Source organism: Physcomitrium patens, chromosome 7 (genome assembly GCF_059467195.1).
Source record: "Physcomitrium patens ecotype Gransden chromosome 7, ASM5946719v1, whole genome shotgun sequence".
NCBI classification, from domain to species: Eukaryota; Viridiplantae; Streptophyta; class Bryopsida; order Funariales; family Funariaceae; genus Physcomitrium; species Physcomitrium patens.
The window spans coordinates 10,172,578-10,227,495 of NC_143416.1; the positions used below are offsets into that span (position 1 = coordinate 10,172,578).

General features: G+C 37.3%; 2 protein-coding genes across 5 annotated transcripts; both read right to left on the reverse strand.

Annotated features, from left to right (window-relative positions):
* Positions 1 to 13,213: 13,213 nt before the first annotated feature.
* LOC112285231 (uncharacterized) lies at positions 13,214 to 16,910 on the reverse strand. 2 transcript variants are annotated; one of them, XM_024525918.3, is made up of 4 exons: positions 15,407 to 16,910; positions 14,972 to 15,280; positions 14,465 to 14,686; positions 13,214 to 14,162 (listed from the first exon to the last, which is right to left on the reverse strand). In XM_024525918.3, exons 1-4 carry the CDS (start codon positions 15,536 to 15,538, stop codon positions 13,716 to 13,718), a joined length of 1,110 nt encoding a protein of 369 aa, XP_024381686.1. In that variant the 5' UTR covers positions 15,539 to 16,910; the 3' UTR covers positions 13,214 to 13,715. The 2 variants fall into 2 exon arrangements, with proteins under 2 accessions (XP_024381686.1, XP_073391143.1); XM_073535042.2 differs by having other exon boundaries at positions 14,972 to 15,285; positions 15,474 to 15,642.
* A 983-nt stretch (positions 16,911 to 17,893) lies between these two features.
* LOC112285201 (uncharacterized) lies at positions 17,894 to 37,186 on the reverse strand. Of its 3 annotated transcripts, none has more exons than XM_024525839.3 (28): positions 36,968 to 37,186; positions 32,504 to 35,748; positions 32,035 to 32,110; positions 31,546 to 31,668; positions 30,967 to 31,213; positions 30,481 to 30,706; positions 29,986 to 30,254; positions 29,666 to 29,851; positions 29,113 to 29,430; positions 28,225 to 28,851; positions 27,631 to 28,006; positions 27,248 to 27,390; positions 26,553 to 26,723; positions 26,159 to 26,347; positions 25,450 to 25,992; positions 25,099 to 25,158; positions 24,623 to 24,933; positions 24,050 to 24,305; positions 23,722 to 23,868; positions 22,919 to 23,237; positions 22,459 to 22,586; positions 22,039 to 22,277; positions 20,877 to 21,714; positions 20,480 to 20,734; positions 20,014 to 20,199; positions 19,510 to 19,857; positions 19,156 to 19,327; positions 17,894 to 18,964 (listed from the first exon to the last, which is right to left on the reverse strand). In XM_024525839.3, the coding sequence occupies exons 2-28, from the start codon at positions 35,397 to 35,399 to the stop codon at positions 18,387 to 18,389; spliced, it is 10,227 nt and encodes a 3,408-aa protein (XP_024381607.1). In that variant the 5' UTR covers positions 35,400 to 35,748; positions 36,968 to 37,186; the 3' UTR covers positions 17,894 to 18,386. The 3 variants fall into 3 exon arrangements, with proteins under 3 accessions (XP_024381607.1, XP_090108074.1, XP_090108075.1); XM_090251948.1 differs by lacking the exon at positions 36,968 to 37,186 and adding an exon at positions 36,712 to 36,848; XM_090251949.1 differs by lacking the exon at positions 36,968 to 37,186 and adding an exon at positions 36,501 to 36,629.
* Positions 37,187 to 54,918: the final 17,732 nt, after the last annotated feature.

The window sequence follows — 54,918 nt, forward strand, 5'->3', positions numbered from 1 at the left end:
TGTAGAATAGATATTAATTCATTTTTGAAAGATATTGGTAAAATATATTAATAGTCTATATAATAGAAAATTCAGGAGGACGGATGAATGATTTAGTTATTAAAAGCGGTTAATTACAAAATTACACTTAGAATCTAGAGAATCAGAGAAAAGTATATAGGAGTTGTAGAAGTTAATTAAGGTGCCAGACTATGATAGTCATGAGCCGAGGGCCATCACTGTGATAGTATGAGCTAGGATAAGCTTGGTGCTACCTCTTTTCTTTTGTTTGTTATTTTCTTTGAATAAGAAGATTGAGAGTTTCTGATTATTGTGAACTGAATTATGGAATGGAAATGTGATTGGTATGATTTGAGAAGAAGAAAGATTGAATGCTGAAATTTGATTGTAGTTCAGCAAAGAGAATGAGTCTGTGTTTGTGTGAAACATTATAATGTGAATGGCAGTTCTGTGTGAAGAATTCCAGTGATTGGAACAAGGATAATTATATGTTGAAAGTTGTGAAGGCGCAGTATTACAGTTAGAGATTATGAGGGTGAATATATTGGTGGAAATAACAGTTATTGATATGACTGAATTGTTGTAAAGAAGAGACTGATAAGGTGAAAGTCGAGATTATAGTTTCCTTGTGTATTCAGATATTGGAAATAGAGACGATATATTGAGGAGGTAATTGATCGTGTGACCCTAACATGAATGCTTAAGCAACTAGTCATTCCCCATGTTTGAATCCTCCTATACGGGTTTATTCTGGGAGGTTTCTTCTGGAATAAGTAAAACGACCAATCACAAAGTATCATCAAACTTTTTTGAAAGATTAATCCAAAGCTTCTTATGGTATTGAACAGATATATTTTCTTCTTGAGGTATAAGTGCCTCTATCTTGTTGGATATAGAAGCTTAAAGAAGTGGTTGCATCAGGGGTTGAAATGCTCAAAGTCTTGCATTATCATAAAATTTTACAAAAAATTCTTCAATTTCAACAATTCTATGAGATAAAGCATTTAGCATGTTCACAATAACATCTAATTTAAAGTCATTAGATTCAACCATACTATTATCTTTACTTCTAGTCATCTTAAAAAAAAAGAAAAGAAAATCTAAATAATATTAATTTATAAGTATTAAGTAAACAAGTATTTAGAAGACACAACACTTAATATTAGCAAGGTTGTAGACAAAGAGAGTATGGAGTAAGATATCTCTCACTTCCAACACCCATTACTTATAAGTGGTAGTTGCTGCCCTAAAAGACATCATCTACTCTTTGACTTTTACACACATGGCCCTAGGATCCTTTTGGCATCTCATGAGTCCCAAGAATATCCTATGTCCAATATTAATTACTCTTACGTCTTACACATATGTTCTTAGGATCCTTTGGTATCTCTCAAACTTCGAGGATATTCTATGATCCATACTAATGATTCATACTTAGTCTTTGGATATTCTCTTGTTAATACTTTATTCTTTTGACTTTGACTCTTGGTCCATGATTTCGTCCTATATCCATTGGATGCCCTTACCATATATCAAGAGTCAAACCTTTGACCACTAATAACTTACCTAAGATAATATCCTATACAAGGTAATATTTTCTACTTTTACTTTAACACTCTCACTTTGTTATTGGTAAAATACCTTTTAAGCCTAATACCTTTGTCAACATGTGGTGTCTATCCTTTACTAATGCCTTTGTCAACAAATCAGTAAGCATGTCCTCCATTGCACAATACCTCATATCAATCACTCCCATTTCAATCTTCTCTCTTATAAAGTAATGTTGAATGTCAATGTGCTTGGTCCTTGAATGATGCTTTGGATTCTTTACAAATGCAAGACATCCTTGATTGTCACACTCTATTGGAGTTGCTTCCATTTGCACATCTCCAATGTCCTCCCAAAGTTGTCTTAACCATATTGTCTCTATTGCACCATGGCTTGCTGCCATATATTCTGCCTCCATTGTTGACCTTGTAATTGTTGGTTGTCTCTTGCAATTCCATGAAATTGCTTCCACTCCAACAAAGAATACATACCCCATTGTTGACCTTCTATCATTTGCATCTCCACTCCAATCCACATCACAATAACCATGCAAACTAATGTTATCACCTCTAAGGCATAATTTGAAGTTCAAAGTGCCTTTTAAGTACCTCATGATTATTTTGATGGTTGTCCAATAGATTGATCCAGCCCTTGACATGTGTTGACTTACAACACTCACCGCATATGCAAGATCCACCCTTGTGCCAACCATTGCATACATAAGTGAGCCCACTGCTGCCTTGTATGGAACACCTTGTATTTGACATTCAACTTCAGCAAACTCTTCATCCGTGAGCTTCATCAACTTCAAGTTTACCTCCAATCATATTCCATTAGGCTTACACTCCTCCATATTGAATCATTTCAACACTTCTTCAATGTACTTGCTTTGGCTCATTGTAATGGTCTTCTTAGCATGATCTCTTACAAACTCCACTCTTAAACAATAGTGAAGTTGTTCCAAATCACTCATTTCATACTCCTTTTCTAACTTTGCCTTCAATCAATCCATCATCTTCAATATATTGGTGAAGATGATCAAATCATCAACATAGAGGATGACAATCAATATGAACCTATTTGATTACATCACATATAAGGAATGATCAGCCTCACTCCTTACAAATCTTACACTCACAAAGAATGTATCAATGCGTTGGTACCATGCCCTTGGTGATTGCTTTAGCCCATACAAGGATTTTTTCAACTTACAAACAAGGTATTGTTTATCTTCTTCAACAAATCCTTGAGTTTGCTCCATATAGATGTCTTCTTCTAAACTTCCATTCAAGAAAGCCGTCTTCACATCCATTTGATGCATCTCCAAGTCCAATATTGCTCTAATTACCACAATGGTTCTAATAGTGGTGAATTTGGCCACGGAAGCAAATGTCTCATTGAAATCCACACCAGTAACTTGTGAGTAGCCTTTAGCAACCAATCTAGACTTGTATCTCATAATATTGCCCATTGCATCCCTTTTGGTTCTAAACACTCACTTAGAACCAATTGCAGATCGATTTGGTGGAAGTTGAGTCAATTTCCATGTTCTATTATCCATGAGTGATTTGTACTCTTCTTCCATAGCATTCTTCCACTTCAACGCATCCGTGGACTTCATTGCATCATATAAACTCAATAGATCAGCAAGAAGTGCAACATTGGCATGTTCTTCACTTATTTGAGGAAAGATGTGGTCCTTCTACTATTCATTACGTGGTTTTTCTTCTCTCAAAAGATATCTCCTTTCATTTGAAGAAGACCTTTCTTCTTAAATTCCATCCTTCTTCTTCCTCAATACTTGTCTTTTGTCACTCAAAGGTTGATATTCTTCATCATCATCGTCACCTTCAATATCTTCATTGTCTTCATTGTTAGTTCTAATAATTGAAGGCACACTATGATTTACCTTCTTTGGCACTTGATCTTAACTTCTATTTCCTCCATCTTTATTGTCATCATCATCTTCTTCTTTTTCTTTCTTTGCTGAACTTGAAGATGTGTCTACAAACATACCTTCACTCTCACTTCGACACTCTTCCAAGTGCTCAAAAGCACTCTTATGCTCCAAAAACTCTACATCACGACTTTTGATGATCTTCTTGGTTTCTAAACACATTAGCCTATATGCTTTGGTACCTTCACAATATCCAACAAATACACATTTTGTACCTTTTTGCATCAAGTTTGGACCTCATACAATCTGGTACCTTTGTATAAGCAATGCATCCAAAAATCCTCATGTGTGAAATACAAGGTTTCTTTTCACTCCAAGCTTCTTGTGGAGTCATTGATGTAAGTGCACTTGTAGGGCACTATTCCTTATGTACACCACATTTACCTCAGCTTCCGTCCAATATTCATGTCGAAGGTTTTGTGTATGAAGCATACTCTTTGCCATCTCTACAATGGTATGATTTGCTCTTTCAGCAACTCCATTTTGTTGTGGAGTGTAAGGAGTAGAGGTTTATCTTGCAATACCTTGAATCTTCATGAAGTCATCAAAATGCTTTGACATGTATTTACCTCCATTGTCCGTTCTCAACACTTTGATCTTGCACTCACATTGTTTCTCTACAAGAGCATTGTCATGTTGTAACACGAGTATACAATGAAAATAAAAAGAAAGGGGAATTTTATTAATATTCAGTTACCTCGAATATTGGGAGCATCGACCAACTCCAGTACAAATACTGAGTGGTCAGGTTCAGTCACTCCGTTACAGTCAGCCGGGGCATACTGAAATGCTCCATTCGATTCCAATAACGGGAGTCAGCAGGAAGAGAAGGACCAATTCACATGACGGGTTCGAGGAGCCAATTGGATCCAATTTTGATAATCCAATCCGGGTCCTCTTATCCAATATGAGACCTGAATTGGCCGGTCAACCCAATGCAGTCTAATTACGGGAAATCCAGGTCTTACTATGGGTCTTAGCCAATCTGACGTGAGGACCAATTTGACCCAATTACGGGAACATCCAGGTTACTATGGGCATCTTACCCAATATGGGATCTGAATTGGTCGGGCGACTCAATGTGGTCCCGATTACGGGGTTTCGATTCTGTTTCGGGCTGTTCTGTTCTCTGTGCCGTTTCAGGGAACGTTGTTTACGGTAAATGGATCTCTTAAAGGTAAAAACGGAGGAGAAGGCCTTGATGACGTGAGCCAATTTCGGATCTAAGCTCTGACGGCGGGAGCCAATTCCGGATCTAAGATGGAAGATTGAAGAAGTTCAGAGGATAAGGTTAGGGGAGAATATAGTTTTAAGGAGGGGAGGTTTTTTTTTTTTTTTTTTTTCTTTCGGGGAATCGGGGGGGGGAGCTAGTTTTCAAGCTTTTGCAAGGTTACCAGTTCGGTTTTCATTGGAGGTTTTTGAAGATCAAGGGAATTAGAGAGAGGAGCTTCATGCTTCGGGTCGGGGAAGGAAAGACATAGAATTTGGATTTTTCTTCTTCATAGAGTTTTGGGAAGACTGAGGCAATTGCTGCTGAAGTCAGTGTTGTAATGGTGAATCGGGATTTTTAAATGAAGTAGGTTTGAATACTCTTGACTGTTTTGTAAAATCGAGTTACGTCTGTGATTGAAGGATTAAAGGGGTGTCTATAAGATTGAGTATGCGGAGTGAATGAAATTTATTGGGTTAATCTAACAGGACAGTCAGTGGATACAAGATCGTAAGTACAAAGGGATATTGAAGATTAACAGTTTGGGTTGTTCGGGGTTCTCTGTAATGCCTAGAGACCTATCGGCTGGGGCAAAAAAAAAGACTTCGACAAGCAGTCGATGAACATCCGTATAGATTTACGGTACATTGTTGCAGTCATTTATATTTCAGCAGTCAAAAACTGATAGACTGCTTGACTATCGGCGAATCTCCATACTACCTTCTACAGCCAGACGCCCGGCGCGTTCTCAAGCAGGAAAGCACGTAATACGACAGCGTTAAATTCCTTAAACTTTGAAAAACATTCACTCTTAGCTTTAAAGATGTAAATCCACACCTTTCTTGAAAAGTCATCTATAAATGTGACAAAGTACTTTGCTCTTCCAATTGATGATGTCTTCATTGGTCCACAAATATCAGAGTGCACAATTTCCAACAATTTTGTTACACGTGTTGCAACTCCTCTTGGAAATGAAGCCCTTTGTTGTTTGCTTTGTATACATCCTTCACAAACAAGTGTCATGGCATTCTGGCTGAATTGACTAAGATCCAAGCCACTTACCATGGATTAGAGCTCCTTCATGCATTTGGCATTCAAATGACTAAGTCGTTGATGCCAAAATCTAAACTTGTCTTGATCTTGTGAAAAATCAACAAATGCCGCCACTTCAACTACATTCACCTTTTTACAATTGATGAAGTAGAGATTTCCATCTCTAAGGCCTTTGGCAACATGTTGGCCATCCAATGTCTTGACAAAACATCCATTCATGTCAAATTGAACCTTACAACTATGTGATACAAGTTTGCTCACCAAAAAGAGATTCTTCTTTATTTTTGGCACATGTAGGACTTCTTTCAATCTGATCTTCTTCATTTGGTCCTTCACAACAATCTCTACTACAATGGAGCCAATTCCAATGGCTTGTACCATGCCATTGTCTCCCAATCACACTTTTGTTGCTGGAATTTCTTCATAAGTGTCAAATGAACACTTGTATGGTATCATATGCTTAGTAGCACCTGAATCTATAATCCACTTTGACATAGCAGCCATGGAGGCTCCTTCCTTTGCCATGAAAGCATACTCATCTCCACCAAAACTATCACTAGCATTGTTTGCATTCTCCCTATCTCTTTTCTTGGCCTTGTAGCAATTTCTAGTAAAATGACTTGATTTCCCACAAATATAGTAATTTCTCATATTATTTTTTGAATTATCATGTTGGTAAAAATAGCTACCTTTGCCTTATCTTGAAAATAGAGCCGAATCATCACTTGCAAGCTCCTTTTCTTTTCTCTTGGTCACTTCATGGGCAAGTCTTGATGTGACATAGTTCATGGTAAGCTCCTTCATATTGTTGGACTCCAATGCCACAATGAGGTAGTTGTAGGATTCGGGAAGGCTCATGAGTAATGTCAATACAATGTCCTTATCATCAACTAATTTGTCAACAACTGCTAGTTGGTTAGTAAGTACTTTTATCTTGTTAACATGAGCCATGAGGTCATCTCCTTCTTCCATCTTTACTATCAAGAATTTCTTCCTTGTCCAAAGGATGTTGGCAAGGTTTCTATTCTCATAGATGTTGCAAAGAGTCTTCTATACTTCCGCTAGTCCATTACAAGCTATAACATATGAAAAGTTGGCATCATCAAGGTTTATTGCAATCATCCCAAAAGCCTTCATTTCACAACATTTGTACTCCTTCACTTTGATATCAGCATTGTCACTTGGATGGTCTTCACTTTCATCAACAATGTTCCAAAAATCCAATAAAGCCAACAAAAGCTCTATTTTTATCTTTCAATGGTAAAAGTTTTTACCTCTAAACTTCTCAATCACTCTCAAGCTTTCACCCTCACTTGAAGCCATGTCTAAGGAAAGGATGTGTGAAAGAAAATTAGAAAAAGAAGATATAGAACTCTCAAAATCAACAAGAAGGTGTTGCTGCTTTAGAAACCCAGAATGCCCTCTTTGTAAGTAAACAATTGATTTCACTCTTGTATCACTCTCAACTTCACATATAAGACTTCTCATAAGTCTTACACTCTATCTAAACCTCTTGTATAAGCTTTTCCACTCTTCAATCACTCATCTTTTCTTACAAAATACTTCTAATCTCACAAAAAAAACTTCTTGTGAAAATAGAACAATCTCTTAAGAAGTTAAGTACATGAAAGCACAAAGTTAGAATACCAATGATAAATCTCACCAAAGAAATATAACACTAGAGTCCTAAAACATCATTATATGGAGTCTAACAACAACAAAGACTATAAGTGCATTTAACAATAAATAAGAGTAAAATTACATCAACAACTAGATGCATAAGAAAGATTAGAAGATAACAAACTCAAACTTCAGCAATAACCATAAGATCTACTCCTTACAACAAGAAAGATTTTAAAATACTTCAAAATTCACAAGTAAAGGTGAGTGGGCCCATAACCTATTAAGTAAACAAGTACTTAGAAGATATAATACTTAGCATTAGCAAGGTTGCACACAAAGAGAGTATGGAATAAGATATCTCTCACTTCCAACACTCATTACTTATAGGTAGTAGTTGCTGTCCTAAAAGACAACGTCCACTCTTTGACTTTTACAGACATGGCCCTAGGATCCTTTTGGCATCTCACGAGTCCCAAGAATATCCTATGTCCAATACTAATTACTCTTATGTCTTACACATATGCTCTTAGGATCCTTTGGTATCTCACAAACTTCGAGGGTATCCTATGATACATACTAATGACTCATACTTAGTCTTTGGATATTCCCTTGTTAATACTTTATTCTTTTGACTTTGACTCTTTGTCCATGATTTCGTCCTATATCCATTGGATGCCCTTACCATATACCAAGAGTCAAACCTTTGACCACTAACAACTTACTTAAGGTAATATCCTATACAAGATAATATTTTCTACTTTTAATTTAATAATAAAAAGATAATCCACAATCTTTAAAGCATTTAGATGCTTTTAAGAAGAAAGATAATTTACTCTCTATCAAAAAAGATCAAGCTTTAGTATTAATAAGAAGATAGTATCAATAAATTATCATACATATACTATACAAAAGACCAAATAAGAACTTGAAGAAAAGAGTTTTAACAAGAAAACTAGCTTGAAGTTCATTAAATAAAATGAATATAAAATCAACATCAAGAGAGATGAGCTAGAGCTCCAAGAGATATGTTGTCAAGAATGAGGTTCATCTTAGTCTTGACTCTAATATATATTAGATATTAAGAAGCATCTTGAGAAGTTTTTATATTAATTGGAAACAATGCAACTTTAGAATCCTTCTTGGACAACTTCCTTAATTCTCTTAGAACTTTTTAGAATTTGCTAGAATATTTTGAAAACCTTTCAAATATCTTTTAGAATCTTTTAGAATCTTTTAGAATCTTTTAGAATCTTTTAGAAATCTTTTAGAAATTTTTAAAGAATATTCTATTAGAATATTTTAAGAATCTTCTAAAATCTTTTAAAATCTAATAAAATATTCTAATAATATTTTAATAATATTCTTATTAAATGTTTGTAATATGTTAAGTTCTTAATGTACTTTTTATCGGAAAGCTTTCTCTTTTTTGGCAACAATCTAAACAATTATGAAAAATATCTTTAATGAGATCTATTTTTTAGTAAGTCAACAACTCTATTTTTTAAGTAGAGGTGATGTAGACCTTAGTAGTTTAAGTGTTCATATCTACAATGTCATAATCTCATTTTGTCATTATGTGTTATAGTATTTATATTATAGTTGATGTTGTCTCCTATTTTGTAGAGGCCATTTATACTATCTTTATTGTTAGATCATATTATTAATTTGTCACCTAGATTATTGAAAAAAAAATATTTATCCTTCATAAAAATAATCATGTTACTTCTATTTGTTAGTAGGACTATTAACATTAGATTTTGCTTTAGAGACGGGATGTAGAGAACATCATCCAACTTTATTTGTTCTTCTCTTATATACAAATAACCATCTTTTATTCCTTCAATCTTGTATTTCTTTTATCTTACAATAGATATTGATTTGCTTCTATTTTCCAAATTTTCAATGAAGTTTAAACATTGTTTGGATTCAATGATATGTTTATTGTCCTTGAATCCATATACCAACTATTACATTTTTTAAAATTATTTTAGAGTTTTATAAAGACTACTTCTAATATTACTTCATTTATTTTAGTTTTTAATTCTTTATTTCAATTGTCATTTCCTTCCACTAAGTTTACAAAGTTGTATTATAGCTCTCATGGTCCTTTGTAATTTTGGTAGTTCCATGCATAGTTGCTCTATTTGCCACAAATGTAGTAGCCAAAGTCTTCTTGTCTTTTGTATTCTTGTGTTATTTCTAGTGAAAATTTTCTTCTATAGGAATAGCTGGGAGATCCGCAACCTCAGCATGAATTATGCAAGTGCCTTCTTCTTCATGTAATTATTTAGACTCTTTGTCAAAAATGCATTGATATTACTTCTTTATTACTTAGATTCATTTTTTGGTGCCGCAATTGGTGGTACTCTATTAGTAGCATCATACTCTTCATGTCAAAGGTTGAAAATATTGCATTATATGTCAACACTGGTATAATGTATTAATAAGATGTGGATAATTCATTCAGTATCACTTATACTAGTAAGCAGTCAGATAGTGGCTCTTTTAATGCGGCTAGTTGATTTTTTAACTCTCATGCCTTATTGTAGTCTTTCAATATTCTTTGTTTTGATAGTTTGATTTGATTCAGCTAATTTGTGACAAATAATACCATGGACGGATCTCCATTTTGATAAAGTGTACATAGTCTCTCTCATGCCATTGTATGATCCTTATATTTGGTGATGGTATCAATTAATGAATCTTTCATTGATATGATAATTGTCTTATAAGCTATCAACTTTAGATCTTATAATTGTTGCTTGGTTATGTGCCTTTCATTTGATAGCATGATTAGAAAGGTTGTGGGTGAGATCACATTGTCAACAACTTCCCACATGTTTTCACTTCAATAAATAGCTTTTATTTTTAATTTCTAGACATGATAGTTATTGAGTCACTTAAGTTTATTGGACTTGTTTATTAACAAATCACGTTGTTTTTTCATTTTTTTCATTGATGCTAAACTTGCTTCTTTTTAATATTCTATTATTAGTCTTAGTATAAGTGAAAGAATTTTTAGTACTATCTATAGTGCTTACTTTGATCTTTGAATGTACTCTATATAAAGCTCTCAGAACCTAGCTTCTTATTAGGGTTGCTCTGATACCATGAAAATAAATGAGCTTTATTTTCAAAAGATGATTTTTGTGTCACAAGAAAAGGTTTATATACAAGTATTGTAGAATGTACTACATAGTAGTGGCTCTTAATATGTTTTATGGTGTGATTCAACCTTGCAAACTAATTCTATTCATTATTATCTCTAAAGTTGGATGATATACATGGGAAGAGGTATTCTGTTCATTTCTAACAATTATTGCAACAAATTTGAAGCTTAATTTATACTCTTAAAAGAATTAAATAAAATGACTCCAAGTCATGAAGTGAAGGCTTTTCAAAACAAAAAGCTACAAGTTTCCAAAATTGAGCCTTGAAAGCCACTATCCACATCGACACTCCACAACTTTATTGTTTGTGTTATGGTGATGAACATCAAATAGGAAAGATCAATCTATTATATTTTCATTGTAGTAATAAATGAAGATATGAGATATCTTGAAAATTCTAAAATTATTTTATTACAAATTTGCACCACACTTGCTTTTGTATGATTTTTTTTTTTTTTTTTGTAATCAATGCTAAAATAACTTTTAAAAAATAAAAATTTCGAGCATAAATATAACTTTTTATGGGATTGCAAATCACCAAACTGTCATTAGTTGTTTTGAATATATTTTAAGATAAAAATACTTCCTATTATGATGTAGTTAGGTGGAGAAGTAAGATAAAAGTATGCTTTGGAATTTAGGACTTATTATGGTGGCAACTTCAATTGTGCAATTTGGTACAAATCATTAATTTATATCAAAAGTTGGTGTGTGCATTTATGAGACAAATTTTTATGGGTTTTTAGGGAGTAAAGAAGTCGAATATCTGATGATCATAAAAGTCAAACTACAAGCAATATTAGCAACAATGATAAACAGAGTAAACAGATATGGAAACAATTAAAATATACAAACCTGTTTTGAGATCTAACTTGAGTAATGAGCTCCTTACAATTAAAATGTTTTACCTTACAAGTACATTTCAACATTTTTTTTTGAAATAGATGGATTTATTTTGTGAAGTGGTCGGATTTGATAAATAAGAGCTCCTACAATCTTAAAATTTTATGACATATTTAATCAAAAAATATTAATATAACCAATATTTATAAATTTTACATATTAGAAGTCTTCTTTTTTAAATACACAATGATTATGTATGTATGTATGTATGTATATATATATATATATATATATAAATATATATATACATAGATAGAGGTAATATTAAAACTCATAATATTGAGTAACCAAATTTATTTATTGTAGAGTTTTTTATGTAAAGAATTGGTGTAATTTTCAATAAATTTACATTGTTGATTGTAGATTGGAAATTATAAATGTTTATTATATGAATTGGATTTGTTTTAGATTAACAAAGATGAGCTTCTATCACTGATCAAAAAATATATCATTAATCAGAAAAAGGTCTTAAATTTCTGAAATCTTTGGTGTTTTGGAATAATTGGCTTTATGTGCTTATAATCCATTCATAGTCAATGTAAGATTGCATATGATAATTATTAATGGAAGGACTTAGTTTATGCCTAAAAGTCTTATATGTTTAAGCATTATTATTTATAAATATTTATAAATCTATTTAAGTTAATGCTTTCTGAGTTAAAATTTCACAAAAATTAGATAAACATTTTACTTACTTCAAAGTAGTTTTTTAAATACATATACAATCATGTTTGATATCTAGTACTTTCATTCTTATCCTTAATATGATAATATAAAAAAACCTGTTTTTATTGCATGTTTTAGTATTTATGGAGTATGAGTGAATTCTGTGTAGCACCAATGGCCAATATTTAATTTTAAAATTTTCCTAAACTGATGTGTGGCAATTTCTTCATTAATTAAATACCTATTTTTTTGAACTGTCAATCGTTTTGATGATACACCTTTTGTGGAAACTTAACTTCCTAATATCCCATGCTTGACCAACATTGATCTAAAGATAGTGTCAGCAATTCATTAGAGACCTAATAATATAATCAGTAATGGAAAACCACATCAAACAACAAACATTATTGATGATCACACAAAACATTGTAAGCTACAAAAACCTTTTCACATGGATAGCAAGATCGAAGGCATTTTACTCTCTCAAAAGTCCGACACATTATTAACGCCTCATAGAAACATCGTAGGCACCATTGAAGGATCTAAAAATTCCCCAATGCTTACAGTTGTACACCTGCAACATTGTCTGCAAAATTGTTGACAAAGGAGATGTGCAGATAGTGATAGATGCTGAAATAGGTTATGAAAATATGGAGTGATGGAGATGAATAGTTCAAATAAACTTTCACCAGATTGTTATTGCCTCACAATACAATAGACCAGGGTAATATAAATGGCTAAACAAGATATTGCCTCTCTGGGCTGACCAATAACTAATCATTAATGAGATTCAACAGTTTCCTTTCCTTGAGAATGTAAAGTTTAGGAAAGCTTTCAAACAGTCTACGATCACTTGTGACAAGATCAAAGACCACCCGGGTTTTATATATACAAAGGTTGATCCAAATTCAATTAATAGTCCACACGGCCCTTTTTTGTAAACTATAGGTCTTTCAAGACCTACACTTGTGGCAATCCACAGTGATGGCAATAGCGAATGAAGAAGCTAAACTGCAAGCTGATATAGTTGGATAAACTGAAAATGAATCGTGAGCAACAGCAGAGAAGCACTTGATCAAAACATGAGTAAAAAATGATTGGATTATCAAAGGAAATTACAGTGAAGTAATGACCGGGTATACCATAGCACACAAAATTGCTTCATCAATAAGGTGGCAGGCACCCCAGAGGGTCCCAAGCCTTTGGCATGTGGATGACCCCTCGGAAATTGTAATTCTCTACATCTGCAACTTGGTGTAACCATTCTTCCAGGTACATAGCTTGTACACTCTCCATGTGTTAATAGTCGTTACTAACCCCATACCACTGAACACTTATCCCACTCTACCGCTAAGGTCAAGACCTGCCGATGCCAGAATTGTGATCCTGAGTGGTACTCTTTCCAGAAGAGAGCAACCTCAACTTTGATTGTAATCTTGCGTAGCTTCTTCTAAGGAGAAGTTCTTGTTACGCAAGATTGCTAGCTTTCTGTGCAAACCAGCAAAATTAACCGGCTTCGTGCAGCTGAACCAGAGACAACTTGTGTACAGAAACGCCTCATGTTCCGTAAGATGATCTACAAACATTACCCCAGGGAATGGCTGGAGAAAGGAGACATCAAAGAGGTATCCGAATTTTCAACCCTAACCTCCACAGTTCTTGACCTCGCATCCAACTCTCCGTTTCCATTCACCCCATTTGCCATGCTGGCAGACCCTGCCATAACTTGCCCAATGTTCCTCTTCTTCTCGTTGCCTTTACGTCCCTTGATGGTGCCAGTGCGACCAGATCCCGTCGACTTGTGGTTTGCAACTGGAGCCTCAAGCTCCCCAGATACAGCCACAGGTACTGCCATTCCAGATACAAAACCGGCTTGGGATCCCAAAGTAGTGTCAGGTGCAGAGCCTCCTCTACCTACAACGTTATCAAACGATCTCGCTACCCCCGAGCCACCTGGAATCACACGTTGTACTTTGAGGGAGCTCTTCTTAGTTCGTGCTTTCCCAGGATGAGGAAGCCCTGGAACCATGTCCTGCAAATCCAAATCAATCAGAGATTACGACATCCAGACGTGCAAAGCCAATAAAAACTCAAAAACTTTTCGTAAACGCTGAACCCTACAGCTAAAGATAATTAAGAATCGGGGCTTCAGAACAACGTGACTGGAGCGTATATATGCAGCCGAATCCTCGACAGAGATAATACATTGGAAGAATTGATTGGGATCCATAGCTCCTGATTTACAAGAAGTTACTGGAGACGGCAATTTATCTGTAGCTATGTTTCTACTTTGAAACACAACAGAACCTAGCAAAAAAACGGAAAAGGAAATACTTTATCAACTTCATGAGACCCCTGCGCAGTCGAAGTCCCGTTAGCTTCCGGGGTGCTACGCTGCGATTCCTGAGCAGCGCCTCGCACGAGTGGCCTACTTGAGGAACGGTAGTGACCACCAGAATTGTCGTTCGTGTTTCTGGAAGTTGGTGCAGCTGCCCGGCCTCGCCGTGGCTGACTAGCACTCAGGCTAGAGTTTGGCTTGATCCGTGCCTTCCGACCCTGTTATGAAACAGATCATGGTAGTGGTAACAATATTAACCCCTGAGCCAACCAAGAATGCCAGCAGTAGAGACATGCGCTGCAGCATTAGAGGACCCATGTACAGAATTACACAATAAGAGGATTTCTAGAAAAACGATTCTCGTTGTTTTCTCGACAAGGGACCCCCTATGGCTAGTATGTAAATCAATGGATACGGTATTCTCCAAAATACTTATCTAAATTTACATTTCTTTGAACACGTTCGGACGAAGTACAAAATATCACAAGGAACCAGATGCTCACTTTTCCCATGCATTTTTCGAGATGAGGAGCGAACCGGCCAGCAACAATAGGACGCCCGCAGTTCATGCAGTCGAACATCTCCTGAGCAATGGTGGGATGCGTCAGTTCGAACACATCCACAGTATACTTGCCACAGTTCTCTGAGGCCGCAGAGTCGACATCGCCCAATGTAGCCCGGGCACTTGCACACGCGCGCGCTTCATCTTCCTCCTCATTTCTCAACCGGTAGTCAAACCCAAGGCGAGCAGCTCTATGAGCTTCAGATGCCACATCTAATATGAGAGAATCCAGCAAGTCCGCAAAAACGTTCTGCAGTGGGAGAGAAAGCTACAGCATCAGTCACTTGAAAAGACAAATACAGCACATCACTCATCGTTAAAACCTCGTCTTTCAGTACTAATCCAAGAGTCCAGTGACCAATGTCACAGAATTTACCCTTAACCAAAACCTCATGTGCAAGGTCAGACAAGCCTGTTCTCTGTGCAGAATCAACCTGCCTGAGCTGAAGCCTTCGAACTGGCAACCACCATGGTTGCTGTGCCGCTGCGTCAGCCTGGACTTGCTCATTCACAGGTGGAGCACAAAACCCCCTTGAGAGAGGTGGAAATTATAACACTGAATGCGATGGTTCCACTTCAAAAGGAATCCTACATCTTCAACCCCATCTTGGAGGTCATTTAGGATTAATGCGTAATTCACTAGTGCTGACTACTCCCAGCTCCCAATGCTAATGTATCAGATGCAAGTAAAAGATGAAGCCCACATGCCATACTAGTATCGCAACTGTAAATGAGGAGGTTATTGCAAGATCAATATTCTCAAACCCCAGCCTTGATCACTAAGCTTTTGTAGCTACTAAGAGTGAAAGAATGAACTCAAACGTCTCCCTAAACTGGAGGAGAAGCGGAAGGGGTAGAAAAAATATGCATAAGTTTCTCGTGCTTCACTATTCATAGGTATCCGCAAAATGCAATGTCACGACACTTTCGACTATTAGATTCTTGAAAGCCTCCCAACGTAACTGAACAGTCCTTCAATCTTGAGACTGAGGTAAACCCCAGCCCGTTAAAAGTTAAGACGTGAGGTTAGCTAACAACCTTGTCATAACCCAAAATCCACCAGACTAATACGAGGAATCATATCCTCGGAGCTAAAAAATGAAGAATCTTCCAGTCCACAGTGATAAATTGTGCCATCGAAACAATGCCCAAATCCAGATGTGGAACTCAATCAGCCCTCACACACGCTAGAGGAACAAGCATTCTAGGTCAATTTTACTGAGCGAATAGGCCAATTCACTGTGCTCAACTACCAGAATCTGAAATCAAATAGCAACCCTTAACGGATGAGAGACATAAAAAGAAAATATAATGAGACCAACAAAGAAATCGTGACACAGCTGAGATCTCCCAGGGAACAATTTTTTCAACACGAACCCCTGCCAGACAGGGGAATAGAATTAGGGCAAAGCTTCTCCGATGCCAAAGATCCCAACTCTACCTCGAAGTCAGACCACAAATCTGTGAGCCTGCCCGACAATCAACCACGAAATGCCACCCCCCCAATTCAAATCACCCTCAAACAATCCGAACCGTTTACCCCACTGAAAACAAGCCCACCCACCCTGAAACAAACTCTCCTACAGCGTAAGAAACTCCGCAGACGAGCCCTCGAAGGAAACCCCAACTGAGAAACCCACAAGACGAATACAACCACAATTGAAATGAAGAAGACAGCGATAATGATTGCAATGAATTGGATCCACGATCGCAGGATTGATGAAGGCCCCGAGGGAGCCAGACTTTCAGTGCAAGCTGGAGAATTGCGGTAGTGTAGATTTCGAGGTGATTGGGATTGTGGAAACGGTACAGGAATCGCCCCGCATTGAAGAAAGGATGCAATTGAAGGAATTGGGGATTGGCGCGTGCGATTGAATTGGGCTGTGGGGCGAGGGAGAAACTGGGTCTCGATTGCGAGGAGGGCCGGAGACGAGGCGCAGCGAGGTGGAGGCTCTCGCATGGCAGGCGGCGCCATGACTTTCCCTCCCGACTGCGAAGATTTGAATGGCATTAGTAGATTTGTCGAATTTAGACAGTGTCGGGGCTGGGCTCAATTTGAATTGAAGTAACCTAGATACCGCATTGCAAAATCTAGGATATGAGTGTGAGTAGACTCCACTTCGGTAAACTGCACGTTGGTGTTAAGACTCCATTTGCTTAAACTAATTATTCCAACAAATAATCTTTATAATAATATTCATAAGACCCTCACTTAAGGGATTTTAATTTTCTTTCTTGGTAGTGCTTTTAGTGGCTGAACTTTTGATAAATTGGATTTTTCTATGCTTTAATTTTCTACTTTTTTGTTTTTTGTTTTTTTCTCTCTCGAATTCATTATTAATATCATTAAAAAGGTAAAAATAATTTTTTTTCAGATAAAGAATTTTAAATAATAATGTAGAATAAAAAATTCAAATACAGTTTCTTGTTTCTATTTTATGATGAACAGTTGCATAAGAAATTGAAATTATTATGGTTTTATCCACTACTGCATGGTTTTTATTTTTTTATTTTTATCAATGTTTGTGTATTGCTGTAAATAAACACATTAATAAGATCTAGTGTTATGGACAAAACCATTCACCAACTTTAACATTGTAGCATGGATTTTCAAAAAAATAACCTAAAATCCCGCCTACATTGTTTTTGAAGCCTTTTCTGCTTGCTTGGAATGAATCGTGCTGAAAAGTTCATGTCAATATGTAACAGAACTCAGCATCACTTACATTGAACTGCAAACATTGGGAGACAACGAGACTTGAAACTTCAGTAATGGACCTAGTGTTAAGATTGCTGGAACTATAAATTGCAATGCGATTGAGATAATGCAACTCCCTTGGCTCACAAACTGTAGGCATGTAAATAAAATGAAGAAGCCAGCACCAAAAGATTTGATATTTACTAGGTTGAAGAGACAAGATCATGTTACAGACTAGGTTTGAACATAAAAAGTCACCAGGGTCAACGTCAGTGCTTGATCTTTAATTTGTAAGACAAAATTTCCATGAACGAATTGACTCATAACTTGCGCTGGTGTTCTAAGGGCTTACTAATACCAACCTGCTCTTCTACATGGGTCCTGTGACCCTTATGTGCGAGTTAAAAATAGTACCTGTTAATCCGCAACACCTAGTGCGGAGAGTGGCATTGTTTCTACAGAAATGAGACCCACTTTGCACGTTTGCTGCAACCCTACGGCATGTACACCTATTTAGCCTTGTAAAAGTTCAGGCCTTCTGATTCGATGACTACTCGAAGTTGTAGCCCAGAAAGCATGAAAGCTGATTATCATGGGGGGTGATGGTCGCTTGGATACGACTCAAATGAAGTGGAACACATCTTTGTTGGCAGTTGCATTACATGAGAGGAATGTAGGCGCCTCCGTGGCCCTTGCGAAGAATAAGAGGGCCAGCTGTTTCAGGCACTCGGTCAAGCAATTGCATACACGAGTCCACTACGTCGGCGAATCCTGTCGCAAGCGTGGCGAGTTGTAATCGAACGCTCAAGTTGGAAACCTGTTTCAGGAGAGCTCGCATTGATTTTCCCAAGTGTCTCGATAGCTCCATTGGTACTGCCCCAGGAGTGAGCCATTTTGTGAAGTCCAGCTGGTACCCCCGTGCTGAAATCTCTGCACGATAAAAACGAGCCAACTCCAGGAGCATCGTAGCTGGTAAGGGAAGAATATCTACAAAATCGTTCAGAAATTGGTCAATCCTGCTGGACTGCAGCATTTGATTCCATAAGACGGGCACCCATTCTGTGGACTGATTGAGGTCATAAGCTTCGGCGACGATCAATGCCTCAGCGAAGCGCGGTTGGTCAACGAGTAAACGTCTGGCATTTGTCTCCGTCAGGTTCAGCCACATCAATTCTGGCATTCGAAGCTGGAGAGATATCATGGACGCTTGGGCACAACACCAGCTCGTGCTGTTGCCTGTCGAAAACAGGTGAGGGTTAACCACAATCTCTCCGATACTTAATAACACTCATCATATTATACCAAGAATTCATGTCATTACGTGTACCAAGTTCATGATATTGGAGCAAAGCGAAAGCGTTGAGTCTTGATTTTCGGTTGCTACACAAAGAAAAAGACAACTTGGAGTACAAACAGTTAATCTGCACCTGCTTCCTCAGTCAAGTAGAGATCAGCTGCCTCCACGAACAAGCGCATTGTGTCTAGCAGCTCTTCGCTCGACTCAGGATGTGGGTGTTTCACCCACCACTCAACTCCCCGTTGAGCACGTTTTTTTAGCAAAGCCGCATTCTCGTACGTCATATTGAACTGAGCATATACCTGCATTCAAAACTTACTTATTAGAACTTTCAAATACTGATATCAACACGAGTAGAAAACTGTAAACAGCATAGGACAACACTGGATCTCATCACCCATCTGTTGAAGAAGGTATCACACTGATGTCGACAAGTTTATCTATATCATAGAACTATGAAATTGGAAGGATAATGTTTACATACCATTGCGAAGGCATCCTGATCGAAAGTACTGAAGTGGTTCAGAGCTGAAAGAATGCCCATGTGGAATCCTTGCACTGCACATCTTGCTGCTCTATCCGCGTCAACGAAATCAAGCCATGTTGTCTTTTGTAATAGCAGCTCTAGCTGACCATTTTCTACCAAGATATCGAGTATGAAACGCAAGGCCGGGAGACTGTGTAGCCCTACTACCAGACGTGTAAGAGACGCAAAGTCTGCTTCTGAATTGTAGGAGTCGACACGTGTTGCGGCGAAGCCCACTAATACATCGAGACCATCGAGACATTCGGAGGAAACGTAATACTGGAACGCTAAGATTAAAAGCTCCACCTGCCAACAAATTATGTCAAGCGCATGCTCATTGCAAAGACCTTGGACAAGTATTTGCGGCCCAAAAGAAAAGGGTGAATAATCCATTAGAATGCCGGGTCAGCCTCCTTGGTCATAGCGAAGACGAAATAATACTAAATCATCAAGCTTTTGTACCTCACAGGGATGCAGTAAGTCACGGGAACTGATTACTAGGCGCATAAGTGCATGCCCAATTTCGGACTCTGATGGACAAAGTTGGGCCCATTGCTTGAAATCAGAGACCCTCCAAAGCAATGGTCCAGGCCCCTCATCCGACTGTGTAATTTCCGAGTAGCCACCACGATATGCTGCAGCAAGGCCCTGAGAATAACCAGATGATTCAAAAATCAGTAAATCTCCTCTGGTAAACCCATCCCAATAAAACAAAACATGTCACATAGTGATTTTCAGTGAGTTGCCATAATAATCGCAATTATAAGAAATAGTTCGTGCGAGAGCGGGTGCATGCGTGATTTCTTAACATATATATACAAAATAAGAATGCACAACATTTTTCCTGAAGCATTAAACTATTGTGAATATCAAAAAGTATGACAGCAACACACTCGTCTAAGGGAATTAATTTTGATATAGGCCGCACCTTGTAAAATGTTTCCGAGAGAACCCGAGCTATGGCAGGGGCTGCCATGGAATGAGTGGACACAAGTAAAGTTGCTTCCTTGAGAGCTTCGTGGCCTTTAAAAGATAGGAGTTGCAGAAGATCTACTGGATGTTTCTCAAAAGCCTCCGTGAATTGTAAGTCTAAGTGTTTAGATATATGAGCTATTGCTGCAATTCGTTGACACAAACCTCGACCGCAACCTTCGCGGCAAACTTCCGCACATGCATTTAGAATCTGCGCTCCACAATATCCAGAAACATCTGAAAGTTGAGGGATACAGATAGACAGAGACAAGATAACTATTATGAAAATGGTACTAAATTTACAGCTGTTAATACAGTCAAAGTTGATCAAAATGAGAAAGATTATGACGTACCTGCGTAAGAATACTAGATGACGTGGTGCTCGCAAAGTTTACGTTACTGAGAACAGCGACAACTCGTGGATGAAGGACACCCCAAATAAAAGATTCATCCGCATCAGGTTCTGAAATACTGGCAATCTTCTTAGCATCCTCCACAAGTAGTAACTCTAAAGGCACGTACTCAGGTGACAACTTTTGCTGAAGTTGCTTAGCTGCAGCAACTTGCCCCACTTCTACAAGAGCCAGAACTGCCCTATCCACCTCTCCTTCTCCAATGCGCTCTTCCCAGCTGCCGCATTGAATACCTAATTGGAAGCTGCCATCCCGTTGATTAACACTACTTCCAAGCACTTCACCCTGATTCAGAGAGTCCAAGTCATTAGAGCTTCCCGCAGATGATAGACTGCCAGTCCTTCCTTTAAGGCTCTGAGTCTCTCCAAAGGCTAACTGAGAAAGTTTATCAACTTGATTGTCAGCCAACTTAGGCTTGGGGGCAGTTCCATGTAGTATATCAGCAGTTGAAGCTGTATGTTTCGAATGCTTCAGCTTCCGTCTAACTTTATGCGGGGAAGAGGAGTGCCCACGTCTACTTGAGGAAGAGTTATCTCTAACGTTAGATGAATGTTCTTTACGATTCTTTAAGCTCATATTCCTCAAGTGCAAATCAACCATTGACACCGTTTCGGCAGTTCTATCGACTGGACTCGTTGACGTAATTGTACTGGTATGTTCGCCGGCGGGTCTATCCACTGAGTCTTCGTCCGTGCTATTCTGCATCCCCACTTCTGCCTCTACCGCGAGGAGCCAAATACGTATCTCAAGCTCATGCAGTAGGTGTATTGGATAAACTCTGAAACCAAACAGAGGAATAGAACTGTTAGTAAAATCGCAAAATTAACGGGAGAGATAACTTTGATTGTAAATGAAGTAGATGGCAATGCCGTCCAAATGATGGTGTAAACTATTAAAAATCGAAGGTCCACACTAACTAAAAATTAGCTAGATTATTCTGAATTCAAATTACTAGGTTCAGTTGCCTTTTTCCCACACATAAGGTTTAGACAGCTCAAGAACTTGCGCACAAGGTAGCGTATTGACATGGTTACAGAGATTCCACAACACCTAAGATGAAGCAGATAAAACACTTAGCGAAAGGAAAGGGAGAGGCGCTTACGGTGATGAGTTAGTGAAAGAGCCACTGAGCCACTGAAATGCTAGTACCAAAATGCTCTGCAACTCCAGTTTAGAGACCTCATTCTCAACAGCATCAGCATGCTTAAGGAAAAATGTGCCCGCCTTTAGTGGAGGAAATGAGTGTCTAACGAACAATGCTTGACAGTGACCCCATAAGGCAGCTCGCTCCGTCTGTACATCCCACAGCAGTTCCTTCCATTCTGCCACCATGGCTTCCGCCTGCAAGAAGAAAAAAAATCCAATCCAAAATATTTCATCTGGTAACAAAATAATTACAAAGGGTTACATGCTTGAAGATTGGTTTTAAATATTCATGCGCAGCTGAACGGGCCAATTGGCTTTTAATACGAACAGAAAGATTAATTGTGAAGGAGACTTGAATTAATACGAATCATGATACCTGTGTTTCTGTTACATGGTGAAGAGCAGAGCTGATACGGTGGTCTTTGAGATCAAGTTGTTGAGCCCACATACGACCTTCGTCCCAAAAACCACTTGCTTCCAGTGAAGCCAGCAATTCGTCATCACCTAATCCGGCACAAATAGAAAAAAACATGACGTTATGCTAAAGCGAGTACTACTCCTGATATTAATAGAGGACACCTTAGGATAATGGAGTTCCATCATCTTTATGGAGCACAATAATTATAAGCAACTACAAACCAGTTATCATGTCTATGCCAGGAAAATAAATTCTTGTTTACAGCACGCAGATGCATCGAACCGGCTGAATAAGATAAGAGAATCACAGACATGAATGAAGGCAGCATAGTTTACGCAAGGCAGCAGCCTCATCGCAATGCTATGATCTGTAAAGTCAAAAAAGACAGAAGACCATACAAGAACTGCATGAGGCTTACCAAGACTCGGGCCATTGACAACAGTTTCTTTCCCTGCACAAAGTGATGGCTCCACCAGCTGCAACTTCCGAAGTAACCTTCTGAATTTTAAAGCAGCTATACCAGAATCACAAAAGTCTACCGCTGAGAGAAGTTCGAGCAGACAACGACGCTCATACACAGAGGGGCAGGCCTCCAGCATAGCTTCAGCAGTCGCAACGGCAGTTCTAGAAATCCAGGACGATTTACTCCTTGCGTTCTTGTTTGTCTCTTGTTTTAAGAGAGCTGAAAATGAACTTAATTCAGAAGAGGCATCTGTGAGCCGCATTTGAGCGAAAGCCTGAATACAGTTTACGATCCACCAATCAATGGGCAATTTAGTGAGAGCGACTCATCATCAGTCGAAATGCGTTTACAACTTACTTGCGTTACAACTACACATTTGACTTGGAACATTAAGTAGATTAGTAATAGAGTTACCGAATACAGTAAGCATCCACACAGATCTAGGACATGAGTTTTTGAAATACATAATCACTACATGCACATGGATAACAATGTGCACCTAAATATCAACGCTTTGCAAACTTCACGGAAATCAGGAATGCTACACTTGAGAAGAAGCGAAAGTCTTAAGAAAAATCTTCTTTCTACGTACTTTTTATTCAGAGATAGACTTCAAAACGGCAAACTAGGCTCAAAAAAGAAAGTAACCGCTTACTTAAAGCATTTAGAAGAAGACAGAATGAAGGTATGAGAGAGATGCAAAAAACTATTTCACATAACCGGCACACCTTAACTCTGGGAATTTCAAAGATACGTACTTGAAGGAATCGTATGAAGGGAATAACAGATGAAGATGGTGTGAAAAGCTCGAAAGATTGTAAAAGTGGAAGAAATAGCTGCTGTTCGCAGAGAAGTGCCACCAATCCTGCAAGAGAATCTTCTGTAGCAGCCATGCCTGAAGCCGCCTACACATGAGCATCCACAGGTATGCGCATTTCATTAATGTGAGTAAACCAGGACCTATCAGTAGCAGGATTTAAAACAGGTTATCAGAATTTCAGAAATAACCAGGTAGCAATAGACAAGATGACAAGTAACTGGAGCATCAAAACGGAGAGAATACACACTGATGGTAAAGAGCAGTACCTCCATGCGCGTTTTTTCAAAATTTGAGATCATAGGAGAAGACTTTCTATCAGTAAAGGTATCCTGAATATTTTTATCATTTTTTTCCAGTACCGCAGTACTGCCCAGTGAACAACGTTGCCTTTTTGGATTACTACGATCAAATTGAACTTCTAGTGAAGTGCTTGCCTCCACATTCGTTGCTTCAACTGCTGCTCCTACCGTTGCAGTAAGTTGCTCATCGACTTTACTCTTTAGAGATTTACCAAATACTTCCCTGGATAAATAGCTCCGGTAGTTAGAGAGGAAACTCGCAGAAAGATTGAGGACATTAATTTTAACCATAACATCTTGTGTCAAAATAAATGCTTAATTAGTACAAAATAAACGAGTTCCAAGTTGAATCGTTCCAATAAATCAAAGGCAGCTCAATCTGCCAAGAAAACACATCTTAATAGAGCCCAATTTGAAAATAGTTGGCTACTAATAAAATACGAGGGCCGAATTCATTTGAGGTGTAAATGAGAGTGTTAACAGAACATGAAAAGTCTTTGTTCTAAGTTACAAATTAAATTGAGTGATATGAGCACAAACCTTGCAACGGTAATTTTCAGCCATATGCTCAAGCAAGATATAGGTTTCACGTCATCAAAACATGAAGCTACCACAGCAAGGAGCGGCCACTGGAGCTCTTCTGATTTGGCAAGTAAACCAGTACCGGGAAATTTCTTGCCCTCGCACTCTGCCAGTAGACCAAAAAGATCCTCTGGAATTGTAGTTTTGAATCCACACGCTGAAGCTTCTTCACAGTCTGGTAGTGTCTGTGTTTGCAATGGAGTACGAAGACTCTCCAACACGATCAATATGTGACACCTAAGCCGCGGGTCTGTAAATTCGTTAGATGCCTGTCCCAAATAGATTATGATTAATATTTTGCATCCACCAGCAGGATACTTCCCATCACGCTGCAGCACATAGAAATGATGTGGTTGAAGAGTATATTACTATATAATAAAAATTGAAAAATCAAAAATTAAAATGCTTATGATTGACAGGTTGAGAAAAAACACCAGGTTAATAAGTACTTCCAGCGGGCAACCAATCGCTTGAGCTTCAGCCAAAAATCCTACCTGAAAAGCCAAACAAAGCTCATCTGGTGTCTGGTCAACACTCGTTCGCACTAAACGAATTATGAGGACAAGTTTAAAGCAATTTGTCAGAATTTAGAGCAAAGTTTAACCACAGAATAAGCACCAGCCGGAATTTTAGCACAGAACCTCATAAAACTATCTCCAACACACTGCAATAAGTGGCTCTCTTCCTTCACACTACAGTATAATTGATTATATTTTCACAATCCCAAAAGGTATATGAAAACGGCGTAATGCAATTAGATAAGATATGGACAGATTTTTTCATACCCAGTCATTGTCACGGGCAAGTACCACAAGGTATGTAGTGCTCAGAGGTAATCCATGTCCACGGCAAAAGGCTGTGACAAGGCTCCACTGCTCACTTAAAGATCGTTGAAGTTCTCTGAGTTCATCACCGTTGCCTGCAGCATTCGAAAGCCAAGAACCCGGAGTCCCATCTATAGTTTTTGGGATATAGTCACTTAAAGTGGCCTTTTCCAACATTTGCAAAGTTGTAATAAGACCTGTATGGGATTTCGATTTCGATTTCGAAAGGTCACCAACAGGGTACTTGATAGAGTGCGTCGCATATTCTTCGGTGAGCGCCCTTACAAGTGAAACAGTTGAAGGTAACTTTACTTGAGGTTGATTTGTACCGGTAGAAGATGCCCAATCACGTTGCTCTTTCACCCTTAAGTACTTTGCTATACGTTGCAGAACTGCAATGTCCACTCGAAGCATTTGAGCAGAAACTCCACAGAGCTCAAGAAAGAGAGAGCATGCAGCGACTGTGATTGAGTTTTCAAAGTTTGAAATCGCAAACTCGTAGACCTGCATTTCAAAGCGTGCACAAAATCAGATGTCCATGACCTCAAACTTCGAATTTCTGTTAACATGGTTGCTACATCAAAATTTGCTGATGATACTGTACAAGGTTAGCTTTCAGAACTACCAGAAGGAGGAGAAGATAGTAACAACTCGTTCTAATTACACATACCGAAGCAATAAGGGACTCATCCTTCTCTGACAAGCTATCCAAAAGCTTTGAATATTCAGGTGGTTGTAAGGATTTCCCAGTCCCCTCAGTCTCAGGTTCTAGAAAAAGAGCGCGTGGCCCAAGCAATGTGTTGAAGGCAGCTAACGCACGGCCACGTCGCAGATAATGCTCCACTCCAGGTTCTATCTCCTGATTTATATACAAGCATTCTGAGTTTAAAAAAACGAGGGGCAAATAAGCTGAATGGCGAACACTGAATATATCTAAGAAATTTTCCACCTCGGAGACTTTAGCCAGTGCCGAAAGAATAATTTCATAACATAACCACATATCAAATCAATAAATATAGGGTTGGGTGAATAAAATGAAACACGTGTTTTAAAAGGCGATGTACCTCGGTGGCGGGAGCATAAAGTTCTTGTTTTATTACTGTTTGCACTCGAGCCTCCCATTGAAGAACCCCCTCATTAAAATCCGCACCAAATTCCTGATCACTACTTCTAAGATTTCCGACTGGAAAGTTACCTCCCTGGTTTAATGACCCTTGAGAACCTCCACCTGGACCCTGGACAGACCAACAACGAGTTCGATTAGCAGAGCTTTGGCAAAAGTAACGAGATTTGAAGTAAGGTTGTTGGAGTATGGAGGACCGAATAATAACCTTTTAATTCTTCGACGACAACCTTCTCCAAGGCACTGTACAAATTTCACCGTTCTCAAAGATATCTCGAGCTCGTTAGGCGATCCTTGAGAACGGAGGATTCCATGGCATCTTTGTCATGGGATACTTTGGTAGCAACTGATTTATTGAGTTTTACTAACAGAATCAAGAATCAAATCTAAGTGATTCAGACCTAAATGGATCATAACACCAACTCATGAACCTTTAACTATGTCAGTAAGCATGTTGAATTCACTGGTTTACTGTACCTCAATGTGTTCAGGAAACATTTAAAGCTAGAATTAAATCTTTCAGCGAGCACGAGCTGTTGAACACAAAATTTCACTTTCAAAGGTAATGGTGCTTAATGTGTTTTAGTGCAATATTGAGCAGGTAGATAGTTCAAGGTTCAAAATGTTATTACAAACCTTGAAAACCACCTGAAGAAGCCTCTGAATGCTCTTGGGCACCCAACGAGGGAGGATGTGAAGAAGATGAGCATCTCCAGCAACAGATGAGGAAATAGTTTCTCGCCACAGTAGATAACTTGAGATGTCTGGTGTCGTTTCCTCTTCGATATAAGTTACAAAAGAAAAAATTGTATCAGGATTGCTAAAAACGAATACGATGAGATAGAGAAGAACCTTCTAATAGAGCAAACTTAAGAAATCTAAAAGAATATCATTATAGAAACCAGTCAGTGGCAGAAGACAATACATATTGAGTGACAGCATATGGCCGTCAAGGCAAAGATACAATGCAAAATGTTCGATTCTTATCGTCATAGATCGTAGGTTGCAAAGCTACCAACCAGTATTTGCAGACCGTACTGAATAAAATCCCCACGCATCTTGACCATACGAAGCTGCTTCCAGAGTCTGCCAAAAAGTAGGGTACTCCTGCAGTATTTCTCGAAGATTCTCTAATGTACATTGCCATGTTTGACCCTCCTGACTGTTCATTTTTTGGTCAACAAACAGACACTTCTGGAGCGGCACTGGAGCAAACATTAACGTTGCAAGAGCAATGAGTCCCTGTCCAGCAGCAGCAATATCATCCACAGACACATACTTACAGCCAGGACTTAAATTGGATGTTGAGATGCTCCTGAAGTTAGACAATGAGGCATCGAATTCGTGACCCCTTAACCGTGATAGTAGCTCCCACCTTGTCCATTCACAATTTCCCTGAACAAATATGAATTTTGAATCTTCGTGAGTGCCATCTTCACAACTGAGTCAGAAAGTAATCTGCCATGGATCAGAAACCACAATAAGCACTTGCTTATATTGGCTCATTTCATGAACAAAACCGCGAGATAATATCATCCAGCTAGAAGGAAAAAAATGTTATTTTTTATTAGTAATCACATTCATGGATTTATTGCTGTAGGTTGAATACATACCACATATGACTCAAGAAGGGTCAAAGAAGTCTTGCTGAAGCCTAGCAAGTGGTGAGTAAGAAATCGCTCCAGTAAATGAGGAAGCGAAAGCCTCACGCAATGCCGAATTACAAGTTCATGCACACCTTGCACTGCTTCTCTATGAAACTTGAATGGCGTAAATGATTTGCTTGCCATACTTGTAGCAAGTACCAATTCTTTGGATTTTGTGTTCCTGCTTCTGTCGAAACTTGGCATGAAAAGAACCCCTGATGCTGCTAACAGAGAGAGTAACGCAATCCGCTCCCAATAGAGGCGTAAGAAGATAAAATTCCTCGCTAACTTTTCCTCCATCAACCGAAGCATCCATGCACTACTAAGTGGTAATGTATCGATTTTCAAATAATTCACTTTCGGTATTATGAAATCTTGATGTGAAGCTCTTTCCATACGATACTTAGACTGTGTGCGTAAAGAACTTATATTATCATCAGACAAAACATGGAGTACCCCACTATTAAGAAATGTATCGGGAATATTGTCAAGTAGAGTAGAAACGGAGGGCCAGTTATGATGAGCCACGTGGTATTCTAGTAATGAAACCCATGGGATATGATCATTCGAAACATGCAATCTATCCAGGATAACCTGCACATTTAACAAAAACTTTAATCTTCACACGATCGGTTTGGGTACAACTCAAACGCGACACTTTACAGACGCAAGCTTACTCACGACATTGACATGCGACAAATTAACGACTGCAGTGGTGAAAGCGTCTAACCCATACACAAGATCCGAACAACCACGACGTTGATCCAACTTACTAGCAGAGACGTAAGAACTCAACTCTGGAAGCAAAAAGTAAACAAGAGTCGATATTCTACACATATATAGATTTTGACATACCCGATTCACAGTTGGCTGGTCCCATGCATGCAACCAAACAGCTGCAACAACAAAATAACCAGGTGGTGTAATGTGTTGCCCCAAACCAGTATTTTCCAAAGCTTCCAAATTCTTAGTTGTATTCCAGGATCCCAAGACTACACCATCTCCATCCCCACATTCGAGACTGAAGACTCCACCCGCATTGCTTTTGCAGATCAGTCGCAGACTCTGTTTTTCGTCGTCCGATGGAACAGGCTCAATGATTGGTTCTTTGGTTGCTACTTGACCTTGACGTGCCGAATATGAGGTCCAAAAGCTGCTGTGAGGATATAGCCCCTATTCAACAAAACAGCAAGCAATGATCACCATTCAAGTGTTACAAAAGTTGAGGTGGCCAAAGATAGAAACTATCTTCCCAAACTTCTGATCATGTGGCAGATAATAGATCAGGCACTTTAAAACACTGATCTTGGTCACCAGAAAACCGAAGTAGACGCGCAGGATCAAATTTGTTATCGACTGAAAGTATGTAGAAATGCAGCATGCAATAACTGAAATAACTTGGCAATACCTCCAGATAAGTTGTGATTCCGAGCAATCGAGAATCAAGGGTACCAAGCCGGACATGTCTAAGCAGTTCCTTTTTTGTTTGCTTACGCAAACTACGCCTAACAGTTCCAAATGCAAGCTGATATAGTGCTGTCTCTATATCCTCTCCCAATCTTCGAAGCGCAGCCATTGCCAACGCCATTTTACCCTGCAATCACATAGCATTTAGTTATCACGTGTTCCGAACATTTCCTTGTCTTGCTATGTGACAAGGCTTAGTCCACATCAACACGAAATACACACAAACGAACTCAAATAGATAAATTTCTAGGTCAATCTCACCTTACACAGGAGCTCATAAACAATTCCTCTGCTGATTTCCTGAACATCCTTGAAAACATCAACAATTTCTGGTTGGCACCCTGGAGAACTGTTCAAAGATGCCCTGGACCGCATGCGGTGAAGTTGCACAACAGCTAGAGGTATACGTCCTGCTATCAATGCATCCCTCACCACGCTTTCAGCATCCACTGACGTGTTCTCCCATCTGGCGAACATCTCATCTGCACTCTCTACAGAGGGTCTTCTACCTTTAGCTTCCTCAAGAGATCCTGAGAAATGACAGATACATCATGGTGGCTTCAAATAAATAATTATCCAATCTCTAAAACAATTATGATGCGTTTCATAGAACTTGACTTCAGCAATATAGTTCCTTATCGTCAGCGGTATCGAGGGTACTTAATCACATGTAAGAAAATTTTCAATAGGAATTTGCAGAAGATTCAAGTCCGAAATTTCTATCAATCTTCCTAAAATATGCGGCGTAAGAAGTACCTTCGTTCCATCTTGTCTTCGATCCCAAAGAGCTACTAGTAGTTGTAAGTACTCCCTGCGGCATTGGAAGATATGGACCATCTGCGGTACTTGGCAATGATTTTGCGTGCTCAATCTGATTTCCAGAGTCATTCCAGTCGCCACTTCCTGGTTCACTTGGGAATTCCACAATAGGTCTGTTTTTGAAAGAAGCACTACCTGAAGCAAATGATGTTTCCCTAGACATCTGCATAGACGAATGGCAAACTACTGATCGATCAGCTTACGTAAACCTAGATATCATGTAAAATTAGCAAGCGCGATTTAAATGTGACATTTTGTAGTAGACGCTTGCATCCCTGGCAATGCAAATAAAATCAGGAGAGGATGCGAGACCAAGGCGTATGCTAAGATTTCCTGTCAACTCACAACAAATCTTACTGCAATCACAAAATGTAAGAACCATGCATTTAAGAGAGGCAATTTCAGTAAGTGAGCATTAATCACCTTAAAACTGCGACTTCGACCTTTGCGCTTGGCCTGCAAGTGTTCTTGCAGAGTCCGAATGACGACGATAAACCGAGACAATTCAGCAACACCATTTGGAAACTTGGATGCACTTTGTCTCTGTAGAGACTTGAAAGACGAAGAGAAGGTGGAGTTTCGAGGAGTGCTCCTGCTTCGTAGCCGTGCACCAGCCACGGCGTACCGCCTAACCAGCCTGGTTGAAAATTGAGCAGCAATCGATAGCAGCCTAGACATTCCAATCTTTAACTTATTAACTGAATCAACTTAAATGTTCAATTTGTAATTTTTAATTAATAATTGCAACTTTTCTTCATTTCTTTCACAGAGAACTTCCTCATTCTACTTCTTCCCAACAAGAAGAGTCATAATAAGTCTTCAAATAGCAGCTGGGATTAGCTAGTTGATAAATATTCCTACTATTACGAGCATATTTCTCTGAGCGGAACCAAAATCTTCACGCGAAGAACACCTATTTTAGAATAATTTCTGGAACACCTACTCATTTTAACATTTTTTCATTATATATCATTACAAACAAAAATCCGAAAATACACTGACCGCGATGCCAACACAAGCTCGTTGTCGGTCCCATAGGGAGCAAGTATGAGCTCAACAGCTGCAAACAAGACTCGAGGCATACCTGCCTCGGCTGCACCCACGTCTACCAAACCTTCCAACGCCCTGCATCATAGTGATCATCTCAGGCTGGTTAGGTCTAAAGCATTTCCAACTTCCCAGCAAATACAAATGAATAGAACCAAATCATAACATGATAGAAGTGCCAGCAATACCTTCGAACTTCACGATCGAAACATCATGAATATAACATTGCAAATGTTCCGACAGAGACCAGATTCAATTAGTCATAACAGTTTAAGAGACTTTACACTAATACATGTATCAGTAAAAAATCGAAATTACAGCCTCGATGACCAACAGCAAAAGAGGTTTGTGATCCTAATATTGTTCAAGTTGTTTTTATTAAGCTTGCAATAAATGACGAAAAATATCGAGTGTTTCCAACTAAGCATAGGGGGTCCAACTTACTGCTCTATTTTATCAATCTGTACATAATCTAATGCAAGCTGTAACCTCCTTAATCGCAGGCGCTGCAGATTCCATCCTGAAAGATATATATGCAGTTCAACAGAAAAAGTCCATTCGTAAGTGGTTGGAATGTATGCATCAGAAATAAACAAACCAACCAAATTCTTAGAATGAACGCTTCATAGTTCCTGAAAAACAGATCTCAGTATGATCACATGATTTGCTGAAAGAAAATCATCCAACATCATTCATGCAAGTCAAGTCAATACAAGACAATCACTCAAGTCGCAGTCTCGTGTCATGAGAAGTTTTAGAGCGCTGTCATTAAGTGACAATTATAAACTGCTGCCACACTTCCATTGAAAAAGGAAATAAAAGAATGCACAAACCCAAGTACTTGCAGTAGTAATTAAACATGCATTCGAAAACTCCAAAAGTTTGCAGATCCAAAGCCAAATTGTCAGCTTACCATTTTCACCACACAAACGTTCGGTCGCCTCCACTCCATCAAAAATAAGTGATCGGTCCTGTACTTCTGATTGCCATTGTTGAACGTGGGAACGAGATAGGAGGGGTAACACACCAATCTCCTTATTCGAGAACATCCCAATTTCCAAATCACTTGGCCACCATGGGATGTCACGAGGGAAAGCCAGGCCAGATTGGGATGAAGAAAAAGCCAGTGGAGGGAGAACTACATGTAGGGCGGTTGCGGTAACCAAGTAAAGACAACCTTGAGAAGTAAAAGATAAGACTTCCCCCTCATACCTGTGCTGTTTGATCAGTCTCCCTTCGACTGCAGAAAGTTCCTGCCTGCTCAGCATCATCTCATCAAATGAACCTCCCGATATCCGGAGCTGGCTTTGTACAACTGTAAATTTGCTCCTATCCTTAATATTGGTGGCTAGCCTTGTGATACTGTACGAGTTCAATGCCATTTCTACGAAAGTTTCATTCTGATTCAGCGGAAGAAAAACTTGGCGCAGTGGTTTGGAAGAACTGTCAACTGTACCGACATATCTCTGCTCTTGATTGTTTTGTTTCAGCCTTGAGTTGAATCCATTCAAGCCTGCAGTAGGCCAGGGAACGGTTGAATCTTCCCGGAATGAATCAACCACTGCTGAATTTTCGTGCGTTACACCCTGCTTTGGATCAGATGACGATACACTCATCTTCAGCTGGTGCTTAGAATGCCCTTCGACTGGTGCGGCACGATTGATTGACGAGCCAGCGACTTCCCAGCTTGACAGAGTTTTATGCTTTCTGTAGCAGTACCTTTCGGAAGGAATGAGGTCTGTATTAAATGGTTGTGGGTGGGCCAAAAAATAGTCATCAACAGATACAAGAAACATGACACCCTGTTCATCGGTTGTAGTTAGAAGCGAGCAATCTGGCGTAACCACAAGTTGAACAAATTTATGTTTTCCTTCGGGTTCAAACCAACTGGCACTTGCCACTGTGCTGTCAGCTTTTCTTTCTTTAGTACGTTTGTTGATACGCCTCGTGGTGTCAAGGGTGACTTGACAGAATTGGAAAGCATCGATACATGCAAGAAAATTGCCCGTGATTGCTGTCCAAATGTACACACACCCGCTCTCTGTCAAGCCGAGGAACTTGTCAATCGAGAGCTTGAAATCTGCCCACTGCTCAATTGGAACCCTCGCCTCCTTTCCTGCATGTTCAAAATCGATTCCGGATATCCATTTCAAACCCCGGCTGTTCACCGTTGCAGTAATGACACAAAGGTCAAAGGAGCCCTTCCACGACCTCTTCCACCTCTTATCGTCTGAAACTCCTTCGCAACTCGCAGTACTGTGGTCTCTTTCCACGGTTTCTGACGCTCTTGACTCAGTGACTTCTTCTTTAAGAACAGATGAAGAAAAAGCAGAAAATATGACAGCAACTAAGTTTTGAGAGGGACTTGAAATTATTCCGACCACTTCATGTGAACCTTCTTGCCTTCTGGGAGTAGAAAAATACCCATCCTTTAATCTGGTCCACGCAGATGCAGCATGTCTTGGAACCGAATTATCCACTTTCTGGTCCAACGAAGCATTTCTGTGATTTTGGCTTTCCACACTGGTCTTTCGAGCTAGAGAAACCAGGTGAGATAGAGCAGAAGACCCCTGTGCAAGTCGGAAGGTGACTATCTCTGCAGACAGGGGCCAAGACTGATGTTTGTCATACACAAGAGAGGACACATGTTCGTTACCCTCGAGCTTCGCATCGATAACGAAAGACTTAAGACCTCTACGCAAATTTCCGCCTTTCCTATAATCTGGAGAGCAAAAATCCCTCACGAGACCCTCCAACGACTGTGGCGGCCACACTCCTTCAAAATCATTGGCATTGTGAACACATGAGTGATCGCATACTTGCTCGTAATTTTGGTTGGCTTGATCACTCTTATCCTGGTTCGAATTAGACTGCTCCTCAAGTCGCCGCCAACACTCTTGGCGTCTTTGAAATTCCCCCAAACCCCAATTGCGCCATGATCCGTGGATTCTATCTTCCCCTCTGCCACCGCTGGATTGCTCGCTGAGTGGATGGAGCTGAGCGCATTCTTCCATATCATGCTTTCCGCTATTTTCATGTCTGTATTGAACTCCAACTTCACTGCAAAATGCATGAATGATTAATCCCTCCTTCCCACCTGTTAAAAGAAGCTCCGAAAATGGACCAGAAGTTTGATTGGCTTCATATTCGTCTCCACAACATGCCCATGAGAAGCACTCAACGTCTGAGAGGACAGGAAACGACGAAGAAAATTGAAGGTCAGGCGTCGCTTCATATTTGGAAGATGGGGGACGTGAAAGTTGATGAGGATCAAGGAAAGTTGATGAAGGGCTTGATGTACTCGAGGAAAGAGGAGTAGACTGAGAAGTGGAATTTTGAATGTCCAGCTTCTCCGAAACAAGAATTTCTTGTACAAGGGCAAATCCTCGTCCGGCAATCGAATATGCTAGGGTTCTAGGAAATTCAGAATTGATATGTACAGTAGCAGATGACTCGAGGGAGGACACAGCTGATTCCAGATTATCTGACCCTACTTCCTCCACCAATACTTCCTGATGAGGGTCCTTTCCGGGTGTAAAAGTTGATGAGCATGAAGCAATCGATCCGGAAACAGGGGCAGTATCCGGCAAGTCGTTGGAAAAAGAGGCGGAGCAATTAACCAAGGAGCTACTGTGCGAGAACCCAAGAGGAATGAGAAGGGCTTCATGATGACGAGAAAGGAGACAAATTTTGTTGCGAGAGGGAGCAAGAGCAGCAGATTTAAAGAGAGAAATGACCAGTGGAGAATTGGCCCAATTGTGTAATTGTAATACAGGGAGTTCCCCTTCTTGTTTCGCATCTCCAACCATGGTTTTCCACAATGACTAGGCAAAAGCCTATGTCCTCGATGTTCCAATGCGAAGCCCTCAGACTTATCCGATATTTATCAGCAACCAAATTGCTGATACCAAGTGCAAACCTCAATGCACGCTATCCTGGTCGCACTTCTTGCAGAATCCTATACCATGAGAAGAACAGGCCACCTAGTGCAGGCTCAAAAGGAGTCACGGAGACCTCTACTTGAACAGCTACTCTATCAATCAATGATGAGTTCCTACAGATGCTCTTTTATCTGTTCTGATCCCAGTGAAAACAAGAAGGGGAGGTACTAGTGTAGGAAGAACCCTCGGACGGAGCCATGTCCTGTATCTACATCACCTGCGAAAACAAGTCAAGAAAAGAAAAATCAAATAAGAAGTTTTGTGCAACATTTTAGTCCAAATAAGGCTGCTAAAAAGAACAATGTTTGGGAAGCAAAGTGCGAGGAAGCTTGGCAACAAAGTAATCTTGAAGCATTCTAGCGGAGTGTGCACTACGCTCAGAATTTAATCGAAGAATAGGTTCGTGCCTGTCAAAAGAAGGTGCATTGCAAATGCGAGAAGTCAATTGCAACTTCTTCCCACTATCGAATACATCTTTCAATTGACAAATTGAATGTCTTGTTTTTTTCAGTAATAAAAAGGATGAATGGAAATATCTTTGGTGCTGATTGCTTTCTGATTTGGCTACTGTAACACGCAGCAAATAACAGGCAAGAAGAGCGCCGACGAGACAGACAGAGCAAGGCTTCTCCAAAACGTATTCAATTCTTTGCAAGAGGACTGCGCCGATCTGCATCGGAATCAAGCTAAGAAAAAGGCTTGACTATATCAAAGAGAAGTCAATTGCGCTGTCAGCATTGCAATCTCGACGCATCTATCCCAATCTAATTCACTCCCAAGTACCTTCAGATGTGAGCAAAAATCTGTAAAACGAGGTCCAAGAAGTCTCAGATAATCCGCAAAACCAATCCACGTCAATAGAATCTCGAATCCTTCCTGAAAATCCCCGGTAGACAAATCTGAAGACTACAATTCTCAGAAAGGTCTCCCACAAGTACAGCAAAGCGACACGACTGATCATGCACTCACCAAACCCAAGATGTATCCTCAAATCATAGCCAATCAAAGGCAAATGGATAGAATAAGCGAATCGCATCACGTCGACAAAAAAAGCTCCTCTGCACCTCTACAACTCTCTGCTACACTCTCCCCCCAGATACAGCCCCTACAAAACTCACAAAAATTCCTGAGACAAGTCGACAATTTCGGCCGGCACACGAGCACGGTCGCAGTTCCTCACCGAAAAGAGTCCCCTTGCAACGATTCCCCATTTCCACCTCGCAGGTTGGAACGATTCAACATCGCCCCAGCTCATCACCACTACCGCGTGGACGCGCGACCTCACGACCTTCCCTTGCGCGCAACTTTTCTCTCACCTCCCAACCTCGAAACTGCCCCTCGTGGAGGCGCTCAACAGCTAGCAATAACAGAAATAAAACCCGGAAAGTAAATTGTCTTAGAAACGCAAGGCTCAGCTCCTACGACGACGTGTGTACCTGTGTCCTTGGGGCTTTCGCACCCACCCGGCGATGGCGATGGCGCTCGCTGCCCCTGCTCTGCTGCAACGGACAGCCTGAGACAAAAACCTCCACTCCCTAGATCTGCCTCGCCATTCCGTAGACCCAATCCCACTACTTCCTAGATTGTACAACCTACTAAAACAGGACAACCGCTGGCCCAATGCGGTTGGCAACACCAAGTCAATCAAGCTCACCAATCTCCCCTTACCCTAGATTTCACCATCTGCAACAAATAAACAACTGGGATCGGCGATTATCCGGAATGACAAGCATTACAGCTAGCCAGCCAGCCCCTCCCCTCCCTGCCTCCCCTCCCGGCTTGTTCATAATCACGCCCCTCCCTACCATCGAACTTTTTGCTGCGATCTAATTAAAGGAGCTGCTGGGAAACAAAACTGCATCGAGGAGGAGAGGAGACGAGAGGAGAATGTAAGCCCAGTTTCCATTCTCCTCCGTCACGACAGCCCCGCAAAGGTGGCGAGGCGAGGTGGAATGGATGGATGGATGCAGCGCTGCTACACTCCCACAGGGACAGGGACTCTCACTCACTCTCTCTCTGGGGGCTCCTCCTTCCCTGACCTAGAGATTGAACAAGTCGCCACCCCAATCCCCGCGCATTCTGCCCGCGCACAGGGCCCGGCGTGCGGGCGGGCGGGCGGGCGAGGACGACGCACCACTCCCTCCCTCCCTCGACGTCCACGTCCACCCTGCATGGATGGATGGTCCTGCATGGATGGATCGGGTCTGGCCCCCCCGGCCCGCCTTGGCCAACAACCACAACAAACTGCAAAAAGCAAGCAAGGGGGTTTGAAAGCGTCGCCACCACCGCCCCCGATTTGGGCATGGGCTCCTCTGTCATACTGATCCCTACCCCCCCCCCCATCTCCGCTCGCTGTCTAGCTGTATGTCTGTCAGTCAGTCTGTCTGCCTTTCGTTGTTAGAGTGGGACCAGTCAGTCCATGCTGCCCCATCTCCCCCTTCTCCCCCTCCCTTTCCTTTCCTTTTCCTTGCTTCCCCCCTTTTCTTTGCTTCTTTTTAGCATTGGGATGCGCTTCCTGTTCTCCTAGTGGGGGTCCCTTTGGCTCTGGGTCTTGTTCTCTTCCTTGGTCTTTTTCTGCCGTTTTTCTTGGTGCCTCCCCTCTTTTCGTTCACATGTATGTTTTTTATCTCTTTTTTTTCCTTTTAATATCAATCGTGATTGACCATTTCTTATGTTTAAACTAGAAAAACAGCATTTCTTCGATTACTTGTTTTTGAACTGTATGGATATCATTCAAACATACTGGTCTTTAATGCATAAACTGTTTGATTTTGTAAAATATATATTAAAATAGCTTTGAACAAGAATTTGCAGCAAGTGTTCTGTAAAGTACAAATTATTAATGATTTCAAGTCTATCATAAATCAAAGTACAACTACATTATCAAGTATGTTATGATATCTTGGATAAAGCTTCCAAATATATTATACTCTCTTAATAGATAGAAAATTAACAATAAATGTAGTATAAAACATCAGAAATCATACTTTTGTTGTAACTATTAATGTAAAAATACTAAAAACTAAAAAAATATCACATAATTTATCTTATATTGTATTTTAATTAATTGATAATTGATTAGTATCTTTAATTATTTGTAAAAAGTATGTTAATTAAAAAAAAATGTAATGATTTTAGGTGAATGTTAAATCAATCCCAGCCCCATTCTTTCAATCCTACCATCATTAATTTGTACCAAAAGTACATCATTATGCAAATATGGCAATACTTGTAGTAATATTAAATTAGAAATAATATTAGGAAGGTGCAATATGTCATAATAAACATGAGTGGATTCAAATGGGACTAATCCTGGTGAATTTATGTGTAAATATAATACATCTATAGAGACATGATTAATAAATAGTTGAAACTTGACTATAATAATAATAATAATAGCTTTATTATTTAAATTGAAAAATCTCTTACCATACTTATTTCTTTCTTTGCCCTTCTTCACCATCAAAATCTTCTTTCTATAACTTATATTGTGCTAACTTTAACCTAGAAAGAAGTTGTAGATATTTTAGAATTCTTTCATTCTGAAATAGAAAATAGACTAGGTATGGATCCTCTTTAAAGCAATCATTTGCCCCATATGAAGAAATGAAAAGATGGTTAGATCGGTTTTTGCATGCCTAAGATTATGCAATTTGTTGACATTGTTCTAACATGGGCCATATTGTCTTTGAGTGCAATAGAAGTTGTACTTACAATGAATTTGAAGCATATATTCATTAGCATAGTTTAGCCATATATCTAATAAAGCGTTTTTCTTTAATTACATACTTGTTCTTTGTATATTAATAAGCATTGGCATTTTTCAATTTAAAATAGAAGATACAGCCATTGTTTTTTGACATCATCAGTGGGCCATTCAATTGCATATTACGTCTAACCTATATACAAGAATCTAATGGCTTATATTCTTGTTAGAATAGTAGTTCCAAGGGATGTTATTACTATTGTATATCAAAATGACTCTACAAATATAATAATTACAAATATTATCTACAATGAGTGGTAGGATATTCATGGTGGTTGACTAATCTATACTTTGATGGAAAACCTTCTTAATATTTTATATTATTTGGATTACATTTCTTAAAGAAAGAATACAATTCCTTTTACATTGAATATTAATGTAACTAAAATTAATACATGTAAAATTATGATCCATTAATATTAATACTAATAAAAATTTTGCACTCATAAATGCCATAGAAGATGTGTTTTCAAGATTCTTCTTACAAATGGCATATTCAAAAGAATATTTTGGCCAATTACAAAAAGTTTTTTTCCATTAATGAATGAAGATGGATGAGCCATCTTGCTTACAAAATGGACAATGATAATAAATTGCATAAGAAATGAGGATTTTGATAAATAATGGATGAACTTCTATGCAATGTATATTCTCCTTTCAATCACAATGACACTTATATATCTTTAAAAAACATGGATTTTCTATAAAGAACAATTTCTCAAATTATGGACAAATAATACTCAATTGTATCACATTGTATATAGAAGGGCAATACATGGTCTTGAAGTTACACATGTAGGTCTCTATAAATGAGATTTGTAATATGTAAATTTCTCTATTAATCTTTTTTGATAATTCTATCAAAGCAATTAAAGTTTATAAGAGCTTTCAATACTTATATGTACACGACTATCACAACATCAAGTTTTTCAAGAGAAATATTATGAAGAGATTAATATATGCATTGAAGCTTGTATTTGAGCAATTTCAATTAACCAAAACTCTTTTAAATAATAAAAAAATTACATATACAAATATATTTATAATGATACTTGAACTTTCTTATCAACACTAAATTTGGAAGATATTAGAACATGCAAAAATCTTAATGGTTAATGATTTTCATACTTAAAATAATCTGATCAATTTATATGTGATGATAGCTAAGTCCACTTCAAATAAGATTACTACTACTATTGAATTAAGCACTATGCTTGAAGAAATTAAATGGATATACAATCTTATCATATTCTATCAATAGCAAAAGATGTAAGAAAAGCACTTAAAGCTTGCTATAATGATAAGAGCTTTAGAAAATTTTCCAATAAGCCCCGTAAAAGGTTGTTTATGCAGCTCAAAAATAAGACAATTATTAATTTATTACAAAAAAAAAATATATATATATATATATATATATATATATATATATATATATATTGTAATTTGAATATGTCAAAGATTCAATTGTCAATGTTTAATATTGTAAAAATTGCAAAGACACTAGATACAACATTAACACTTGTCCTTCTCACATTATTCAAGTTTTATTTCTTTTTGCCTTTTCATTACCAATTATATTTGGTTTAATTGTCAATCAATTCCATGTTATGGATATAAATATTTATTCTAATAATTACCTATATGATTAGGTAGAAGTAGATAAAATAAATAAAAATAGATTAATTTCATAATATCTTCTAAAAAAGCTTCTTAAAAGCTTTATGGGCATGGTTTTGACTTTATACATGTTTATAGTTGATTTTTAGAATAGAAACTTTATCAACAAGTTAATCATGTATCACACATATGGATAGCTTGTAGAACAAGTTAACTATGTGGTGCACCCATTGTTAAGGACATGAAGTGGAAGAAGATACATAAACCTAAAAAAATTGTATTAAAAGAAAAGTGATAAAATAGCAATAAAGTAGTATATATATTAAAAAAAAACTAAAATGGCTATTAACAAAAGACAAAGAAAACTAGAGACTCTTAAATCTAGAGTGAAGATGGCTTTATTCTTCCATCTATATATACTATCTAATTAAGAGTTACGTGACAATGTTCTATAGGACCTCTAATATGTGTTGACTTTGTAGGACACATGCTTTAGCTTATAAGGCAAGTTTTCTATATGTGAGTCACATAGTTAGCTTGTTCTTCAAGCTACCAATATGTATGGCATATGGCCAACTTATTGATTACATTTTTAACCTAAAAAGTTAATTATAGACACTTGTAAAGTTAAAACATCATCTATGAAGCTTCTATAGAAGATATTGTAGAATTAACCTATTTTTACTTATTATTATTTAAATCCTATAGGTAATATATTGATTTACATGTATATGTCTATGACATCTATATAAAACTTATCTTGCAAATTAAGACATATGGCTTGCAAAGTCAACACAAGTTAGAGGTCCTATAAAACATCACCACATAGCTCTTAAGTGGATTGTAATGGAATATGGTTAAGATACTCATATTATTGATATATAGAAATAAGTAATAGGAACCATGTTTAAGAAGTTTTTAGAAGTTTTTAGAAGTCTCTAGAATTGTCACTAGGTTGATGGTCTATATGGGATTCATTATGAAACATTCTAAAAAGGACTTAGGATAGTTATTAATATGGACCCTACTATTAAGAACATTCTAAAAAGCTCTAGGAGAGTTGGACAAAGTATAAATAGGATTAATTAGGATTATTTGGATATTTAATCAAGTTTGGTTTTAAATACTTTTTTTTAATAAAGTCTAGATTTGCACTTTTTTTTCAATTTAGTTTTATCTTTTTTTACCTTATTTTGTCTTTTATGTTTAATTTTATTTAATTTTATTCAATTTTATTTTGGTCCTCACTAAAATTATTATTTATTTATTTTATCCTACGTTGTGACAAGATTTATATTGCTATAGATTGGAAGGATTTTAGAACTTATAAATAATCTATTTTCATTTCATTGATATCAAAGTGAGCATTAGTCTGTTCTTTGGTAGTGTGTTTATAGCAATCATCTAGTTAGAGATTAATTCTTGTGGTTATATTATGTATTATTTTGGAGCTACCACTATCTTTATTTAAAAAGTTAGCTGGACAAAGAAAAGACATTATAGTAGCAAAGTTCAATGAAAAAATTACATCATGATATATATGGCAAAGCAATTCGAAATGGAGACTTAGATATCACACCTCATAGGCCAAATAACTACTCTACAAAGACAAATGGAAGCCTCCAAGATAAGAGAGTCAACATCTATTAGGCTAAAATTGAATAAGCCCAATACATACTCTGAGACTTCAATACAAGAAGATATATGCCAATGGCTCTTTAAAACATTGTCGTATTACGTGATGTCATGTTTGAAAATGCATTGGTGTCAAATTGCATTATTTACAATCTGAAAATACACAAAGTATCCAGTTGTAGAGAATTTAGCTTTTACTTATAGGCTAAGCTTTAATAAGTGATTAATTCCACTTTTAACTTATATACAAAGTCTTGGCTCCTAAAACATCTTCGTTTCATATAAAATGCCCAAATTGTAGCAAAATCCTTCAAAACATATTTTTCTTGTAAAAGATTTTTTCTTTTCAAACTTTAGAAATTCATATATCTTGATCCAATTATTCAATTTCTCTCAAATTTTTATATAATATAGTAATTATCATTAAGATTTATCAAAAAAATAAATAAGCCATAAAATTTCTACCGATGTATTGACATCTTAGAAATCATCCTAATTTACAAGCATCTACGAATTATTTTCTTCATATCTCAAAAATCCAAAATTCAAATGCTACAAAATTTGTGCATAATGTTCATTAACATAATTATACACATTCTTCAAAATTTTGAGCCAAAATTTTGTCAAATTGCTCAAGATATAATTCAAAATACAACCCCTAGTAAATTGGGTCACTTATTATCCTTAGATTGCAAGGGTTAACTTCAACCTCATATATCTCTTTTATCTCAACTTAAAATCCATCAAATAATATGCCAAAAATGTAGCCAAAAAAATACTATCTTCAATTCTAGTTGCCAATTCTTTATTGCTTTCTATAAGTACCTATTATATTCAAAAGAGTGACAGTAGATTCAAAATCAACACTTTAATCTTGAGTGTCCATGTCTCTTTTATATAAACTCTAAATCACATAAAATGTGCACCAAAACTATGGCCAAAAACCTAAACTTATTGATTCTAGCCTCCAAAGCTCAAATGGCTTCCAAAGAATAATCCTAATCCCTAATATGTCACGGCCATAATCATATAAGCTAATAATTACATATAGAAATAGGTAGAAGTAAGTAAAAGTAGATAAAAATAAGTTAATTGTATAATATTTAATATAGAAGCTTCCTAGAAACTTCCTAGACGCTGCTTTGACTTCATAGGTGTCTTTAATTGACTTTTTGGATTAGAAACGTGGTCAACAAGTTGGCCATGTGCCACACATGTTGTTAGCTTGAAGATCAAGCTAACTATGTGGCCCACACGTAGGAAAACTTGCCTTGTAAGTCAAGGCATGTGTCCTACAAAGTCAACACATATTGGAGGTCCTATAGAACGTCGCCACGTAGCCCCTAGTTAGATAGTATATATAGAGACAAGAGTGAAGGCTTCTTCACTCTTGTCAACTCCTTTCTTGCTTCTAGTTCAGCTTCAAGAGTCTTTAATTTCTTGTCTTGTGGCAATAGCCATTCCAGTTTCCTTTTAATATACCTACTTGTTTATATTTTGACTTATTATATCGAGATAGCCTTTTGGTGTATATTTTCCCTCATCGAGTCTTTGTCCTTGACAGATTGACAAGAGTACACTTACAATATCAGAGCTTTGTTTTTTCTTGAGTAAGAGTGGATTACTCCTTTCTCTTGACAAGACATAAGCGTATTAGAAGTTTACGGATTACCCACTTCTAAACTGATATTGTTCTTAGTATCTTCTTTGTTATCAAGTCTTTCTTTTCTTTTGTCTTGAGCAATATCAAACAAATTTTTCTTCTTAGTGTCATTATGGCAGAGCTTGTTGAAATGAAGAGTGCAATGGCACAAATGCAAGAGCAAATGAGGGAGTTAATGCTTGCGATGCATCAACTCAATTCACCAACACAGGAAAGAACAAGAATAGCAGAAAGTGGAGATATAGAGATGATCGGAGCTGCTTCAACATCTACAACAAATCACGTTCCTTCTCCAATTGTACAACACCCTATAAGCACTAGAGAACCAAGAATTGCCTTACCTGAGAAATTTGATGGTACGAGATCAAAGTTTCGAGGGTTCATCAATCAAGTACAATTGGCAATTGAACTTCAACCGCAAAGCTATCCAACTCCAGGATCACAAGTCAGGTTTATTGGCACTCTACTTTCTGGTTCTGCATTATCGTGGTTTTCGTCTTTTCTTGAACAACGAAATCCAATATTGGACAATTTGGAAGCTTTTTTGGCGGAGTTTCGATCTATGTATGGTGAACACGATGCAACTCGTGTTGCAACAAATAAGATCCGAATTCTGCGACAAGGAAATCGCTCAGTAACAGTATATGCTTCACAATTTCGACAACTTGCAATTGACATCAAGTGGGATGATGCTGCACTCATCAGTCAATTTCTTTATGGATTGCAATACGAAGTAAAGAAATTGATGCTCAACTTACCTGATCGTCAAACTTTGAGTCAAGCAATCGATTTTGCGGTAAAATGTGATAATCGACTTTTTGAATTTTGATCTGAGAATCATTCACGGGGACCTCAACGTTATTACTCAATGGCAACATCAACATCTTTGCCAAACGTACATTCGGAAGTAGAAGACATGCAAATTGACGCGGTACGTTTTAAACCTCTAACTGAGCAAGAAAAGATTCGTCGTCGTCAAGAAGGATTATGTTTATATTGCGGAGAACCTAAGCACACTGCTCAACATTGTCCAAAGAAACGACGCAACTATAAAATGAGGGGTACGACGGTCAAAGAAGACAACATGTCGGAAAACGGATTCGTCCAGCTACAATAGGGACCGTGCAGCTGGAACCTTATACAATTCCTAATGAAGGTCCTATCCTCTCCTCAGAACCCTCTCCTTGTTTCATAATAGACTTATATTTAGGACCTAAGAATTACAAAGCCTCTGCTTTATTAGATTCGGGAGCCTCAGCATGTTTTTTAGATGAACAATTTGTTAAAAGTCGTAAAATATCCTTTGTACAGAAACCTAAACCAGTACATGTAGAAGTCATAGATGGTCGTCCCTTGTCTTCTGGAGATGTCACTCATGAAACTCATCCTATAAAAGTAACAATAGACGGTCATGATAGCTACATAGCTTTTAACATAATTAAATCCCCGTCCAATCCAGTTATTTTAGGTTTATCCTGGCTAGAAAAATATAACCCTCGAATAGATTGGAATTCGCGTAAACTTGACTTTTCCAAAAGCGTTATTAATAGTTCTACGAACCAAGTAAAAAATTATAAGTCTAGTACAGTAAAACCCGTACTGATAGGTGCAAAAGCATTTATACACGCAGCAAAAGAAGGATCAACTTTTGCTATTTATGCTGCACCTATTTCTGAAAACGTAAAGACTTCAAGTGGCATTCCAAGTCAATATCAGGAGTATCAAGACGTTTTTGAGAAAAAGAATGCAGATATTCTTCCTGAGCATCGTCATATGATTGTTCAATCGACCTCAAGGAAGGAACTCAGCCACCATTTGGACCAATTTACAATTTATCGCAAGATGAGATGGCTGAACTCAAGACATATATTGACGAGAATTTAGTGAAGAATTTCATACGCCATTCAAAATCTCCAGCAGGAGCTCCAATTCTATTCGTAAAGAAAAAAGATGGATCTTTACGAATGTGTGTTGATTATCGAGGACTCAACAAGATCACAATCAAGAACAGGTATCCATTACCTTTGATATCAGGACTCCTTGACCAGTTGAATCAAGCTAAGATCTATACAAAAATAGATCTAAGAGGAGCATATAATCTAGTACGGATCAAATAAGGAGATGAATGGAAGACTGCGTTTCGAACCAGGTATGGACATTTCGAATATAATGTCATGCCCTTTGGACTCACGAATGCACCAGCTGCTTTTCAACATCTCATGAATGATGTATTTCGTGAATTCTTAGACAATTTTGTCGTCTGCTATCTAGACGATATCCTGATCTATTCCAAGAACGTCGAAGAACATGAAATACATGTTCGTCAAGTATTACAAAAACTTAGAGATGCAGGATTGTACGCCAAGATGGAAAAGTGTGTATTTCACACTACTCAAGTTGACTTTTTAGGATACATCATTTCAAATGATGGTCTCATGATGGATTCTAAGAAAGTCCAAACAATCGTGGATTGGAAGATTCCAAGGACGGTAAGAGATGTCCAATGTTTCTTGACATTTGCCAATTACTATCGGATCTTCATCAAAGATTTCTCACGAGTTGCAGCTCCACTTACACGCTTGACTAGTAAAGATAAATTTCAATGGAATCAAGAAGCGGAAGCAGCATTTGAAGCCTTGAAGACATCGTTTGTCTCTGCACCAGTCTTATATCGTGTTGACTTTTCCAAGGCATTTTTTATGGAAACAGATGCATCAGATTTTGCCTTGGGTGCAGTTTTATCACAAATGGGAACAGATGACAAACTCCATCCGATAGCTTTTCATTCAAGAAAATTCTCAGCAGCCGAGATCAATTATGAGATCCACGATAAAGAACTTCTTGCGATCGTGGATTCCTTTCAAGAATGGCGTCATTATCTAGAAGGCGCTTCTAGTCCAGTCACTGTGTATACAGATCACAAGAACCTCGAGTATTTCATGTCAGCACGCGTATTGAATCGTCGTCAAGCTCGTTGGAGTATGTCTTTGTCAAGATTCGAGTTCATTATCACTTATCGGCCAGGAAAACAACAAGGTTTATCCGATGCCCTATCTAGACATTCTTATTTTACACCAAAAGAAGGAGATGCAGCTTTTGAGCAACAAAGAACGGTCCTCTTGAAACCGGAGCAATTTCATCTCCGAGCAATGAAATCAACATTGACTGTTGATTCAACTTTTCTCAAGCAAATCCAGTCCAGTATGTCCTCAGACCCTCTTGTTTATGATATCGAGAATAATTCTTCCAAGTCTCATGATCCTTCTAAGTTTGAGTTCAAGAATAATCTATTATATTTTGAAGGACGCCTATATGTTCCAGAAGGAGAAGCACGTTTACGTGTTCTTCAAGCACGTCATGACTTTCCAGCAGCAGGGCACTTTGGATATAATAAGACTTTGGAACTCATATCAAGAGATTTTTGGTGGCCACAAATGTGGAAGTCAGTCAAAGACTTTGTACAATCATGTGATATTTGTTCAAGATCAAAAATTCCTCGTCATCGACCTTACGGACTTCTTCAGCCATTACCTATACCAGAACAACCATGGTCTTCTGTTTCTATGGATTTCATCACAGATCTTCCAAGCTCAAGATCTTATGATTCTATATTTGTGATAGTAGATCGTTTCACCAAGATGGCACATTTTGTGCCATGTACAAAATCTATCACAGGTGAAGAAACAGCTAAGCTTTTCATTGATAATATCTATCGCTATCATGGATTACCTAAAGATATCATATCAAATAGGGGAACTCAATTTGTGTCAAGATTTTGGAGGACCCTTTTCAAGATTTTAAAAGTGGACATAAAGCTATCTTCGGCTTTCCATCCTCAAACTGATGGACAAACAGAGCGCGTAAACCAAGTCTTGGAGCAATATTTAAGGTGTACTATCAACTACCAAAAAGATGATTGGACAACCCTTCTGCCATTGGCAGAGTTTGCTTATAATAATACGGTACATTCTTCCACGCAACAAACACCTTTCTTTGCCAATTATGGCTATCATCCACGACTTGATACTTTTGATTTTTCAAAAGTTGATAATCCTGCAGCAGAAGATATGGCAAATCGGTTGTCAGAGTTACATGCAATAATGAAGACACATTTGAAGGAAGCTCAAGAACGACAAAAGATAAACGCAGACCTATATCGTAAGGAGCAACCACAGATCAACGTCGGTGATAAGGTATGGCTACTTCATCGCAATATCAAGACTACTCGACCTTGTGACAAGTTGGACTATCGTAGGCTTGGCCCCTTTTCTGTTTCTGAACAGATCAACCCAGTTGCATATCGGTTACATCTACCGGAGTCAATGAAGATCCATCCTGTATTCCACGTATCTCTTCTTGAACCATATAAGACAGTGGATATACAAGGAAGAAGACAAATGCCACCGCCTCCTATAGAAGTAGATAATAATGAAGAATTTGAGGTGGAAGAGATATTAGACTCAAGGCGGCGCCGAAATAAGCTGGAATATCTTGTTCATTGGCACGGATATGATATTAGTGAACGCACATGAGAGCCATCCAGGAATCTAGCAAATGCATCAGCTAAAGTCAAAGTTTTTCATCAACGACATCCATCAAAACCAAGATGAAAATCTCTCTTATAAAAGAGACAAGATTGAGGCAAGATAACATTCAATTTCCTATCCTTGTTTGTAACTTCTTTACATTTGTGACGCTAATTAGATGGAGAGCCAACAACCAGCGGATTCAACTCAAGAACCTTCGTTTGCTGACCTGCCGGACGAGACATTACGATTGTCACAACCTTCAAGACGACGCAATCGAGATGAAGATCTTCAAGAACGACATGTTCTTCCTCGAACAGATGGTGAGATACAACGCGTTTGGTATCACGATTTGGGAAGGGACTCCCGATGTTTGGTGATTTTGCTAGAAGTAGGAACAACTCCTGATGGTGTTCCGAATATTCTATTCGAAGGAAGTTATGAAGGCCTCAATAATGATCAAATAACTGGGTGGTCTTCCCGCCCTGGTATGGGACACTACCGATGGTTGAGAGGCCCTATCAATCATCTTCGAAGAGAACAGAGATCAGAGTATGTGGCGAATACAATTCGTCGCATCATAGATTTCCTCAACATATGATGACCGCTCCTCGTGGAACTCATCTCTAGAAGGGGGGGTAATGTCACGGCCATAATCATATAAGCTAATAATTACATATAGAAATAGGTAGAAGTAAGTAAAAGTAGATAAAAGTAAGTTAATTGTATAATATTTAATATAGAAGCTTCCTAGAAACTTCCTAGACGCTGCTTTGACTTCATAGGTGTCTTTAATTGACTTTTTGGATTAGAAACGTGGTCAACAAGTTGGCCATGTGCCACACATGTTGTTAGCTTGAAGATCAAGCTAACTATGTGGCCCACACGTAGGAAAACTTGCCTTGTAAGTCAAGACATGTGTCCTACAAAGTCAACACATATTGGAGGTCCTATAGAACGTCGCCACGTAGCCCCTAGTTAGATAGTATATATAGAGACAAGAGTGAAGGCTTCTTCACTCTTGTCAACTCCTTTCTTGCTTCTAGTTCAGCTTCAAGAGTCTTTAATTTCTTGTCTTGTGGCAATAGCCATTCCAGTTTCCTTTTAATATACCTACTTGTTTATATTTTGACTTATTATATCGAGATAGCCTTTTGGTGTATATTTTCCCTCATCGAGTCTTTGTCCTTGACATAATAAGGCCTTGGACAACCACTTTGAAGCCCATTGGGCATGATTTCTAGCCAATAGGAATGCAGATTTTCATCATCTATCTCCATTTATCTATATGGATGTCCTAACTTCTCTTTTTTCTATCAAGATTCTTCTCTAATCTTTTTTTTATAAGATTTATATAATATATGTCCTAAACATTAAATAAAAGAAACAAAATAAGACTTTAAGAATCATCAATGTCAAATAAAGGTGGCTTTAAATATATAAAAGTTATTATCAATCAAAATTAATCTTAAAAGCTATTATTAATAGAAAATATAATTATGCAAATTTTAATAGTTATTCTTTTAAACAACCTCTTTTTTAAAGTAGTAATCCAACTATATTCTACAACCAATTAAAATCAACTAACATGGCTTTAATCATGTTACTTAATAAATTACATATCAAACATATAAAAGTAATTTTTTCATATGGTAGGTAAATCACAATACAACACTAGACATTTGGTTGTAGAATAAGAGGTTGTATTTTACAAGTATTCAAGAATCCTAATATATTTTATCCTTATAAGAAGAATGCAATTTGAATTTTAATTCAAAAGTACTTCAATCTAATACAAAGTGTTCAAAAACTTTCTTTTTATTATTCTCAATAATACATAAATTCCAATTATCTTATTACTTTTATAATTAGATAATTTTGAATTTTCTTTATAAGTCCTAATCTTAATCAATAAGCTTTAGTGAACTATAGCTCCCAATCTAATCATCCACTTAGAGCAAAATTTTGCATACAAATGCTACTATAAGTCTTCTATGTATTCACAAGAATTCACCTCAATCCAACTTACAAATCGTGAAAAACGCCTAAAAACCACATTGTTGTTATTTGGCTGCCAACTTGAAAGTTGATGCAAATGATCCAGCAATGTTTTCTCTTTCTCCAAAAATTAACTTCAACTCAATATTGGTATGTAGCTTGATCTTTAAGTCTTTTAAGACCATGCCAAATTTCACTTTGATCTAATTAGTAGATCTTCAGATATCATAGAAATCCTATTCAACCCCAAATTGCCAAGTTTTGATATTTTTTTGTACTAAAATCCAAATATTTGTCAATTGCATCATTAGATTATCACAAAATTTTACATATACTTAGCACATCCAATTAACCAAGCATTATCAAATTTTGAACTATAGATGTGGTACCAATTTCATAACTAGCTAAGAGTGCTAGCTATAATTGTATTATATAAAAATCTAAGTTACCAATACAAATCCTAATTTTGAATAAAAATTGCAAAGTCAAATCAAATCCTATTAAAAATAAGCCTTATATCTTTGAAAAAAGCTTTAAGTTAGCTCTCTAATCCTAATCACCAATCTTCAAATGCCATTCTATTTTGTCCTAAGCAATTGTTTTAGTAGCTAGCAATTTGATTTTGACCTTGTCTCACAAATGGTTGACCCCCAAGTATCAATCTAATCTATTATAGGGATTTTTTAGCCCAATCCTATCCTCAATTTAATTCTAGTATCAACCATGGTAATTATTTACTTCTTCTAATCTAATCTTTAATCTATTAAATGATAAGACAAGAAAATAAATTAAGAAGCTTTTATAAAAGCCATATTTAAATATTTTGATTATTATTGAATTAAGATAATTAGATATTAATTAGAAATTTATTTTCGATTATATTTTTATCATATAATCGTGTTATAATATGACAACATGATAATACCTCTAAAATAGGATTGAATTTTTTTAAAGGAAAAAAATCCTTCTTGACTATAGCAATTTCAATTCTAGCATAAAGTAAGACAAAAAGGACTAAAAAAAAATTAAAAAATTAAAAAGAATAAAATATAAAAAAAAAAGTAGTAAAAAAGAATAAAACAAAAAATACAAACCAAACTCTATTGAAAAAAAGGGATTGAAGCCATATTAGATTGAATGTCTTAAATGGCCTCAGTTATTCTTGTTTATATTTTTTCAATCATCTTCAAATTTTTTAGAATGTCCCAAATAATAGATTCCACCTTAGTTATTGCCAACTTAAAAAGTTCTAGAGGTAGATCCCACTTAAATAATTACCCTTAGTTCTTTTAGGATGTCCCATGATAGGTCTTATATGGACCACCAACTTAGCGCCAATTCTAAGAACTTCTCAAAAATGGCTCCAATTATCCATCTCTATGCGTCAATAATACAATTATTTTATCCATGCTCCATTACAATTAATCCTCTTCTATTAATACAAAATATCTTTGTGTGATGGTATCTCCAAATTATTTCTTGACAATAGATGAGGTTCTGTATAGATTTTTACATTGTATTGTAGATAGAATAGCCTTTCAAAAGGACCTTGTATTGAAGTTGTAGACATCCATTGCTACAAAAAGATAGCAGTGCTCCAAAATATTATCTATTTCATACTCTTATTGATCATTAATCACAACCAATAGTGATATTATAGATATACATAAGTATTCTAATAAATATGAATATGATAAAAAAGATGAAGGTAAAAGTAAATAAAATTTCATAATACTTTCTAAAAAAGCTTCATAGCTGCTCTTTTGATTTTACATATATTTGTAGTTGATTGGTAAGTTAGAAACTTGGTCAAGAAGTTAATCATGTATTAATAGCTTGTAAAACAAGCTAAATATGTGGCGCACATATAGAAAACTTACCTTGCAAGTTAAGATATGTGTCTTACAAAGTGAATATGTTTTAGAGATCTTATAGGACATTGCCAAGTAGCTCTTAATTAAGAATATATATGGAAGCAAGAATGAAGTCTTTTTCACTCTTGTCAATGCCTTTCTAGTTTTTAGTCTTATTTCAAGACTTTCTAGTCTTCTTATTTTTGGCAATAGTTATTCTAATTCAATATTATATCATCTTTGAGTGACTTTCTAGTTCTTTTCAATGATACAAGAGTATATTGAGGATTTTCTTTCTTTTAGTTTCATGTACTTGACAGATAGTAGTAGTTAGTGTCAATTCAAAAAGCACATTAGTTCAATACGAAATTTCTTGAGCTAGGAAACATGGAAGTCTAGATGGACTTAAATATATGGCAGAAACTCAAGGCTATATGCAACATCAAAAATCACTGCAAAAATGGAAAAAAGTCCAAGCTTCCAAGGTGCCAACTTATGGATTTGGGTTGATGTAGCAAGTGAAAAGTTGATGTTGAAAAGTAGTATTTGATCACCTTCCTAGAACGTCATATATTACTAGTGGTTATCCACATATTACTTTTGTCAATTTTGTAGGATAATGAGGTAGTGTTGTACTTCCTGCAAGATAATTATAAGATGCTATATAATATTTTTTATTTTATTGGTTGTTGGTATCAATGGCATGATGGAAATTTTTTGGTATAATCAAATATTGACTATTCTTAAAAAAGAATGGTGAATGATTGGTACTTCCTTAAATACTATCATTGTTAGAAAACTCCAAGAGCCTCAAATATTCATCCTAGTCATTATAATGAACCACCACAAATTTCTATAGTATACCCTCTGAGGTTCAATTTGCACACTTTATTTGTCCATAAATTTGAGGATGAAAGGCCTTAGACATGATAAGTCATGTGCCTAGTAGCTTGAGCAAAGCCTACTAAAAACACCTTATAAAATATAAATTTCAATCTAAAATAATGAAGCAAGATAATCCATGGTGATAAAAGATAATATCAAAGAAGACCCATGCAAGTGCTAAGGCATTAATTTCAAATTGTACCACTGCCAAGTAAAGTTACTTTGAAAGTTGATCTACAAAGACAACAACCATGATGTGACTATAAGACGTCTGCAGCAAATACATAATGAAGTCCATCATTACTTGAGATTCATTCTAAAGTCTTTTTATACCTTAGATGCTTAGATATTAGAATATTGTATTTTTTTTGAAGTATATGTATTTAAAATATAGCATTATCAGGAACATAAATCTACTTCTTGAAATAGAGCAAGCCATCACTAAGATTGTAATTTTAATACTATACATTATCTACCTTCAATCAATCACTAACTATCTTAAAATAAACATCTCAATACGTAGCTTCCTTCTATTTTTCCTCTTTAGTTAGGTTTAAAATGACACTACTAAATGACACTACTAAAGCAGTTATACAAATTCCTCTGTTGTTGGATTGTTGTTGGGATGATAGATAATTACTGGCGTAATTGGATGTTGACCGGAATTAAGAAAGAATACTGAACGATTGGTACTTACTTGAATATTATTATTATAAGCAAATTCTAAGGATATTAAGTATTCATTCCTATTATTATGATAAATTGCCATAAATATCCATAATATATCTTTTAAGATTTTATTTGCACGTTGTTTTTTCACAATTTGTAAGTTGGATTGAGATAAATACCTTTGAGTACATAGAAGACTTATAGTGGTATTTCTATATAAAATTTTATTCTAAGTGGATATTTAGATTAGGAGCTACAGCTCACTAAAGCTTATTGATTAGAGTTAGGGCTTACAAAAAAAATTTAAAATTACATAATTAAGAAAGTAATAAGATAATTAGAATTTATGTGTTGTTGAAAATATTAAGAAGAGTTTTTTTAAGTACTTTATATTAGATTGAAGTACTTTGAATTAAAATTCAAATTGTATTCTTCTTATAAGGGTGAAACATATTAGGATTCTTGGATGCTTGTAAAATACAACTTTATCTTTTACAACTAGATGCTTAGTATATTTTTAAATAGAATGATATATAATATGACAATATAAGCTCAAAAAGATAAAGTGCAATTACTTTATATGTGATCATGAGCAATTAGTAATTGTACATGTGACAAAGATGTGGCAACACTAGCAATTGAAAAAGCTAATGGCTGTTTAGACTAACCATTGGCCTATATTATACAATTTATATTTGAAAAATATGAAATTATGACATAATTGTTGAAAAGAATAATTACACCCCTTCAACATTCAGCTTGAATACTAGCAAAG

Bases quoted from the DNA above. Each gene is read 5' to 3' on its own strand.
- LOC112285231 (XM_024525918.3), bottom strand. From the start codon at position 15,538: ATGAGCAAGTCCAGGCTGACGCAGCGGCACAGCAACCATGGTGGTTGC. The intron at 14,687-14,971 runs GTGAGCATCTGG...GTTTCATAACAG, and splicing joins TCGAAAAATGCATGGGAAAA to GGTCGGAAGGCACGGATCAA. The intron at 14,163-14,464 runs GTATTTCCTTTT...TTGGATTTGCAG, and splicing joins GGTCTCATGAAGTTGATAAA to GACATGGTTCCAGGGCTTCC.
- LOC112285201 (XM_024525839.3), bottom strand. From the start codon at position 35,399: ATGGTTGGAGATGCGAAACAAGAAGGGGAACTCCCTGTATTACAATTA. The intron at 30,707-30,966 runs GTGATTAATGCT...TCGTCTATGCAG, and splicing joins GTCGAAGTCGCAGTTTTAAG to ATGTCTAGGGAAACATCATT. The intron at 22,587-22,918 runs GTAAGCCTCATG...GTGCCGGATTAG, and splicing joins TGTCAATGGCCCGAGTCTTG to GTGATGACGAATTGCTGGCT.